Genomic DNA, 71,591 nt, shown 5'->3' on the forward strand with positions numbered 1-71,591 from the left:
TCCAGAGAACGGCACCACATGCGGGAGGCTCTAAGTGACGCACAAAGCTCTGTGGCAGGGTGAATTAATTTGTGTCGTGAGAGCGGTACAAACACTGAACGGTCGCCCCAGGCTGAGGCGCACCAGGAGGCCGGGCGCGACGCGGCCGCTATCTGGTTCAAATCAGGCGGAGGTTCTCAGGAGCAGGAATTCGGGCCCGCGTCCCGCTCCTGTCACCGTATTTTTCTCGGTGTTTATCGGTGGTCGTCAGAGACATGGCACATTCATCCGCTGTCGATGTTCGGCACCGCTGTCGGTGATAGCGTCACACAAATGTGTCCATCCAGTTAACCGTGACAAAACACGAGACCCGTCGTCTTTAGCGCTAACAGCGGCGGGAACAGTAGACAGATACGGCGGCGAATGATATCGTTCCATATGCATGAATGTAAACGTATGCATGAGGGTAAACGTCCCTTGGCTGAGACAGAGTGAAGGCGGCTGTGCAAACAAGATGGGCTATTGATACGGGCACTACCTCAGTTTTATGATCCTGCGACTCTGCAAACACTCTCCTATCGGGCTGAGCTTGGTCAGACTAGCGAGCAGATCCCTCCAGCTGCGAGCCACCGCTGTGTTAGGTGATGGGGGACCCAGTCAACTACAGATACCCGTCGTCGACTGTAGACAACCCCGTCCACTGCAGATAATGGGCTCCCGAGTGCGGACACGCCTCACGTGGAGGCAACGTGTGCAGCTCGCCGCCACGCTGCAAGGAGTGAAGCATCAGCAGAGAGAAGGCATGAGCAGAGGGGCTGTCAAGCGGTACGTTATGGTGCGCATGCGGGTACGTACGGAGACACTGCTATCACGTTCACCTCTTGTGAACAGGGGCTCACCAGCTGTCCACTGGCGCCTCTCATGCACACAGTCGAGTACATATGGTGCACTGTCCACCAGCGCATGCAGTATGTTCATGAACGCTTTACTCGCGCTCCCTATGACCTGCATGAGGGTTCTCGTCACAGATGTACCTCGTTCATACCTACAAAGCGACTGGTGCCGTCGGATGACCTCTGCTGGAGGTGAGCCGGAGGCCTGACCGCTAGGGTGGCGGGCTGCGTGCTCGCGCCAAGGAAAACGCATACAGCTGTTAAAGTCACCATAGGCGACTGGCGACTGGCAATGAGGTGGTCGGTCTGGCACAAGATGACTGCGTCGTGACGTTGCATGACACCTGAAAATATTTTGGTAAAAACTGTCGGCTGACTTGAATATTGCCACCGAGTGTGGGTTTTGGACCCCCCCCCCCCCCCCCGACATGCTATGCTTAGGGAAGCTGTGATCCAGAAGCACTCTTGGAAAACATGCTGTCTGATTTCGCTCAAAAAGTTATTTAAGAAGTTTTTAATGCCCACAAGGTACAGTTCCGCCGATTCACTGCTCACAAGCGCGCCTCACAACAACAGATGCACTGTATATGGGCGCGTCTTTTGTATCCAGGCGCGCCGTTAACTTCTGCACCTCTCGCAGGTGCACCTCGTACATCACTTCGCTGTCTCTGTCGCGCCCCGACATCAGTGTTTATGTGCAGGCCGGCCGTGATTGTCTATGCTGGTCTGCCGCCGGCCGCTATTACCGCGCGCCCGGCGGCTGTCGCAGAGCGCCGCCGAACGGGCCGGCAGCGGAGCAGGCCACAACAGCTCTGCGGGGCGGAGGCGGAAGGTTCGCTACTCCTGCACATCTGTGGGACGGGGGCGGAAGGTTCGCTGCTCTTGCACATCTGTGGGACGGGGACGGAAGGTTCGCTGCTCTTGCACATCTGTGGGACGGGGGCGGAAGGGTCGCTGCTCCTGCACATCTGTGGGACGGGGGCGGAAGGTTCGCTGCTCCTGCACATCTGTGGGACGGGGGCGGAAGGTTCGCTGCTCTTGCACATCTGTGGGACGGGGGCGAAAGGTTCACTGCTCCTGCACATCTGTGGAACGGGGGCGGAAGGCTCGCTGCTCCTGCACATCTGTGGGACGGGGGCGGAAGGCTCGCTGCTCTTGCACATCTGTGGGACGGGGGCGGAAGGCTCGCTGCTCCTGCACATCTGTGGGACGGGGGCGAAAGGCTCGCTGCTCCTGCACATCTGTGGGACGGGGGCGAAAGGCTCGCTGCTCCTGCACATCTGTATCATCAGCCGACGAAGAAGGCTTGGGCGGCGTCCACTCGCGGTCCGTGCGAAAAAAAAATCAGGTGCGCCTCATCAGTAACGAATGGGAAACAGCTGATCTTTCATCAAAGCAAGTGTGATCTTGGCCTTCCCTATCCGTGACCCCAGGACCGCCAAACTTTTGCGCACCGCTGATGGCCTTCACAGGCGACCTGCGCGCCGAAGGTGGACCGCTGAGACCTCTGCGCACCGCTGGTGACCTTCACAGCCGACCTGCGCGCCGAAGGTGGGCCGCTGAGACCTCGGCTACTCTAGATGAACTGAGGCTGAGCCATCTCGAATTTCCATAGTAATCTGACGTGCTGCGGAGAATACCAGCGGAGCGGTGTGCTGGAGAGTGAGCGCAGGCATCTCCGGACCCTGGCTTCGCCTCGACAATACGAGAGCTGCACCATATTGCCTTGGCCCTCGATGATCAAAGGGCTTCCCTCCGCGGCCCACCACCGCACGTGTATTCAGCGGCGGAGATCCTGGAACGTAAGCAACCCGCGGCACCACTTCAGTCGCGCTCCACATCATGCATTCTGTTTGACCGTCTGGACAAAGTCTCAGCATAAAGCTTTTGTAGGCGCCCGACCCGGCAGTGCCCGAGGGAGCGGAGGAGCTTCCTCCTGCGTGGCGTCCTCGCCTCCTCCCGCGCTGGCCACGGTCTCCGAGGACACACTCAGAATACTCGGGCGCTGCGGCGCGGGCCCAGCGTGACTCCCCGGGGGACTCTCCCCTAACGACCGCGCCGGATCGGACCGACTGCATGCCCTGATGGCGTGCAATTTGTGCAAATGTGATGGTGAGTTATACATGCAGCCTGCCGCTGCGAAATTAGGATCCGTCTCCAGTGGCTGTCTGGATACGCTGCAGGCCTTGTTATCCATACAAAGTTGTTAATTCCGCTGCTGATTGTCTGCGGTTTCCGTGTTTTACACAATGCAGCTCCGCTGGATCTGATAAATGTTGCGGAAGCTCCCTCTGCCTAGAGCCGGTCTGTAAGCGTTGAAGGGTAACTTGGCATTTTACATGTCTTAACGCCCAAAGGGACTCAGGATGTTCAAACATTTCGCTCGGGAACTGCAATGCTTGGCAGGAGTCATTTGCATGACAGAGCATAAGGACATGCAAACATTATCACAAATAAAAAAATAATTTAATATAAGATAATGCATACATTATCACAAAAAGGATGTAATTTGTGCTCATCGTTCCAAGACTTTAACTAATCCGAAAATGAGAGCCGCACAGCAACTGATCCGAAGAAAAAGGGCAATGGCTTGTGTCAATGACAAATTGTATGGCCGTACATGCCCAACACAACCACTCAGATGGTAAACATACGACGTCCAAGGAGCATACAGGCGTTGCTTGCGCATATTTTTGGCTTTACCCACCACTGGTTCTTTTAGCTGCAACATTTCCGCAACTATTTCATGGGGGTGGGTCAGAGAGGAAGCGTGTTTCTACGGGACGCGCTTCTTCGCTCCCGAGAGCCAGTCACTCCTCTGTCCTTCGTTCAGCGGCGGGGAGGGGAGGGGGGGGGGGGGGCGCCGGCTCTAGCCAGGTGACGACCGTCGCCACCGCACGCCGTAAATCTGACGCCGAGCCGCGCGCCTCTGGCGTCAGCTGAGTGATGACGCGTCGGGGGCCGGCGGAGGGCCGCCAGCAGGGGCAGCTGCCGGGCCGCGGCGCGGACCGGGCGAGGGCGGGGGAGGGCGGGTCAGGTGAGGTCAGGTGGGGCGGGAGGGCAGCGGAGAAGGGTCAGAGGAAAGGGCCCGGGGTTTAGTCGGAATCGGGAGCATGAGATATCCCTGATAGAAGTGGGCGGGACTGTGGGGGAGCAGGACGTGGGTAGGACGGTGGGGGAACAGGACGCGCGCGGGCCGCAGGGGGTGTGGGGGGGGGGGGCAGGACATGGGTGGGACGGTGGTGAGCAGGACATGGGGGGGACGGTGAGGGATCAGGACGTGGGCGGGTCGGTGGGGGAACAGGACGTGGTTGGGACGGTGGGGAGCAGGACATGAGGGGGGGGGACGGTGAGGCATCAGGACGTGGTTGGGACGGTGGGGAGCAGGACATGAGGGGGGGGGACGGTGAGGCATCAGGACGTGGTTGGGACGGTGGGGAGCAGGACATGGGTGGACGGTGGTGATCAGGACGTGGGCAGGACGGTGGGGGAACAGGACGCGAGCGGGCCGCCGGAGGTGGGGGGGGGGGGGTGGGGGGGGGGGGGGGCAGGACATGGGTGGGACGGTGGTGGGCAGGACACGGGGGGGGGGGACGGTGGGGGATCAGGACGTGGGCGGGTCGGTGGGGGAGCAGGACTTGGTTGGGACGGTGGGGAGCAGGCAGGGAGTGGCTCAGCGGGCAACAGCTCATTTGATGAAGTTTTATTGGGGTCAGCGACACATTTTTATCCAGCAAGTCTAGCATGGAGGCTTCGCACATGACTGGCCCGAAATAATAAAAAGCTCATTTATATGAGTTCGATCGGTGACGCCAGATATACGCCCTTCGTGAACATGCGCAGACCAAGACCGAACTGCCGAGCTAACCAGGGCCGGCCCGGACGCAAGGTGCATTCTGCCACGGGTTCAGACCAGTCTGGGAGCTTGGCAATGGCAGAGGTGAAGTAGTTATTCCGAGCTGCTGTGGTTGGTTTCGTGCCTGGGATTATGCGGTACTTGAGGCGTTGCATTACGGGTTTTTAAAGTTGTTTGTAATACACTTAAATAATGTACGTCTTGTCTAGAAGGCAAATTTTTTTATAGACAAGACAAGTTCTTTTTGGCACGCGTCGAAGTAGCGATAGGCAAGTCGCCCTCTCCGCAATAAAAGACGTTTTAAGGCAGTGACACACAATAAGTCATATATATATATATATATATATATATATATATATATATATATATATATTAAAACCTCTGAAACGATGAAGCCGAATATGCGAATGGCCTTACTTACAAATGTGAATCGACATCGTGAATATGGCGCTGCCTTACCCTCACTCGCCCTCAGCCTCTGAAATCAGATTATGCATAAGAACATCTTTCAGCACTTGAGCCCAGTGTTCCTGGAGGCACAGGGGTGCGCCTGGACCACACGTAGCTAGGCACAGTCTTGAGTAATGATAATAATACAGTTACAGAGTTGTATACAGGGTCTTTCATAGTTGCAAGTAGCAGCTGGGAGGTAGCCCTTCCTCCCTCGCAGCGCGATTGTCATATCCTGGGGACTCAAACGGGGCCTCCTGGGGACTGAAGAGCCTTCCCCGGCGCCCACCACACCACCATTTCGTCCTCTGGTGCCTGTCCCCACCTGTGAGACGCCTGTATTGTGACGCAGCCAGGGGCGCTCTGCGCACTTTTTACCAGCCCGTGTCCACGGCGTCAGGTAACACATTACCACATGTCCTTGTGCCGGGATGAAATACAGCCATGTAGATCATGGTGGCTGCGAACAAAAACGCGCCGCGTGTAGCACACGCTCCTTTACGGCACGTTACGTCTGTTTAGCATAACAGTTTGAAAGGTGTTACCTACGCACGCGATGAATGTGCATCGAGTGGAGAGCCCATACGCAGCAGCCCATCGTCGATGGAAACGCATAACGTATGGTGATTTTTTCGCGGCAGAGGCTGTGGAAGTGTCGTGGCCTGACGCGACAGAGGCTGTGGAATGTGATGGCCTGCCGCGATCAGCTCACGGCACCGTGTGGAGACGACGGTTCGTCGATTTCGGGAGGTCTGGATGGGGTCCCGGTGCCCTCAGCCGCCCTCAGCTGGAAACTGCCTTCAGCCGCCCTCAGCTGGGAGCTGCCCTCAGCCGCCCTCAGCTGAGAGACACCCTCAGCTGGGAGCGGTCTTCAGCCGCCCTCAGCTGGGAGCTGCCCCCAGCCGCCCTCAGCTGGGAGACGCCCTCAGCTACCCTCAGCTGGGAGCTGCCCTCAGATATCCACAGATGGGAGCTGCCCTCAGCCGCCCTCAGCTAGGAGCTGCCCTCAGCTACCCGTAGCTGGGAGCTACCCTCAGCCACCCTCAGCTGGGAGCTGCCCTCAGCTACCCGTAGCTGGGAACTACCCTCAGCCACCCTCAGCTGGGAGCTGCTCTCAGTCACCCTCAGCTGGGGGACACCCTCAGCTGGGAGCAGCCTTCAGCCGCCCTCAGCTGGGAGCCGCTCTCAACCGCCCTCAGCTTTGAGGCTCTCCTGAGAGCGAGCTCGACTGACGATCGGGCGAGGCTGGAAAAAGGTTAGACTGGAACGCGCGCTTGGATCCCTCCCGTGGGAGCGTTCGTCGCTGAGTGCTGGCTGGGGCTGACCTGACCCGTCACAGTTCCACTGATTCCGCAGCGAGCAAGGAATGAAGCTTTCAAAGGCAAGGTGATATAGCCTCAGTAGCGCACCGTAAAGACCTAATATCACGGCTCGCCGTGGCAGCAAACGTACCAGCTTTCCTTGAAACACGTTTCTCTGTTGATTTATTAAAAACGATTTTCTTACCGCAGCTTTATCTGACGAACTTTGTCAGTGCGCTCTGCCAATGTCACAATCACAAGTGAGAATGGCAATAACTAGCCTCCGTTGACATCTGGAGGAGCCGATTGGCACGCAGGGATGCCCAACCGATATCGAAGAGACAAAATGCTTTGATCAGGTGCAGGGGTGTCACTTTCTAAAATCGGTTGCTGGGTGGAGCTGAGCCGGTAATGTTGACTAACTTTTCCAAGTCCTAATTTTTTCCCAGATTTCGGCCACTCTAATTTGTGTCCCCGGTGCCGGCATTAAATCGCTTTTTATATATTTGGTTGTTTCCAAAATTGCTTTGATACCGAGAAAAGAGTCACGGACGAGATACTATAAAATAAATTGTGTATGCTGACAGGATGTACCTTTATAATACATGAAACTTAACTGCACGACCTTCTCAACGGACTTGCCAATAACGAAATGGACACAGAAGATAAAGACTATTTAGTGATAAGATTAGGTAGTGACTGCACGGTCCCAAGGCGACTGAAAAAGTAGCGCGACCAACACTTAGTCATGCGTTTCAACTTGCATCAGCAAGAACAGTCTGGAGCTCTCAGTGTTTGGACGCTATGAGTTGGGAGCTGTCACATTGAAAATAATTAACATTCGTTTTGCTAGGAGGTCGTGGTTAAGCGACGTTATTATAATGAGTTCGTTAGTTTGAGGAAACCCGACGTTCATAAGCTGTGCTCATGGTCAGATTTCTCCAGACAACAATTATCAACAACACCACGATGTTTATTTCGCTTTGGAGCACACTGCACACCCGACGCCACTTTTGGTGGTACAGCCAGGTGCAGGACATACCGCCGAACCGGACTTTAAATTATCCCGTCCCGAAATGCACTATGGCCCGTCCCATAGCCGCATTGGTAGGAGCGTCGGCCTTCCCATTCGCTCACAAGGGTCGGGGTGGGTTCGAGTCGCTGCAGGCGCTCGCCGTTTGTGCCAGGCTGGGATAGGCTGCGGCCGGTGGCAGCGGCTGTGCTGACGGTCAGGTGACGTCAGAGGGCAGGGCGGGCAGTGCCGAACACAGCGGCTGTGCTGACGGTCAGGTGACGTCAGAGGGCAGGGCGGGCAGTGCCGAACACTGCGGCTGTGCTGACGGTCAGGTGACGTCAGAGGGCAGGGCGGGCAGTGCCGAACACTGCGGCTGTGCTGACGGTCAGGTGACGTCAGAGGGCAGGGCGGGCAGTGCCGAACACTGCGGCTGTGCTGACGGTCAGGTGACGTCAGAGGGCAGGGCGGGCAGTGCCGAACACTGCGGCAAGTTGAGCGTTCTCAGCAAATCCTCCCGCTGGTGCAGAATGGTAGGACACGGTAAGAGTGCTGTACGATCGGATTGTGGGGTCAGCCTCACGCAACAGGTAGGGCTTAGCGTGGGCGTTCACCCCAGAAATACATCCCATCAAAATGCACGAACCAAATTTTTGTTTAAAAAATTGGCGCCCCCACCCTAGCGCGTTAAAATGCGGCACACACTGAGGCTACCCAGAAAGCAGTTCTTATTCACAAATGCGGAGAGCGGTGTTTACATCTTATGATCTCCAGTTCTGCGAAAGCTATGGTGTTAACACATCCCTTCTTGTCCGTGCAAAAGAACACCCGGAACATTGAATGAGGTTTCACAATTGTGCCGTAAAATCTCGGTTTAACAACGCAACAGTATTAGGTTTGCAAAGTCTTAGAGAGATGAAACAGGCTGTCTCTATGTGACGCTACCGTGCATACCGGGTGACCCAGATAAAAGTGAACCCACGCTTTAGTAGGACAACGATAAATGCAATTCTCGCACAGTCAAGACTAATGGGCATTCCATGACGATTCCATGGCAAAATTCGAACAAAAATAATGCCAGGCGTGAGTGATTTAACGTTCGTCAAATCGGGACTCTGCAGAAGTTGCTTTGCCAACGATATCAAGGTTCCTGTCAACATCGCCTCGGAGCGCTACATCGCTAACATTCTGATATCCTTCTGGGCGGCCATGGGGCTTGGTTCAAAAGCCTGAAGCTCTATCCTGGCATGAGGCAGCATTACGTGGCATACGTTCCGCAAAGAGCTCGCTTCAAGGCAAACATTCCAGAATTACTGCATGATTACTACTGATTAAAAGCCCTGACAAAAAGGAGGATACAAAATGAATCATGAGGATAAAGTGGCACCTCTTTTGCGTGTAACGAATTTGCGGCATACCACATTCCTTTACGGACCTCTCTAACAAAGCGTACTTCTCTCGATATTGGTCATCCGTGCTTGCGATCCGTGAGTGCAGCTTTGCTCCTCCCTCGCACATGGAACCCACCCGTGCCTTGCCGAACATAGTGCTTTCAAAATAATGTATCGCTTAGGTAGACGATACAACGGTGGAGGCAGGGTGGGCTAGGGTGTTATAAGCTCATTTCTGTGAGTGCTGCTGGAAATAATTATTCAGAATAATCGTACTCGTCAATGGTAGCGTACGTGCGCAGCGTTCGGCCGGCCCTTTTTCGAATCGTCCTCACGGGACCGGCAACAGTCGGTGCCGAGAGGGCGCTGAGGACGTCAGGCACAGAGCCTCCTTGCCTGTATTGCAGCGCTTTATGTTCCTCGCGGCTTCAAGCATCAAACCTGCAATTTGCGATCTGTAGAAGGATAATCCATGTAATATATGACTACGAAAGATGTCTGATCTGGCGTTAAAAGGTCGTTTTTGTGGAATTTTTGCCTCTTTTATTTCTGGTGGATTCGCTAAGTACGCGAAGCCGTATTGGGCTGATGCTGATATTGGGCCTGCAGTATCGGAATTGGAGCCAGTCAAGTGTGTTCCACGCCCTTGATATCTGGTACCGCCCAGTGCGGCTCTCTGTCGATGTTTGTGTTTTGTTTTACCCTGACCTGAAGTTTTTGGATTGTATTACATTCATTTTTAATAGGAGGCCGTAATATTGGGGAAAGCTGTATTAGCCTAGCAATCTAGCCGATAAAACGTCGTATTCAGTGGGAAATCTAGTCTCCCACGAGTACCGTCATTGGTTGCCAGGCTCACATAACCTATAGATCCAGTAACCGTACCCTGCCCGTTTTTTCCTTCCAAACACACGTGCTCTGCAATGCCAAACTTCTTCTGATTTTGAGTCTGACTAATGGTAGATTACATGCGTCGCCTTTGCGCGATCTTCCGCAGCTGCAGGGTATGTCGTGTATGCAGTTTCTTGTCCCATCCTTGTCCGTTTGCACGGGTACGGGTAAGTGCCCATAAACACTGCGTAACTTATTCGTTGTCATAGCTACGTTTAATAGATGAAACGGTACGTCGTTTCTTTAGAGGTGACTTCGTATTTAGAGAGATCTATTTTGCACGAGTTGAATTTTCTATCGATCCGGGACGCTGTCGAACGCATTTTATCGTGTTTTGTGTCCGTTTTGTACATGCGATGATGCCGATAGATTTAAAGAAACGTTACGCGATAATTAGATGCAAGAGTGTAATGACATGTAATAACAAGGTGCCATCCTCAATAACTTTTCGAATGATGTTAGAATGAGTCCAAGCAGACCAGAAAACCTTGGCAAAAAGCAAACAAATGCCCAATATGCTACCATATTCACGGAGACATGTGTTAGAAAACACAGGCTGCCGACATTCACGAATCTACATACACGCAGTTAGACCATTAAACAAAACGACATTCCGTGCTTTAAATGCCTCCCGATTAAGTTTTCCAACTTTGAACATTACTTTTCTCATCGTCTGGTAGATTAAAAAGTAACCCATCAAGAGACATGTGTCACCTTCTGATTCGTTCATGATTTCATTCATATCATCCATGATTCATTTATAAGTCACGTTTATTTATTCACACTCATTCATAATTTCTTTGGAGCAATATCACCAATAAATCATACAGACAAGAAACACGACGCTGATAAAAGCACACGAGAATAGGTCATCAGTATGCAGCGTTATGATTCGTTATGTTGATTGTATAGGTCAGAGTGTGTGTTGTTCATGATGCTTTTTGCACCGCTAGGGAATAATCTGTTTTTGCCAGGCCGAAGCGGTGATGAGCGTAACTCCATGAGAAGCTCTTTGTTGCTTGCATGCTCATGTTTTATGTTATGCTTTCTATGTTTCAGTTGTTGGCATGAGGATTTGAGAATGGAGCATTTGAGAATGGATATAAGATGTATCCGAAACGTTAAACTAAAAATTATCAGAAGATGCCACACATCTCTTGGTTCAAAACACAACATGCCGTTCGCCTGAATGGTCTGTGTATAAGAAAAATATACAGGCAAAATATACCTATATGTATATATATATATATATATATATATATATATATATATATATATATATATATATGCACTGGCCCCGAATAACTACTAAACGAATTAATCAATGTTTCAAGGCAATCCAAGGTTTTTATTTCAGATCAGTTATCATTTTCGTCCTAACGTGGGAAGTGTGAGTCCCATGGCTGACGCTGTGCGGTCTATGAAAACTGCAAACCGGGGCTCGAGATTTTTGTGTCTAAGACTTGCAAGCGCTCATGTTCAAAACTGTGCTACATATTTTTTTTCATTAACCGATTCGTAATGCAGGTTGAACATCGTCAACTGAACATGGACTGACTACGCTACGAGTTTTCAGCCTCATCACAGTCTACAGTCTTCGCTCATGGAAGCCTCAACATCTCTGTAGAATCCACAAACAGCGTGGCAAAACCTCTGGGTGTTATCTGTTTTGGAAGTGTCTGTTAAACCATTGCAAAATGAAAAACGTCTACGGTTTTTCATGCAGTCATTTAACGCTACCTTCTTTCAGTTCGTTGATTTTAAAATGCAAACCGAATTGCACCTTTTGGTAGCTTCTGGCTTCGCTCCTGTAAATAAGACTAAAACCAAAAAGAGGAGATGTAAGCCTCGCCACTCGGAATGAAGAGCATACATTATTCTGTGATAGTCAACGTTCTACCTCCCTTACAACGTTTTATTGTGAATTATATATATATATATATATATATATATATATATATATATCATACATATATTATTTATTGTCAACGTTTTACCCCCCGTTTGTCAACGTTGTACGCCCCCCCCCCCCCGCCCGTTTATCATAACTCTACGTATGTCTGATGTTTCACTGCGTCGTTTGGGTTTCGGGCACAGCCCATTTCTCGCAACCCCCACGAAGTCCCCTTTTCTACTAGCAGAAAGCTATGTACCCTCCACAGGACGAACTTGGCATGGTACGTCTGGTTTAGAAGTTACACTAGATGATATAATTTCGTGAAGACAAAACGCTTAATCAACAATAGGCACTTGTCTTCGCGTTATTGCGAAGAAAATTTACAGCGTGCGTCCTTCCCTCGAAGTAAGCAAAACAGAATATTTCAAAGGAGATCTTTATATGGCGATATTTTCTCTACAGCATATCGTGAATGCGAGAAATAGATAAATTCGGTTCTGAAAAATAAGACATATGACTGAAATTCATGCTTCTTCTCGACAATGTGCTGTGCACGAAATATTGGCTTACATGCATATTATTCGAAACTTCTTTTCTGTTGACTTCCTTGTAGGAGGAATAAGAACTTTGTAGAATACCGCGATGCTTCGCCGACAACCTTAATTGTGATGCCCTGTTCCGTAATGGAAAGACACTTGCAAGTTTTAAGGGAGTGTGGTGCGTGGCTCCGTGATATACTTTTACGTGGTACCGAGGAAAACAAAAGCAACAGAGCTCAGACCTGTGGTGGCGGCCGAAAATGGAACAAGGGTCCCCTGCAATCCATTTGGAACAAAGCTTCTGACCAATTTGGCCGAATAATTGCAGAGCAAGGTAGGTGACCTGAAATTAAATTCTTATTGAGATAATAGCATCAGCTTAATCTTGCATTAGGTTATAATCTGTCACGTCTTCATTGAGATGACGAAGCGGTGCAATGGGTTCACGAAAGAGTTTCATGGAACCGCAATAAATGTATGGGTGCCTGCCACCAGCGAGGTGGAAATAATCCAAAGTGCCCTCGGGAACAGACCGAATGTATGTGCGGACATAACTTCTTGAGATTAATGTGCTGCCAGACAAAAGACGACCAGACGAAAACAAATGCCTGGTGCCTTCGGCGCGTGCCTCCAGCGGAACCCCGCCCCTCTGCAGATGGCCATATATCGGAGGACCGCTCTCACCTCTCATCATCTCCGCTGCACCCTGCCCTGTTTGAGACGCAGTAGAAGCAGGTGCTCCGGCCGGGGCCGGCTCTCAGGCCCAAGGGCCGGCTATCGCAGCCTCTCCGACGAGATCCCTCCTTAACGGCCGGCGGCGGTTCGTTTCCAGCGAGTTATCGTTTTCTATTGGATCGAGCGCCTCCCTCCGGCCTGCCCGCCACGTAATTGACCATAACAGGTTGGCAGGGCGGCCGACCGCGCCGGGGCAGGGGAGGCCTGCCGCGGGACAGGACCGAACCGGACCGGACCGGACCGGACCGGACCGGACCGGGCCGGACCGGACCGGACCAGAGGTGGCCTCCCCGTCCTCTGAATGACGCTCCGCCAGTCGCGACGCTGAATGTGCCGGCAGATTTATGGCGGCCGCCGGGACCGGAGCCGCACCTGGGCCGCCGGCGTTTCCGGCGCGGCGCGAGGCCAGGACGGCGGCGAAAAGCTGAGAGGAAGAGCCCGCCCGCCTCCGCCCGGCACGTGGGCGGGAGAGCGCGTCCGGTGGGCTGCCGCTCGGCAGGCGCCAGAAATTCCGCTCGCTACCCCCCGAGATTCACCTGGGGAGTTATGTCCGGACTAAGTTATGCCCATGAGATCGATCGTCCCGAGAACTGAGAATGATCAAGTTTCTGCACTTTACCCAAGGCGCCGGAAGGAGGGGAATGCATTTACTGACGCAATCCTTTGGTGTGTGACAGCTCTGCGTGCGACGGATGCGTCCTCTTTTATGGAGAAATGACGTTTGATGTTCCTCGAAATGAAGGCTGATTAAAGCGGACGGGACGTCAATCCCTAATGCCCCCGCCTCTGTATCTGTCCTCCCACCCGCCCACGCACATCGGTGCTGGTGGGCCGCCGGAGGCGCCGGCAGCCGTCGTCGTTCAGTGCAGGGTCACGTCGGTCCATCTGTTATACCCCCCCCCCCCCCCCGGATAGCCGGGGGAGGCAGCGGGGGTCATGCCGGGCAGCTGCCGCCCCCGCTGCCGCCGCCTCTGAATGGCGTCACTCGGCCGCGCATAATAGGCCGCGGCGGCGGCATTGTGCGCGCCTGGTAAACAGGGCGCCATGAATTCGTTAGCGGCGCCCCGGGTCCGCGCGCTGCCCGCCGGCCGGCCAGTAATTGAGACGCCGGCGGACTGTCGGCGCCCGCTCTGGCCCACTCGCCGGCGGCGGCGGCGCGAGCGCAGCCTAGCCAGCGACGACACTCCCCTCGTAACGCCCTGCAAGCTGCCGCGCGGGAGGTGCGAACGCGCGAGCGAGCGAGGAGGGGACTGGCCGCTTGTTCCCATGGTCTCGGCGCCGAGCTGCGGTCTCGGGTTTGGTTGTGGCAGTGGCTGCGGCTACGCGGCAGAGCGGCCGCGCTGCGGGGCCTAATCGGTATGCGGTGCGCGAGCGGCCCGCACGTGGTTTACGCCCGCGCCTGTTGACAGCTCAGGTGGATCGAGTGGAAGATACGGCTCGAGTTCAGCGGCATACTGGGTTTGAGAGCACGCTGCTGCGGAATCGAGGGCAGAAGCTTTAGCGCCGGGAGGAACTGTACAAGTGGCAGCACGAACAAAACTACCCGGTGGTAAAGTGATCTCAGTTATTTGCACTAGGACAGTAAATTGATGACTGCCAGTTAAGCTAATTAGGTCTGATTCACTGGCACACTCGCTCGATCCAGATAGCGTCGCCGCGACACCTGTGCGTTGTTCATTTTCTCGCAGACGTAATTGGGGCGATTAGACACTAATCTGTACGTCTTCTTTTGCAGTAACGCCTGCAGGGATGACCTGCGTATATTTTGGCTAGAGTCTTGTTCGAAACATCCATCGATGACCTTGTGACGCGAGCATTGCTCTCCTTGTAAGTTATCTGAATTAAGTATAACACTGTGGTTTACACCATGCCACGCGAGCAGTTCACGCATGGTATACGCCTCGTGACGTATGGAGATTACAAACTGGTTGGAACTTGTCCGAAGTCGTACAGTGATAACAAATCAAAGTTCTGACCAGTCGTATTGATCTGAAACTGATCCTATCGTAAGCAATCTCTCGATGGGTGGTCGTAAAGCTGTCCGCTTTTTCGAACTATGTAAGTTGTTTGCTTGTTCCTTGCTTGCTCGCCGGAGCACGCAGCACCCATGTTGAGAAGGCCGGGCACGTTTCAGTGAGGACCCCGCTGGAGGCGCTCCCGTCCAGCCCGTGTGAGCCCCTGCCCGCCGCTGCTCGCCGCGTGTTGCACCTGAGGCTTCAGAGGCCGCGGCTCTCTGCCACGCCGCCGCGCCGCCCGCGGCAGACCCGGTCCGCGTCGCGCTCGAGCGCTGGCCGAGCCTCGTTTTTGTCGCGATTTATTCGGTCTAATGACGGTGCGTTGGAACTGGAACCGATCGCGCGATACGGACGCGGCGCGGGGACGGCATTAACAAGCCGCGCCGACTACCGCCGAGCCGCGCCGCTTTTTGCCGCCGATCACGTGGCGGATAGCGGGCCGGTCAGTCAGGTGCGCCACAAACGCCGCTGTGGCGCGACCGCACCTGCCACGGAATTCCTGCGGTGGTGGAGGAAGGAGAATGTTCCTGTAATGGCAGGAAGAGGCGAATTGCGCGAATTCGGTCCTCCAATCTCCAGCAAGCCCGTCAACATTCGAACCAAGTCGGCTTTAGAGACCGGAGCCAAGAAACGCCCCCCCCCCCCTCCCCGTCCTCAGACCGCCTTAGACCTCTCATATCCAGCCCCCGCGCGATGCCAAGGACCAGACCTCAGCGCCAGCGTCGGACCCTCTGGTCCCCGGGACCAGGTTTGGTCCGCTGCACGGGCGGCGGCGGCGGCGTGGCCCCGCTCGTTTTCCGGCCGGCGCCGCCGGCAGCCGGCCCACAATCGCCCGACGCACCAGGGCGTGATGCATGCGCCTGTTTTCGGCGTTACCTCACCCTGGGTGGTCGTCAGACCTGCAGCCAAATTAATTGTCGGCATTACGCATTGATGGCGCTCGCCGGCGCTGTAAATGTCCCGCCAGCTCGATCCTGCCGGGAGATAGCCCGACGGCGGGAAGATGCTGCCTTTCGCAGGCCCAACAGCTGGCACCGGCCGAGTATTTATTCCTCGCGGGTTAGTGGCGTCGAAGCACATGCACGGCGCGGACGAAGCGAGCCGCACGACGCGTGTTAATATCACAGACATTGGCGAATGGCACGCGCTGGCGTCCGGGTGCAGCTTGGGCGGCAGGCTCTGGCGACCTTCCATGAAGGTCGAGCTATCCGCAGCGCCGCCCGTCGAGAGGGGGCGCACGGGTTATACAACAGGTCGCCGCCTGCGGCGCTATATCGGACGGCACGGCGCATGCGCGATGGAGCAGCCCGGAAGAATGGGGAAACACGCCAGCTCATCAGCTCGGGAAGATGCGCGCTTCAGTAGCTGGCCGCATTGCTACAAAGGCAGCGGCGGCCACATAGTCGGCGGCGATAAGGTATGCAAAGGCAATATCATTGCGGTAAAAGAGATCTAACGTACGCAACATCATGGTTATCGCAGACATCATTCAGGCAGATTAACACTCACGATACGCGGGTACGTCGATCCATTTGCGCCAGGTAGACATAGGACGTGGTACATTGCCGCCTCAAAAACATGCGCCTCACCGAGACTCATCGCACGACACATACCAGACAAAACGTACTTGATAGGTAGGCAATGCCATCGGGAAGCTGTAGACTAATAACGACGAGTAAACAGCTAGCATTATCCACCTACTCTGACATCTCTGGCTAGCGCCTTCCGACACAAAAAAGGTACGGGACATAATACATCCACCATGGGTTTTCCAAGGCCAACGAGCGTCCACAGCAGTACATGTAACTGTACAGCGCCGTGCCAACACACCCTCCCGTGGTGAAGGCATAAGGTTACGGTGACCCATCCTGCCGATCTCCGGGACCGGAGATGTCAGCACGGTGTGACAGGCTGCCACGCGCTGCCGCGGCACATTATCAGTCCAATGTCACGTGGTCACCGTCGCCTGCCCGCCGGCAGCTGAAGGAAGTGACGGGACGTCGGATTATCGGAGCATCGCAGCACCACTCGACGGTTCACATTCAGCGAGAGCCTCGTCCGACGGAAGCAGGCGTCATTTCACGGGACGACTTCCGACAAGCGGGATGTCCGTCTCTTCGGCTCCGTGTTCTGACGTCACTTTGACGCGACTGCACCGCGACACTGGTCTGGTACGTACCAGCGGGGAGGGAATTTGTCCCACAGTTAGCGACAGAGCTGAGTCTGGACTGGAACCACGTGCGTCGTCACCACTTGTGCCACCGCAACACGGCACTGAAGACCGGAACACGCATGGCGTTACTTTGACGTCATCACACGACGCTCTCGCGCCGGTCGGAGGCGGCCATGAGCGGAGCGGCCTCCTCCAGGGTGGAGGAGTCGGAGTGAGTGACGTCATAGCGCCCCTCGGACGCCTCGCTGCTGCAGGACCGCTGGCCTGGCTCGCGGGGCAGACTGAAGTACGGCCCCTGGTACACCGGCTGAGGACCAGCAAAGAAACGTCACGCCCCAAACTGGCATGGCCTGTGCCCAGATCTTAGCCCTACAGGTGTGGGCGTTTTGGCGCAGATTGGCTGACCCGGCGCTCCAAAACGCAGTGGAGCGCTCTCACAACTCACTCCACTCACACCACTCGCTGACCTGGCCCGGGTTGACCTGGCCTTTGTCCACAAAGTTGTGTCAGTGGACCATAGTGCGGCCTTAGTACAACAGCTACCATCTCGTGGACAGATGAGAACAATCGCAAAACGGAAACCCGACCCCATATTTCTGGAGAAGTAAGCTATGGCGGCGACTTATGGTGGCGAGTGAGCAGTCCCAGCGGCACAGAAGTCACTGCCGTTCGTCCAAACTTCTCGAAAGCCACAAACCGCAGACCCGGAAGCGACAACGAGCGGCAGATCTTTCACCCCCCCCCCCCCCCCGCAGCGTGTCGGCAGAGGGCCTCACACCGCTCGCTGTCTCTGTGCAGTGACGGATGCGAGCAGCGAGCGCCCCACTGTCGGCGCGTGAAAAGTTCGCCAAAGTTATCCTGAGCTTGTCTGAACTTATCGGGCCGCCATCAAACTCGCCACCCATCTCGTAAACAGGCATTCTGAAGACGTATGGGCAACAGGCGGCAGAAGCCATTCCGCTCGGCCAGATGGAGACAAATATCGGCGCACAATGGCCGGCGGAAACGCCGCATTTCGGCGCGCCGCTAAGCCGACCGCTCGTTCGGTTTTACTTCAAGCACTTCCTGATAAGTTATATACCCGGGCCTGCGTTTTCGGTGGTCTTGGAAGTTTGGTTCGTTGTGGAAGACGATCGGGTCAGATAAAGAAATAGAGGGAAATAGAGGAGTGACAATTTGCACATTGAAAGAGATGACAGAAGCTGAACGGTGGCAATGAGAGGGCGGGTGCAAAGTGCGAGTAAAAAGAGAGAGAGAGAGAGAGAGAGAGAGAGAGAGAGAGAGAGAGAGAGAGAGAGAGAGAGAGAGAGAGAGAGAGAGAGAGAGAGAGAGAGAGAGAGAGAGAGAGAGAGAGAGAGAGAGAGAGAGAGAGAGAGAGACAGACAGACAGACAGACAGACAGACAGACAGACAGACAGACAGACAGACAGACAGACAGACAGACAGACAGACAGACAGACAGACAGACAGACAGACAGACAGACAGACAGACAGACAGACAGACAGACAGACAGACAGAGAGGCACACACATACACACACACACACACACACACACACACACACACACACACACACACACACACACACACACACACACACACACACACACACACACACACACACACACACACACGGAGGAAGGACCGAAAGAGCCAGAGCCACATGAACACACGAAAGAGAGCGAGCGAAGAGACCAGCTAGTGACCAACACCTCGCCAGCTGGTGACCCACCATTTTCGGCGAGGGCACCCGCGTGTACTCGCCGCGCCCGAGGCTGGAGTAGGAGTTGGGCGGCGGCGAGCGAGAGCTGAACTTGCGCGGCAGGTCGCGTGGCGGCCCGTTAATGAGTCGCTCCGCCATGTACCGCTCCTCGGGGTCGTCAATGTCGTCTGCCGGGACACGCGATAAGGTCAGCACCGTTCGCCCCTTGCCAATTAAACGCTGCTAAGGCTGAGGCCGACAGACGGACGTTCGGTTCAATGGATGGGAGTTCGGCTGGTTCAAACATTATACTCGCTAACGAACTCGGGCACGAGGCGGATAGCGCACGTAGGCTGCAGAAGTTTCCACACGTGCTCAATTATTGACAGGTCGAAGCGCGAGGCATCGATGTTCTCTTCCGAAATCGACTGCCCGCTGCTTTACTGGTAATATCTGGTACCACTAGTCTTTGTTTTCGTAGCCACAATGTTCGCCAACGCAGAAATTATGGGCCGGGTAGACAATCAATTGCTAAATTTATCTATGCCCGATAGAACATTACAAAATAACCTTCGGAAGAACACCCAGGCAGCGTGATGCCTATGACAGCTTTGTTTAAGTATGTGATCCAAAATCACCCGTTAAATGTGCCTTCGAATAAGACACGCATATCACAAGTCACGTCATATCTTACAGGAGAGAGGTTCAGGGCAGCCGTTCACGCCATAGTGGGGCGGGACTGGACCCCATCCCACACCCCTGCCGGAGGACGCCGGCGCGCCACCCGCCGCGCGCGCCGTACCGATCTTGACGCGGAGCAGGTCCGGGTTTGCCGCGATGTCGGCCGCCGAGCCGGGCGCCGCCTTCTCCTGCGGCGCCGGCGCCGGGAAGCCCTCCTTGGCGTCGTTGTGGCCGCGGAGGCGCATCGTGACCACGATCGAGATGGCCAGCAGCACCAGCGTGCCCACGATGCCGATCAGAATGCCCAGGATCGGCGTCATCCGGAACAGCGAGCCCAGCGACCCTGCGTGACGTCACACAGCGGCGCGTGACGTCACAGCGTGCGGTGACGTCACCGCGGGGCGCCCGTGATGGCGGAATGATGAGCGGCGCACCGTTCATTAGGGACGCCACGCTGCGGTAATGCATTGTGTGTTCACGGCCGGGCGAGCGCGGTATCGATCCCGGCGGTGATTTGGCTGTATGCGATTACATGATGTGGTGCGGAGACATGGCCAGTCGTGCTTCATTACCCTGCGCCACTGCAAGACAGAAGACGTCGTCCATATATGCTTCCTACCCGCTGTAATGGTGGATTTCGTTCCCAAATAAATCATATAACACAAAGCTCATTAGGTGTAAAATCCTGAACGATTCAGCCTAGAGCACAGCGCACGCGAACAACCAGGCTGCGCATACGACATGACGCCACCCCGCGCCGACCTGGCCAGAGGGTGATCTGTGGGGACGGCGAACCGCTGCACTCACTCATCTCGCCGGTCTCTGCCGCCGCGGCCAGAGTGGTCACCGCCAGCCGGTGGACCCGGCTGCGACCGCGGTCGTTGTAAGCGTAGAGGGTGACGGTGTAGTTGCGTCCTTCCTGCAGATCACTGACGTAGAACCTGTGGAGTGATGGGGCAAACTGTGCCATCCAGAGCAGTGTGTTTGTGTGCTCCCCGACTGGGCCGCATCCTCTGAGGTTGTCACGGACGAAAAGAAAGTGATGAACTACGACCTCTGCGGGCGCCACCCCGTGGAATGGTCAGAATTTCGTCCTGGGGAGAGACAAACAGGTCTCAGGTGGGCAGGCTTGGAGTCGCATTTTAATGCCCGAGTGATCCGTTTGCTATGTTTTAGAAGTCCTACGGACGATTTAAATGCGGGATGAAAGTGTAAAGCATCTCCCCCTCTTCTCTACGTCACTGCTTCCAGCATGCGGAGACCGGCATCAGAAGGCTTTAGCACGGAACGTCACGAGACCAGCGACGTGCCACCCCTTGTGTCAGCACGTCTGGACAGAAGACACCAGGAGGCCGACATCTGACGGAATTCTGCGTCAGGATACTTCAACAACCGACGTCAGGAAGCCGTGAGATGCCACCGATCCGCCTGAGGACGTCCTGACTGCCGTCAGGCTGCCGTCCGGCGCCGTCCGCCGGCGCGTCGGCCGCCGCTGGGTGGCCGCCCGTCCGGCTCATGTCCGCTGAGCCGCGTTTTTGTTGGCGGGATCAGGCGGCGGCCGCCGGAGAGCGCTCTACATCACTGTCGGCCGGCCGATTCGCGGCGACGGGCGCCGCTCTCACGAGCGTCGGCGCGGCGCCGGCTGCTGACCCGGCCGGGTACGGACGCTAAATGGGCCCGTCGCCTGATTGGAATACGGCGAGGCGCACCGGCCCCGGCGGGATAATTGCGCGCTCGGTCTGTGTGGCTTCGGCTGGGTCTCCCAATGCACTGCACGGCGCGGGTGGGAGATGGCGACATTGCTGACTGAGGCCCCTTGCCGACTTGCTTCGCCTGGGCGTTACGGCTGAGAAGACATCGGCACTAAGGGTCGGAGCGGGACCGGATCAACTGAACTACTGCCATTAACCGAGGTGGCTTTAAACCAGCAGCACTACTCTGAGAGCCCAGTTTGCGCAACCCGGTACCGCTGACAACGAGACTGACCCACCCGCAGCGCCGACCAAATGGCGGACGGTGGGGAACGGCCCTCGCGCCACCATCGCTGCTGACCTGCGCTAAGTCCCACCCCCAGCAGCACTGCGTGAATCTGCCAGCACGGACCGCCCCGGCGCGCCGACGGCGCCCCACTGACCTGGGCAGGGCGGAGCTGCGGTTGGCCACCAGCTCCTGCGTGGTGGCGTCGCGCACCAGCAGTGCGAACCGCTGCTGGAGGCCACCGTGGAAGCCGGGCCGACACACGGCTTCCAGCCCGTTGGCGGTCAGGTTCAGCACCGAACAATTGTGCAGCGGGCCCGGCTTCTCTGCGGCGCACACCGGCAAGTCAGCGCCGGGGCTCAGGGGCGTAGCCAGGGGCAAGATCAGGAGTGGGGACAGGGGCGTAGCCAGGGGCAAGATCCAGGGTGGGGGCAGGGGAGCATCCAGTGGTGAATCCAGGGAGGGACTGCGACCGGACCAGCGAAGGTCACAGAGGTGCAGGTGCGACCGTTCAAACTGAGTGAATCTCAAAGACGAACAAGAAGGGGTAGGACAACGACGGCTAAGCAGGACAGAAAGATCAACTTTTGGGAGGGATTAAGAAAGGTGCCTGGATTTGCTTCAGCAGGATTCAAAGAACATGAACACTTCCCGCACATGGTCTATGACACAGATGATGAGCTGGAGAGCATTAGGTCCATTTATATAAATAATGTAGAGATGGGACAGCCGCATCGCGGCTATCAGTATCGGCGTCGATGATGCATTGGGCCTGTAAATCGAGACGGGCTCGTATTTCCCGAGACGACCCATGACAAACATCGCAGAACGGCCACCGTCGCATTGAACTTCCACCGACCCCTACCCTCCATCCCCCCTTCCCAAGTTCCCGGAACCCTGTCTAGACACCGGCGTCGCACCGCGGATGGGCTCCCGCAGGAGCCATGACTGTCATATCTCACAATACCGCGGATGGGCTCCCGCAGGAGCCATGACTGTCATGTCTCACAATACCGCGGATGGGCTCCCGCAGGAGCAACCATGACTGTCGTATCCCGCAATACCGCGGATGGGCTCCCGCAGGAGCCACGACTGTCATATCCCACAATACCGCGGATGGGCTCCTGCGGGAGCCATGACTGTCATATCCCACAATACCGCAGATGAGCTCTCGCTGGAGCCATGACTGTCATATCCCACAATACCGTGGATGGGCTCCCGCAGGAGCCACGACTGTCATATCCCACAATACCGCGGATGGGCCCCACAGGAGCCACGACTGTCATATCCCACGATGTCATCCACGCGCGGAACCCTTTGCCCCATTTCGTCGACCGTTCACGGGCTTGTACCTGTTCGCTGAAGGTACTGCGGCACCTCACAGAGCGGTCACTGCTCTGGCAGCAGCAGAGCACCCGTGAGTCGCACCTGCCATGATGACGGTGAAGCGGCAGGGCTGTCGCTGACGGCCCAGTCGGTTGTCGGCCCAGCAGAGCAGGGTGCCGAAGTCCAGCTGGGAGCGCGGCGTGAAGCTAACTACGCTGGTCAGGCCGGCGCTGCTGACCCGACCCTCGGGCACGTCCGACACGGCTCCTGGTGACGGGTCAGGTCAGGTCAGGTCAGAGGCACGTGAGGAGGCGCGGGGGTCGGGGGGAAACGACACAGTCAGGGAGACTCGCAGAGAGCGGTGGAGTCAGAGGGTACAAGGTAAAAAGGGAGAGTCAATAAAAATCGCAGTGAGGCAAAGGAGTCGGGAAGTTCAGGGGGGGGGGGGGGGGGGGCAGAAAGAGGGGAAGCACGAGCAACCAGGGGTGATGTGTTTAACCCCGCGTGAATTTGAGTACCTCACCGCAGTGGGTTACGGGGGGCATTTTTACAGTTTTCGTCATTTGATATTTTTTGCATATCAAGCAATGCCGAAGCGACGAATAGCCTCCAAATTTGGGACCCACATTAGACGTTGTATGTGACGTCATTTTGACATCACCGTGCGTGAAAGCTGCGGTGCTCACATAAGAACACTGCAAATAAAACCTTTGCCAGTGTGATTCGCTGAAGATTATGTGAGAAAAACCGAGGGTAAGGGAGAAAGGTGATTATGACTTCAGTAACTTAACAAAGTCGAATACAAGTGTTCACTGGCTTGCCGCGCACAAATCGATGAGGTATGCAAGAAAGCGGCAGAGAAATATAGAGGTACGCAAGGTGGTGGAGGCTGGAGCAAGAAGTCAGCAGGAGGAAGCCAGCAAAGAAAAGGGTGGACATACAGCACACAGGAGCCTGCAGAGGATTTCCACCGGAGGTGGCGCCTCAGGGCGGCGAGGCCCCAAACAGGCCGAGGTTCATCACGCTGCAGCCAAGAAGCTGGGGCATCCCTGCCGTGGCCGGGGTAACCACCGAAATGGTGAGTGGCAAGGAAAGGATCTGAGGTGTGTGGTATAGCAAGAGTAAGCTGATGTAACCCGCCGCAGTCATTGCCGCGGAAGTCGGCGATGTGCCGCCAGGCGCCGTGACAATACGGCAAGACATGGGAGGAGGTCACCCACGTCGAACTATTGGGCTGTGCACGGGCCAGCGCTCGGCCGGTCCCGGTCCAGTGACACGGGGGAGGGAGGGGGGGGGGGGCATGGTATCCCACACGAGGTACGACTGAATCGACTCCGCTTGCTGGGGCCGTGCGTGGGCCAGCGCTCGGCCGGTCCCGGTCCAGTGACGCGGGGGAGGGAGGGGAGGGGTATCCCACACGTGCAGTCGGCTCGCGCGATAACGACACTCACGGCTGCAAGGCTTGGGGTATTTGGTGCAATGGCTTTCCAGAAATCATCGATCCCAACGCGGATTAAAAAGGGTTTCTAGGGCTCTGCGCCGAGTTTGATCAAGATGGCCGCACCTTCCTCACGATTCCGGGCGGAGGTCTGAAACCTTAGAAAAAGCGCGAAGCAAGCCCCATTTGGTACTGACCCATTTGGTACTTATACTCAGTTATTTTTCTTCAACGGCGACCACTATGACGTTCGCCCGTTTAATCACATGATACTGAAAACACCACCAAAATTGCGGACTGATGGGGGGGAGAGATTGCCTAAAATGTGTTCCAATAAAGCTTAGAACCTTTCCTTCTTACGACAGGAACAAAAACGCTTCCCCGAAGTGACTGCTCTTTGGACAACTCGTTGTCATCATCTGGCTTCGAGTTTGATGCCTGGGCGGCAAAAACGGTTAATGCAGGGGACAGCCAGTTTCCATCCGCCCCGTCATGTCCAAGCACAAAAACTGCCTCCACCGATCCGCAATCGGATTATGGATATCCGAGATCTTCTTTCAGACGTTGGACCATACGTCTGTCTGCAGCTTTCTGCGCCCGTGTGTGCCTATCTGCGCCTGCCAACGCAGCGAATAGCCCAGGGAATTGGTGTCACATCTAATCTTGCTCGCCAGTGTCACGGGATAAGGTTGACATGTGGGTGGAACGGTGCAGCGGTGAAATTAAATCCCACCGCACAAAATACGGACATTGGAAATCAATTCTTGAAGAGTAAGCTTCATCGAGGATTCCAACAGTCGACGCCCGAAATGATCATGAAAAAGTGTAAGCATGCATCACCCCCAATATTCAAAAAGCTGATTAGACCAATGCTGATGAAACAGGGAACGTGCAAATAGCTTCACAATATCACAGCACACCGTTCAAGAACTGCGCTCCTGTTCAAGAGCTGTGTGGCAATGCCATAGCAACCAATATTTGCAGATGAATCACTATGTTAGAAACCTCTCTGGCCGGGCCACTGACGTCAAATATTCACCAATGCGCGGACATCAATACAACCCCGGGCTGTTACCTTGTTCATGCGTTATAGTCGCGTTCATAGCTATGCAGCACGTTCACATCCCTAGCAGAGGCAGATCTTAGAAGTAATGCAGTAAAGAAACAGCGCAACTTCCGCAGCCAGCTAGGGTGTGCCGCGCCGCAACGATGCCTTAATGGCGGCCCGGTTTTAAAATGAATAACACTGTTGATACCGACTACAATGTTGACTGACTGACTACTGACTGACTACTGACTACAACGCACAGCAGCCAAGATATGGCGACTGAACAATCCAAGCTTTGGGGAGGGCCGCACAAGGGACCGATGCAGTGGGATCTGGATGTTGCCGCCAACTACGGAAAAAGAAATACAAGCGCTATAACCTCGCGCGATAGACAGATCGTATAAGTCTTCCGGTCCTTTTCGCTGGTCTGTTTGCACGTCGCCATGCCTCTAGAACCGTGTCAACGTTTCAGGCCACAAACAGAATAAACAGCACAACTGACCAACGGCCCAAAGCTGGACGTCCGTGGCTCGCCAACAACAGAGGTATGCAGACGAGTGAAAATTACGGTGTATTTTAGGGCTCGAACTACTATGGAATCTCTGCGGGGAACTGCAGCAATCGATAAATTGACAACTGAATACAAGTTCTTCTACTTCGAATTTTGCATGCCATTCGGCTTCGAATTTTACTACTTGCATTCTACCTGTTCTTACAACTATCAGTAAACAAACACAGTTCCGGTACCACTGCACCGAATCATCCATAAAAAGAGCGGTAACAAACCTTAAAGTAAACGTGATGCAGGTGCAAATTCGGAAAGCTTTGTTTGTCACTGGTGCTTTACGATCCATTCGTTACTAATCGCACACCTAAGAGGAATTCTTTAGTCACAAGTTAAGAGTTTTATTACTCATAAACGTCATACGGATACCTTAACGGGGTGCATTTGTGCAACAAGCATAGCTCCATTGGAGTAAGAACTGTGCTGAGCTCATGCTCGAAGTTATGGGAACCACCAGGCGTACTAACGTGCAGACGCGCCGAAAAAAACGCCACAAAAATTACTGAGTCACACTGCAGGTTTGCAGACGTGCAAAGTTTATCTGCACGGGAGCCCATCTACCGCAATCATATGTCACGTCTTGGCAATCACCCGACAAGCAGCCTCCGAAACAGTCCAAAAGAACACTGCATTTCACGCACAATACATGACTAGGAATCTGCTTTCAGCATCCAGTTCAGCGAATGTTTCTTCATGACGCACAATCCCGTCCCCTGCGCCCCGCAAACTCAACCGCAGGCCCATGTGCGCAGCAGAACGCACTCCCTTCGTCACTTTTGCAGCGGATTCCAGTGTCGTGCCCCCCCCCCCCTCCCTCTCCTCTCGACCCGACCCCGAGCATCACCGCTGCCGTCGGTTCGAGGTCAAGCGGGGCTGCAGGCTCCCCGCGGCACAACGGAGCGCAAATGTGGGGCACACAACTGAAATATAGTTCAATGGCCAGGGGCCAGGACGGCAGCGGCCATTGACCCCGGTGATGCCGGAAAAATGCGCCCCAGGGCGGAAGCCCCCATCACTAGGCCACCAGGTGCGCAAGCCAGCTGCCCAACTACTGTCGTCCGGCGTCGGAGCGAGGGGAACATGAGGAACGCACGGGGACAGAACCACGCTCGCAAACGAAAACCGGCGGAGATGGGGAGATAGGAAATCCTGGATCAAAGTTGACGGGTGTGATATTTCAGAACGTACGTAAGCGCCACAGCAGAAGCGGACAATGTGTGGCGTAGGGAAATAAAAGAGACAGTGTAAATTAGTATCAGGAAGGACAGCGCAGCTAGGAGAGCGCACTATCGCAGCACCGAGCGACATCGAAGCGCATTTTATCAAATTGCTCTGCAAAGGCCTTCATGAGTCACAATCAGAGGGATGGAAGGGATTGGATTTCAGGATTGCACAATCCTGATGGCATCTCTTGTTATGATCCCAGACATGTTTGCTATTCATTTCTAACGGTACTCTTTAGTGAGGATTGGATCGCAAACAACCCTAGCTCTTTAAATCCAATGGAAATTGTGATATTCATCTTTCGCAAAAGACAACGCCGAAAACGTTTTTGTCGTGAAATTGGTGACCGAATGTAGGATCCCACTCCATTTCTTCAAGCACCAAGACGCTCGTCCAACCTTGTAACCATATCGTGCTGGTCTAGCTCATAAATTATTTCGTTTCGTGTACCAACATCAATTTCGTATATACCAAACGTAATGCACTTATCCACTGGTTCTCGCTACCTGCATGCTGTTTCCCCTAAAAATATTGCCGCCATCAACGTGAACTTACGTATGTAGATTACATATATATACATATACATATATACACATACATATTCCAGCCAAAGCTCCTTTCCAGGGTAATCAAGCATTCGAAAATTCACAGGGAGTTGACCGATACATATATTTTTGTATCAGTCTATACAAGATTTTAAATTACATTACAAACTTACGCAGTTGTTATGCTCTCAATCAAAGCGAACACAATGGTGAAATAACGCCCATAAGCTTGAGGTGAATCGATCCCCCTCAATGTTAGAGCTTAAACACGGGCCTAAGGTCAATGGATTTTAATAATTGTCTGGTGACTCAGGCCTGTGACTAAACAAAACTAAACCGTTGCGCAAAGCTTTTAAAAGATACATGCCGATCCACACACGATCTCCGAGACCCTACCAGGAACCACTGTGGCGCATTTCCCCGCGGTAGGAAAGTATTGAGTTTAGAGTTCCGAGAGGACCCAAAATCGTTGTTTTGGAACCAAAACCTACAACACAACTTATACCAATAACCAGCTGTATGGACCATCACATGGGCAGCACGTATCAGCAACGTGCTGAGGGGGAGGAAGAGTCGGAAACACGTGCCCCTTAAAAAAGAAATGGATCGCTGGGCCATTTTTATGAATTAACATTAAAAGCCATGCATTCATGTTGGCAAGTAAAGAATATATCAACGGCATCTTGTTAAAAAAGGCCAACTATGACCTTTTTTACCTAGGAGCCCCAAGCTTTAACCTAAGTGAGTTTCCATACATGCCATCCCATTTTGTGAATTTGGTGTTTCTAGCCTACTTAGTTCCTGAGATCTCAGGGGGGTTGAATTAACTTCCCCACCCCCCACCCGAGCGAAGGGTATCCAACCGACCGCCCGGGCGCGTGTTAATACCTCACACAAAGGTGATGTAGTCGTGCAAAGTTGTAATATTTATCAACCTAAGTTCTTTCAATGTTCCACGAGCACGGTGCCAAGTTGGCCTGCACTGGCGAGTCGAGTCGATCGCCATTCTCTTCGACTGCTCCACCGCCGGCCGCACGAGGCAGCCGGCAAGCGCGGGTCTGCGCGAGGTGGGGGGGGGGAGGTTGCCCTTCAAAGGTCGGCGGCGCGGACTCACCTGATGCGTTCAGAGCCCAGGTGTAGCGGAACGGTCGCGGATTGGCCGTGACGCGACACGTGACATTCAGCGTCTCCCCGCGGGCCGCGCGCAGGGTGACCGGCCGCTCGCCGCTGCACTCCGGCAGCACTGGAACAGAGGCCGGTGGGGCTGAGCGCGCGCTGAGAGATAGCCTCAAAAACAGGCCAAATGGACGCCGGGGTCTCAGAGGTCGTTTGGGCTCGGTGTGCGGCGGAACGTGCCATTTCCAGCGGAGAGATATGGAGTCATACGTCGTGCGAGTGAGAGATATGGGTGGAATTATGGGTGGCGAAGTGGGGCACATATATATTTTATGTCATGCACGTTTGTTTGGTGACGCAGAACAATATTTACACCGTAAACAGCAGACATCAGCACAACTTCTTGCGACAGAAACACGCTATAAAGCTACAGTAACCTGCCTTTTAACTCCCTCCCAAACCCAACCCAGCCCTGCAGCGTTTGGGCGAGCTCCTGCAGCCCTCGCAGCCCGGCGCCTTTGTCTCCTGACGCCACTCATCATCACTCGCCAGCTAAACCGGCCGGCCGCCGGCGAAGCGGAAGCCAGATAGCACTGCGAAATGGAGAGCCATGCGGCGACGGAGCCGGCCCCGAGCCGCCGGCGACATTTGCATATCTGGAGCGTGCGCCGAGCGCCGGTGGGCTCCGGCCGACCGGCGTTCCCCAGGAGCGGGGCGAGCCGGCCCCGCCGGTCAATGCCGGCACGCTCCAGTCTGGGGCGTCTGCCGGCAGACGCTCCGTATGCAAAAGCGTCTTATTATTACCGGACTGAATTCCGATTTCCCGAAAGCCCAGGTTCGTGTGTAAGTTTCAGTCTTAAAGCCCATTCCGGCAAGTTTGGTGAAACTGCGCTATTCCGCAACACCGAGATATCTGCAAACAGTTCATATCTAAGAGAAAGCTCGTCTCTCACTCGATCAGCTAAGTTTCCCCGAGTCAGATAACGGTGCTAAGGAAATGATACGCAGACCGGTTACCTATCCTAAAGGCGCTCGAATTAAAGCTCGCGCACCCACCACTGAGGGCGGGGCGCATGGCCAAGCCAGGCGCCGAAGGCACATAGACGCTCTCCTACACGTGTGAGGACCTCGCCGAAGGGCAGAGGGCGCCCGCCAGCGGGCTCTGCCAGCCACAGGACGCGGCCGTTCGCGGATGGGAGGCGCGACCGGCGCCGGCCCGGTAATTTAGTGGCCGCGTGTCATTTATAACGCGAGCCTGCGGCCAGCTAATGTGCTTGGGCAGGTGCGCCCCATCAGATCGGCCAGACCTAATTATCGGCGCCATCAGCAGGTGCGTCGTCAGCGGTGCGTCGTCAGTGGTGCGTCATCAGCGGTGAGTCGTCAGTGGTGTGTCATCAGCGGTGCGTCGTCAGGGATGCGTCCTCAGCGGTGTGGCATCCACGAAACTTGATCAGCGGAGCGCCGTGCGCGGTGCGCGTCAGCGATCACGTAATGTGGCCTGTGATACACGTCAGTGGCCACGTGAAGCGGTCCGGCACTGTGAAGCGCCGTCAGACGCGCCGCTGGCGATTCGCCAGCCCCCAGTAAATGCGTGTGCACCATCAGTGATGTGACGTCACTGGTGACTTATCGGTGGTACACTATCAGTGATGTGACGTCACTGGTAACTTATCGGTGGTGCACCATTGGTGATGTGACGTCACTGGTGACTTATCGGTGGTACACCATCAGCAGCGCGCCGCCGGTAAGCTGCTGTCGCCGAACGCCTTTATTGTACCAGCTCTCCCTAATGACGTGGAAGCAAGATCGCAACGCATTCCTTTTCGCATTATAGGCGTGATGAGCAATTTGGCGACACGTGAATACGCGAGCTCTACGCTTGATGATGAGTACGCGCGCCCCGCTATAGATTGTGGAAAGAGGCTGCTTTCAGCTGATCGTGGAGGGGAAAATCGTCCGGGAGCATTGCATTGTTGGATTGTATGCAAACATATATTAAGGGATGATATGATGACTAATATGATGCGTATGAAGCTACTTCCACACACTTCAAATTATTATTGATGTTTGAGCCAAACATTGCATTGCATATCAGCGCGTAATTACGAACTTCTAATGCGTTGCCATGGCCAAGATGATGGCAAGTGTTATCATCGCCCATGAATAAAAAGCAGGTATCGATAATGATAAGCGTGTACGTCTTTTTAGACTGTCATGAGTCAGGCTTCGTCGAACAAGGCTCCTCACTTCGATGTTAATTATCGCAATTATTCACAAGTGCTTCGTGCCTCAATTTTACCCTCCGGGGAGCCGACTAGCAAAAACCATGCGGACACTTCCGGCGCATTTTTACCGTCTTCAGACCAGGCCGCTCGACTCCATGAAGGTTACATGGCTGCCGGCCGAATCCCCTCCCCCTTACCACGGACGAGTCAGCCATTGTGGGCCGCCGAGGGCAAAATTCAAAGCCCATGCATAGGGGGCTCGGCTGAAAGCCGCAGACCGACGATAATGGCGCATACCATGGCGGGGACGTGATGAATGAAGCGCCATTTGTCAAGTCCCAAATCACAGCGCGGCCATCGGAACACAGGCGTGAGGCAGCGGAGGGTGCACCTACCATGGACGTCCAGCGTGACGGGGTTGCTCTCGGCGGCACCCTCGGCGTTGACCGCTACACAGCTGTACTGGCCGGCCGCTCTGGCAGTGACCTCTCGCAAGATCAGCGTTTCGTTGGTGACGTCCGAGGCCAGGAACGGATAGGAGTCAACTGGGCGAGACTGCAAACAAAAACAAACGGTATTGCAACTTCTGATGACGAGGATGTTCAGTCTTCACTGTTTGGAGCTGTGGGCGCCAGCAGGACCGGTACTGTCTCACACAAGCTGGTGGCATAAGTAAAGGTGAGCAGTGCTTCCGGATTCAATATCACTGCACTCTCTCATTGATTGTGTGATGATCATGTCATGTCTCCGCTTTGCCATCAACACCATTGATCCCCGGGTCACCATGGTCACTAAGACAGAACAAGGTGAGACAATTCTGAGACTCCTTGCGAGACACTGCAGGTTCAGGGTTGGTTGGACGAGACGGGCTGCATTCACGTCGCCGTTAAAAACAAAATGATTTTTCGTTGTGATGCCCATTTTCATTTCCTCCATATCCCCTCGATCTTTTTCCTTAAGTCCAATACGTTCAACCAAAACTCTAGACTCAAACGATATATTTAACATTTTTGCATGGCTACACCGCCAGGATCGCCAGCAGAATAGAAATATCTCCAAAAATGTCTCCAACAATACGTCGTGAGGAAGCAGCACTATACGTGTTCCTCTTAATCCCTGTATTCCCACTCCGTTCTCTTTCCCCACACGTTTTCAGCCTGTCACGAGTGGCACCGGGCCTCAGTATGCTAGTCACCACCCTGTTTCCTCCCACTACCTCTCACCACCTCTGCAACCCCGTCGCTGCCCCCACCAGACTCACCTGGAAGCGCCACTGCACGCTGGTCACGGGTGGGTCAGCTCTGACGTCACACTTCATGTACACGTCATCGCCGCGACGTATACCACGATCCTCCAGCGCCGACCACAGCCGCAGCGTCGGTCGCGGCTTGTCTGCGGCAACGATATAGTGGCGTCATTATGATCTCATTAGTTCTTAACGTGCGAAGACGTACCGTCCGTAACTGCGCTATCGTTGTGTATAGTGTTGAAGTCTATATCCCTTTTGTGTTGTAAATGGCCCTGCCGTGTTGCTGCGCACGGCTTGTAAGCGGTACTTTAAAAGCATCGACTGCCGTAGCCTATAGAGCGCAGTGTCCTTCTGACGAAGTAGAAACGGCTGAAGTTGAAATGCGAAATGGTGGTGGTTGTCTTCTATCACTTTCTTCATGATCAATAATTCCAGACCTTACTTTCATTGGAGGCCTGGCAAACTCCGTGCGCGCCAGGCAAAAAATGCTTGGCAAACCTCGGTTCGCTTGCTATAAGTCGAAGTTTTTGTGATTTAAGCTTAACTTGAGGCCGCGATTTCTTTTACACATACAAGCACCAACTCTGAACGCTATTTATCCACCTTGAAAGATTCAGCGGAGAAGCCTTTCCCTGGTAACATCGGCACCCACAGTGCCCAACTCTACCGACCCGTGACCTCAAGTCACACCCAGCTAGAGGTCAGACGTCAGAGGTCGCAGCCATACAGACGATGCCCGCTCGTACTGAGACGTCTGGCGCCTGAAGCGTGGCCTCAGAGCCGTCATGCGGCGCGTCCGACCCACCGTGACCGAGCTCTCACTCATCACCGACCGCCGGACGACCCAGCTCCGCCGGCCTGAGGTCCGCACGGTTCGTCACGGCCCGCGAACACAGCCTCGCTTCGGCAACACTTTACGGCGCCACGGTGTTTTCCGCCGGCAACACTGCCCTACATCGCAGACATTTGCTCTGTGAGCGGCCACCGACAAACTTTGATGGGTCTATTACGGGGCGTTCAGAGGGTAAGTACATCATCAGTGGCCTGACGGAAGCGCACGGCCCCGCGTCCTCACGGGCCTCCGGGCCTCAAAATGGACGGACAAGCAGACAAGCGTTGGAAAACTAACACAGGGAAGGACGGCCGGCCGGAGGGGGCTAGAGAACGGACGCACAGACGGACGGACGGGCAGTGGTGTGTCAAAGAAAATGGCACACAGGTAGACAAGCAGACAAACAGACAGACTAGCTCTGATTCATTCAAATCTAACAAAACATTAGGACTTAATTTCAAAAGAAGACCGGCGGACTGGCCAGCAGCGGGACCGTCGGCCGACCGGGACTTACAATGTATGGTGAGCGGCCAGGCGCGCTCCAGCGGCGCCAGACGCAGCTGGTGGTTTTCGGCGCGGCAGCGCACCGTCTGGCCGACCTCCTCCAGACCGGGCGTCAGGCTGAGCACCGAGCGGGTCATGTTGCCGTCGTTGGATATCTCCTGCCGAAAAGGGCGACAGCTGTGGTGCGTTCTGGACGTTTGGACGCCATGTTACAGGCGGATGGGCAGTGACGCGATGTCACAGGCGAGTGGGTAGTGCCGCGATGTTACAGGCGAGTGGGCAGTGACGTGATGTGGCAGGCGAGTGGGTAGTGACGCGATGTTACAGGCGAGTGGGCAGCGACGCGGTGTGGTAGGCGAATGGGCAGTGACGCGATGTGGTAAGCGAGTGGGCAGTGACGCGATGTCACAGGCGAGTGGGCAGTGACGCGATGTCACAGGCGAGTGGGCAGTGACGCGATGTGGTAAGCGAGTGGGCAGTGACGCGATGTCACGGCGATGGGCAGTGACGCGATGTCACAGGCGAGTGGGCAGTGACGCGATGTGGTAAGTGACGTGGGCAGTGACGCGATGTCACAGGCGAGTGGGCAGTGACGCGATGTGGTAAGTGACACGGGCAGTGACGCGATGTCACATGATGCTCGTCACCAGGAGGGGAAGTGGATATAGCCGACGTGCGAAGCCTAGCCAGGGACCGCGATAAACGCACTGAACGCAGCACGTATAGGTTACAACCCGATGCAAGTGTCGCAGCGTTTCTGGGAACACAGTGCAACACCTATTATCTCTGGGGTGTGGATCCGCTCGCAAGCTCGTTCGGTGGGATCCGTCGTGCGCTGGATGGCGGGTATCGTGCTGTACCTCGCGTGCATTCTTCAGCTGTCGGCCGCCCAGCCACCAGGTGATGACAGCGGCAGGTCGTGACCCGGTGCTCTGACAGGTCAGCAGGTACGTGACCCCCACGGACAGCGGGTTGTTGGTGCCCAGCAGAGCCACGCTCAGCGGGCGCACTGGAACCGCACATCAACTCAATCAAACCCGATCGTAAACCAGCTGTGGATAGCTCAGTTGGACATCGAACAACGGTTCATCGAATTCCAATCAAAGCGATGACGTTGAAATTCGGCGACCAAAACAAGGCTTTGAAAAAGTTCGATAATTCTACAAAAACAACACCGAAACATCTGTCTGGCTCGTTAATCATGTATTTGCCGCGAGCGGCTTAAAGTCATTTAACTTCTCAACAACTGACAAGCCTGGCATCGCCCCCCCCCTCCCCCCCCGCCTGCCCCCCTCCATCCGCCCCGGGAGCGGCGCGCCGCCCGGCCGGCCACTCACAAAGCATCTCCATCCGCAGCGTGGTGGAGCGCGGCGGACTCAGCACGTGGTTGGTGGCCCAGCAGGTGAACTCGGCACCCAGGTCATCCCGGGTCAGCGGACCCAACGTCAGCTGGTTGCGCACCGAGCCGTCGGCGGCCGCCTGCCAGGAGCGGTCCAGCAGCGCGTTGCCGCTCCACCAGGTCACGTTCGGGGACGGCGAGCCTGCGGCCCAGTCAACGTCGAGCGACGTCAGGTCAAGGTCAGAGATTTGCGGGCGAGATAGACTAGACAGCGCTGGGGCTGTTCATTGGTTCACATTAAAATGTGGTGAAATAGAGTGTTTTACATGCCAGTTGAGGATACTAAAATGTGTTTGTGTATACGAGGCGGGGTCATCGTCAAAATTGCAAGTCACATGCTCCTATGCACAGCCCAGAAATTCCCGGAGATTCACGGGCAAATGCAGTGTAACAGTTTCACGGGGGTCGAGCCCACGAGCTCCATCGATGACCGGGGTGAGAATCGCTCTGAAGCGGGACGAGCAGTGCCGGCCGGGGTCGGTGGTCATTCTCACGCCCACCGGCGGCACAGGTGGTGGCTACCGCTGCGACCGACTCAAACCCTGACTCAGGGGAGGGGGTAGGAACACATTCTTCCCTGCCGAGTCAGAGTCAGGGTCGCAGTCCAGGTCGGGATGGCACCCACCTCCGCCGGTGACGCAGGTGATGGTCGCCGTCTGACCCTCGCGGAAGGGGCCGGCCACCTGGCGCACGAGCCGCCCTTGGCCGTCGTACAGCACCGGTGGATCTGGTGGCACTGCAAGCACAGCGGAGGGTGACGTCACGACACGTGATTTCACCGAAGCTGGTGACGTCCGCGACAGTCAGCGTCGCCGCGATGCAATGTAGGCATTGATCACTTCGAGTGGGGAAAATGGTTCGTGATGGGGTCACAGCGGTGCGAACAGTGATCCTTACCTCGGGTGACAGCAGGACTGCGACCAGTTCTTGGTGCAAGATGGAGCCGTGCTTGAATTACGTTCGGATCGCAATGAGTCAAAACAATGCGCTGAGGCGTGGCCATCGCGAGTTTTCCCTTTAGTTGCACGAGTTCTCCTAATCACCGAACCACTCGCTACCAGACCTATATTCAGCTGATGAGACTGGGGCGCTCGTTGAGGTGGATTTAGGGGTAGCGCTCCATCTAAAGCACCAGTCGTGACGACAACGCTCCCGCGAATGGCGCATCATCATCGTAATGTGTCATTCTAATCGCATGATGTCAAAACCAGAAACAAGATAGCGCCCTCTTCCCACGCAGTGCCGGGTGGCGCAAACAGAACTGTTTGTGCATGCTCCAGAACGTATTTGCGCGGCGGGTAGTAGGCGAGTGGGTGCACTTGTTTGCATCGTGTTCGCGAATTGCAAGATGACGCTACAGAATGTCCAAGAGGTGCCGAAAGACACGCCAATGAAACATTGTTCGTGCATGATTTCAGGTAACAGCATGAGCTAGTGGGTTGTAAAATGTATGAAAGAAGAAGTTGGTGACAGCCTACCATCCAGCGCAGCGTCGATACTATTGGATGCTCTCTGGTGATAGCACACTCCTGTCATCTGGCGCAGCGTTGATACTAAGGGATGCTCTCTGGTGATAGCACACTCCTGTCATCTGTCGCAGCGTTGATACTAAGGGATGCTCTCTGGTGATAGCACACTCCTGTCATCTGTCGCAGCGTTGATACTAAGGGATGCTCGCCGTTGACAGCACACTCCCGTCAACCGGCGTAGCGCCGATATTATCGGATGCTCTCTGCCACCGGCTAACGCCAAACAACACCATCACATACGGACAAGCCAGCCATTTCCGACACGTGACCGGTGCCGGCGGCCGGTCGCTACTCGTCTCCGCCAGAGCAGAAGACATGGCCGTCCCCCTCCACTCCCCAGCGGCCGCTCGCCGCTCCCCCACAAGACGTCGGCCGCTGTCGCACGGACGCCAGAGCAGGCGAAATCCATATCGTTAGGATCGGGGCCAGCATTTATGCGAATAAATCATACTGCAGCTTTTCAGCACGGCCGCATTGGTGGCCGTCACGCGCGGAGGGACCGGCCCATCAATAACGGACGTGGAGGACCGGCAGCTGGTCCAACGCGAAAAGATTCTGCGGATACGCAATGCAGGGATGGCCTATTTGGCTCCGCATATCATTCAACATGAACGCTGGAGGAAATTATCCAGAATAACGACCGGGACTTTTGCCAAATTGCATTGAGTGAATCTGTTCCGCCAGCGGATATCGTTGTCCGCCGCCGGCCGGGGAAGGTCGTTACTGCGCGCCCACCGCTGCCGCCTGCGCGGCTGCTTGTAGACTGTGCCGCAGCGCTCGGTTACACGCTCGGTCCGCGGTCGGCGTTGTTTCGCCCATAGCCAAACACGGCGCGCAGGCTCGCGCGGAGGGGCGTCAGACTCGGGTGCGGTACATTCACAAGCAGATCTTAGTGTCAGACGTACTTAACAGAGGTGATGGTGATGTGAGGACCCGTCTTAAGTGACGTGAGCGGAGGGAACAGCATTGGGGGCCGACATATTAGCAGAACGATTAGCCATTTCACCAGGAGTGAGGCACCTGCATATTTCGAAATAGCAAGAGCACTTAAAGGACACACAATGAAACGAGCATATTATTAGTATAGACCTCTGTCAAAACGCATATCGCAACTTATCTATTGAAATATAATTTGTATTGGTAGATGGTAGGATCAGAGTCTTTCTAAACGAGCTTTGCCGCTCAAGAAATCCACTCTCAAAGCGACACCTGCAAAACACTGCCAACTAAAAGACCCTCCGCCACAGACAATGACAGAATACTCACAGGATTTAAGAGTAAGTTAAAACTGTTCGGGATCGAACGAACAATGGAGTGATTACTTTAAAATGGTGACCAAGTTTTGTACCGCCGTTCCATTGTTTTCTAAGGTTCCGCGCACAGGCGGCCCTCCATCCCCCTCTTAACGCTGCGACGCCCGGAAGCCGAACAAACTGGCCAATCTCGAGCGCCGCGCCCGCTGACAAATGGGCCGCCGATAGCCGAACGGCGTTGTCTCGGCCGGTGGCACCCCGGGTCGGCCATCAACCGGCGCGGCCGCGACCGAGGCGCCGCCGGCGCTTCCATTAACACGCGCCGCTCCACCAGCCCTTCCGATGCGGCCGAAAAAGCGCGCCCGCCGCGATCGGAGGCTAATGGCCGCGCTCAGATTCCTCCCGCGGGAAACGGACGTCAATATCGGCGCTTCCGGTGTCGGAAGGTGCCGCCCGATCGTTCGCCGCCGCTCCGTAAACAGCGCCGGCGCCAAGACACACGCGCCGGCGGCGCGCGTGACAGGCGGGAGGCGCGTGACCGACACAGTCACGCCGCGGGTGGGGGGGGGGGGGGCTGCCTGTACGTGACAGGCGGGGTGGCAGTGGCGTCACCCTAGCATGGAGACGCCAAAGCTGATAGAAGATGATGCGCGAACGATGCAGACGGCAGCGGCGATACACACAGTGAGACACGAGCCGTGAGCTGTGCTGTGGACGACGATTGCCTTGCTCTGGCGTTACCGGATGTACATCATACCAAATTCGGGTGAATTTGCCTAAATCGGGACCTGAGAAGAAAGGCATGGAGATGACAGCGTCAGTTCCTCGGTGAGGTAACAAGCGACTGAGAGCCGGTACTCACCGATGACGGTGAGGTTGACGCGCGAGTTTCTGGTGGGCGAGTGGAGAAAGTCGACCCGGCAGCGGTACAGGCGCTGGTCCTCCCGCTTCACCGTCTTCACCCGTAGATGGGCCGGCTGGGAGTCCGGCTGGAACTGCACTCGCTTCTGGTCCAGGCTGGAGTCCACCCAGTGCGCCCCGCGCAGAGTCTTGCGCCCCCGCGCGTCATACCTGGCCGCAAGCACGACATCTCAGCAGGGCATGACTATCGCAGCGTACAGTCAGGCGCGACGAGCGGGGCACGCAGACCGCCTGTTCCCACGATGTTGCCTCGGAGTCCAGCAACATTGAACTATTGCATATTACGATATCTAAATCGCGGCTTATCTTAGTGGGGATACCCGTTCCTGTAATGCAACCAATGCGGTCAGGCAAGGTGAGGCTATTTGTAATGTCTTGTAAAATGCGTCGAAAACAAAGGCACTGGTCGGAGTTAGAATTGGAAATGTGTACTCTGCACCAGAGTACAAATTTGCTAGTTAGGATCTGACAGACATGAAACAAGGTATCCCGCTTGTTGTAAGCTTCATTGTCCTGATTTCGGTCGTCAGCCCAGATCAATGCCGCCTAAACATTGCAAGCAGCCGTCTCAGCGCGGGTCCGATCTGACAACGACCAGTCTGCGGAAGGCGGCTGACAGCCGGTGGACGTCCCCCGTGTCGTTTCACCCGCCGCTGGAGCCTTTCTGGTGCGCGCAGTCTGGCTCGCTTAGTCTGCGTTCTCACGACCGGCAGTGCAATGTGCTCGGAACGCCCACCGAATGCCCACCGAATGCATTTGCAATGCATGACAAACCAGGCCTCTCAAAGATTAAGCTTTCACGACTGTTCATGATTGGAAAATACCTCGTTGCAATTCACTCCAAACGCATTATTAGCTTATGGTTTTACAAAATGATAATAAATTTCGGTCGCAACAAGGACGAAATAAAGCGAGCAATATCCATTCCAGCAGAATCACCTGTCACAATATCAATTCCAGCAGCATCACATATCACTAACAAAATCACGACACACTGTAATATCCATTTTGATAATGTGGCTCTACCACACAATATCATAGTTGACAAGTGCGCTCCCAACAGAACACATACTGTGGTATTCAAGTCCGGGAGAGTTAGCAAGATGGAGTAGTCATAGCATACATCGAAATGATCGAAAACGTCAAAAGAATTAGTAAAGGGGAGAAGAGAAAAAAAAGAGAAAATGACACCGAGAAGAGTGTGTGAAAGAAAACAAACATCGCACGCTAACGAATGAAAAGCATTAAGCTCTAAGAGAAAATAGCCAGAATCAAAAAAAAAATGACAGACAAGTGCGCTTGAATTAGGGGTGTTAGAGAGGAGTGCCACCCTCACGCACATACACTGGAGACGTAACAGTGGCCCTTCAATTGTTGACTGGAAGGAAATAACAAAAAAGGTTATCGCTCCTCCCCCCCCCCCCCCCCCAACATGGGGAGCTTCCATTACCCCTGACGAGAGAGCAGCAATATCCTCTCTCCGAGTCCATAGCCTGGCAACTAAAGATACTCCCGTTGTGACGGCCACTAATTTACAAGCTACATTCAGCTGAGCCATTTCATTTAATGGCCCTCATTCGGTATACGGTTGTCGAGAGCGGACGGAGGGGGGGGGGGGGGGGCTCAACGCAGCTCATTCGCTCAACGAACTCCCTGATGGCGTAAAGCTCAATACATCCAGACAGGGCGTCGTCAAAGTTTTACGGCCAAAACGGTGCCGGCGGGTCGGCCCCCGAGCTGAGCGGCTCTATCGGCCCATCGCCGGGTCGGCGGTAACTGCCGCGGTGTTACGAGGGTGGAAGGACTGGCGGCTTCAGGCTAGGGACGATCAGCGCGGAGCTGAGAAGGTCAGGACGCGTCGTCTAGGTCGGCACGCCGTCCGGCGGGAACGGGATGGGCTCTTCTGCCTCGTGTCACGCGCCGCGTCACGGGGCAGTGGCTTACCGCATTAGCAGCACCGCGAAAACACGCCAGACATATTGCCAAACGCACGAAATAACGCAACGACAGAGTGCGAGCTGCGACACTCAGTTTATCAGATGCACTGAAACTACAACGCAGTCAAGTGGCATTCCTGTCATAGCGCTACCGCCAGCGTGTCAACTCACGTGTAGATGGGCGTTCCCCCGGTGCCATGGTACCAGAGCACCAGTCGCAGCTCGTCGCCAGCTATGGGCGGTGTGACGTCACAGGGAAGCTCAGCTGTCTTGCCCTCCACAGCTGAGACGTTGATCAGCCGACCTGCAACACCCAGCGACGTCACCCTCTGCACAGCGCGCTCCCCGCGTCAGCGCTCGTCCGCCTTGGTTCTGCTGGTTCGTCCGAACGGATCTGCAAAGTGCATTCGTCCGTCCGATTCGGAACGAGTCTGCGCGAGCCCAAAAGGGTTCGGTCGTCGGGGCCCGCGTCCACGCCCCGCGCGTCGGTCCGTCCGGGCCATCGTCCTCATCCTCGTCCGGACGAGCCCTCGTCGCGCACGCGGCGATTACGGCGCGGCGCGATGAAAGGCGCGCGCGGCACCTGGAGCCGATTGCGGCGCCGTCGACAGACGCGCCGCGCGCCGCCAGCGACGGCCAACCCAACGGGCGGCGGCTCATCAAGGCTGGACCGTCGGCGTCGACGCTGCAGTCGTCGACATCGACGTGACGTGCGAGCGGCGGCGAGCGGTGCGTGGGGACCAGCTGCGAGCGGACGCTGACGGAGTCCGCGTGGGCGGCGGCGCCGTGCGCTAACGTAACCCTCCGAATGAGGCGTGTGCGTGCTGGAAGGCGGGAGTGGCGCGCGGTGAGCGTGCTTGCTGGCGGTGCGGCGGTGGCGGCAGGCGAACCTCGTCACATATGGCTGTTTGTTGGATGTGTTGTGGTCTTTCCTTTGCAGGGCACTTGTGTGCGGCACGCAATGCAGCTTGGTCCACTTACACGCGCGAATCTGTTCCTTTTGTGCTTCCCGTTTATCCATTGGTAGCTGTGTTGGCCACACGCTCCAATTCTCTACTGGCAGATTGTGTTTTGGATGTGGCCAAAGATGGACCATGCACAATGTCGCGAGGCTGGTAAATGACGGATCTTCGCGTCTTCTTGCGAATCGGGCGGCCAGGCGCATGCTATCTTTTCTTACTCAACCCAATAAACACCGACATTAAGAGAGGCCAATGCCAAGCGGGTGGCATCATGCCGATAGCAAATGCTAAGTCGGTTCCCCATCTATTCAACGAAAGAACGCAGCTGAACGCACGTGCAATTTCGACTATAGGAGCTGGATGTGCATGCAAATTTCACTGCACCCTTCCGCGGGGCTTCTGAGCTGAAGGCAAATAAGCTCTTCTTAAACTTCACTGTTGCACTCAACGCTGCCAAAGCTCAAGGAAAGTGAACTACTTCCTAAGCACTAACACAGTCTGTATAAACACGCAGCGTATGAAAATTGTCTCTTCCTTGGCATGCTTCAGGGCAGATGAACGTTTTTTTTTCGTCGCAGCCGCGCCCCTGGCGCGCAATAACATCCTTCTAATAACGCATCTCCCCAGCCAGATAGGCCCCTTTTTCTCTCGACATCATTTGATCTGGTCACACATGGGCTGCATGCCAATACAGACGTTAGAAATAGATTAACCTAAGTTATCACCAAACAGACGACAGGTCAACATTAAAAAGCATGCACATCCATTCGCATCACATAGAACGATGTGTTGAGGAACGACGTTCTTCACGCCCGCACATTCAAGATATCCGCTCTCCTTACCTTTTCGTATTTTCCCGTACAGACCTAGAAAACATCAAGGGTTTATGTGGGCTGCATGTACACTGGAGCAAAGTCATGGCTTGCATTATGCCAGAACAGTTGAGCTATACTTTGCTTATTATAATTGAATATGCACTCTGATGGTTACTGGCACCGTTCGCCAATGAAGAAGGTCTCACCAAGAAGCGGAAGATTTAGCACCGATCCGAGAAGACTAGGCCCTCGTGAATAACGGATCAGCCATGACTGTTTAGTTAGCACTAGATGCGACGGTGAATAAAACATCAGGCGTCTGTCAAGATTTCTCAACAGGCCCTCATAACTCAAATTACATTCACCCACGCGCTCGTTCCGAAATTCCGCGTGAGCACCTGCAACTGACAGCTGAATCAAAACCGAACAAACGTCCGCCCATGTCCCTGGCGGCCACTCGGCTCTTCCTGGTCGGTCTCGACACGGGGCCGCAGGGAGCGGGCACGTGCCGTCACCGGCATCACGCGACTGGGTTCGAAAGAACCCGAGCCTCCGTTGACCCAGCTTTCAGGCGAGCCGCGTCAGTCAACAGTCGCCGCATTACTGCAGCCAACAGAAACTCGACGCCGGCGCCCGCTGGCTGTCGAGCCCCGCGACAGCACCGCCGGTGCAGCTGATGGCCGCTGTTCGCCTCGGCGACGGACCGCTCGCGGCGGATGTTTGCCGCGGGCGTCAGCAGTGTCGCCGCACGCCGCGCGCCGTCAGCTGGCCGGCCGACGTCAGTCAGCTGACGGCGGCCCGGCGGGTGGTGGCGTCATCAGGGCAGGAATGCGACGTCGCGCAGCGAGGGACTCCGTTCGGTCAGAGGTCAGAGGTCGGTCAGAGGTCCCACAACAGACGCGACGCGACTTCTTGCGGTGATTGGGTCGACCGAGCTGGACGCGCGGAGGACTGAGACGATCGGCGGAAACGCAGGGAAAAAGAGAAAGAGGCCATGGCATGAGGAATGGGCCCTGTGATATGGGCCAGGGCAGGAGCAAGGGGTCTTGTGATAGAGGCCAGGGCATTGGTAAGAGGCCCTGTAATAGGGGCAAGGGTGTGAGCAAGAGGCCCAATAATAGGGGCCAGGGCATGAGGAAGGGGCCCTGCGATAGGGACCAGAGCATGAGCAAAGGGCCTTGCAATTTTGGTCAGGGCATGAGCAAGAGGCCCTATGATAGGGACTGGAGCACGAGCAAGGGGCCCTGTGACGGTACGACTCGCCGAGAGTGAGGACCGGTCAGCCACAGGACTGTCATGAAGGCGGCCAACTTCGACCGGCGCGGTCTCCGCCCGAAGCGGGCCCGGTCCCAGCGGCGGGATACGCCGATCGAAGCGGATCAGTGACGTCACTGATCAACCGGCTGACCGGCGCCCGGTACGAGCCGCTCCAACCTCGTTTTTCAGAATGATGGAAGGTGAAAATGGGATTGGTTTTCGGTCAAGTCGTGTCATACAATGTGTGCAGCGTGCTATCTCTGAAACGCTATTGGCTTGGGTGGGATGTAGAGCCCGTCGGTGTGGGAGAATGGGTGTCTGACGGTTATGGTTGCCCAGAAGATGGCGTCGCCCATGATATGGCCAGGAGGTAGGTGACGGGCAGGCCAGCTTCAGCGTCGTGAGGGTCTAGGTTTCCAGGTGCAGGAATAGCTCGATTGAGAGGAGAGATATGTGAAATGTCACCGAGGACTGAAAAATAGGTCAGATGAAAGGAACAGACTGGATGAAAGAACTGCTAACGAAATGCAGGCGCGCACGTGGCAAAATTCGAAGCGGCCAGACATCGCGTGTTTGGAGAAAACGGGACGAAAAACGGAATGAGACAGTGCGAGAGAGGGGACAAGGAGAGGCAGAAAAGAGCAAGGTAGAGTGATAAAAGGAAGAGTAGGTAGAGTGAGAGGGAGGGAAGGTAGTGATAGAGAAGATGGGAGAGAGAGAGAGAGAGAGAGAGAGAGAGAGAGAGAGAGAGAGAGAGAGAGAGAGAGAGAGAGAGAGAGAGAGAGAGAGAGAGAGAGAGAGAGAGAGAGAGAGAGAGAGAGAGAGAGAGAGGAGAGAGAGAGAGAGAGAGAGAGAGAGAGAGAGAGAGAGAGAGAGAGAGAGAGAGAGGTGGAAAGCATGAGAGAGAGAAAGGGAGATGACAGAGGGAAAGAGAGAGGGAGAGAGGGGGAGGGAGAGACGGCGAGGGTGTGTGTTCGGTAACAGCCGGTCGACGCCAGCTTGTCCCATTCACAGACAATGAGCGGAATGCGACAGACGGCCAGACCCCAGAGACACGAAGGGCCGCGGCTCGAATAACCTCGGAGGCGGCCGACGCCGCATTCGAGACGGTTTTACCGGCTAAACGACAGCCGCGGAGGTGGACACTTTCTCTGAGGACGCCCACGTAAGCGGCGCTGGGTACAGGGCGTCCCTCGGGGCATGCCGTCTCGGCCCGATCCCGCCCTTGCTCCGCCACCACATCCGCCCCCGTCCCCACCGCCGGCTCCCCACCCCCTTGTCGTCCCTCAGATGACCCGGCCTCGCCCACAGTTCGCGGAAGCGGCCACAAACAGCCACGCGCGCACTCAACACAGCGCCACCTTACGCACAAACACATGTCCGGCGCGTCGGCGAGCGGCCGCGCCGCGTTCGCCGACAAGCCGTCGCCGCCGCCGACGCGCGAGCCCGTCAACACGCGCGCCCTTCCTGCTCCAGACGCGGCGCGCCGTTTCGCGGTCCGTCGACGCCGGCAGCGGTGTTTTGTTTTCCGGCAGCGCGCCGGACACGGCCGGGGCGAACGGCAATCGAGGCGAGCTGTCCGGCGCGGGGCTATCGCAGCGGCGGCGGTGTGTTTTCGAGGCGAGGCGAGGAGCGCCTCGGCGCCGGCCGGCCGGCCGAGTGATGATGAATTTAGCCGCGCTGGAGGAGAAATGGAGCGCCTGCGGACGGCAGCGGCGGAGGCAGGGCCGCCGGGCCGGCCGGGGCGGAGCGGCAGATCAGCGGCCTGCTCGGCTCTGACTCGGAACGCTTTCTGGACATGACGAAGGGTCTGCCCGAATAGCTTTGCGTACTTTAATCTGTCGCGTTTGAAATGAGTGCGTGTAAACACTTCAAGTTGATTGCATCTGGATGCGTTTTATCGGCTTTAAAAAGCCGAGTCTTTTCCAGACGCACAACGCTGATATCAGGCACGACCATTTCAGTTTTCAAGTTAAAGTCTAGACTATCTAGATACGAGTGCACGTAAGCAAAAACATGAACACCCCAGGCTCATCCTTTGACGTCTCCGGCCTCGTGGATTATTCATCAGACGGAACAGCGCCCTCTTCTTCTCCATTAATGATGACTCTCGGTCTATATGGGCTGTCATCAATCATTGTTTCCGCCCGCCCCTGAACATTTACGACGGGCAGCCTGACAAAGGCTTCATAATACAGGAAGCCATGGCGTGCCGAGATGGGATGTCCGGCTTCGCCCAGCCACTACACGGCAGTGGTCAATATATGACGTCAGCAGGCGGCGCGTGCTCGCGCCTGTGTGCTTCAATTGATCGTTGCCTTGTAAAATATTTGGTCATACTTCACTGTAGGCGATTAATTTATGTCAGACATCAACCATGAATGCTTTTGCGTGCCGACTACAAGCGCCATAAACGTCAATGCCGGTAGACAGCCCTTGTATGTACTTATTAATGTTCGCTGCTGAGCACGCCTATCAAGACGACCACAATTGTCTTCGCCATTCAATAATATTTCACCCCAAAAAGCTATGGAGGTTCAGCTCAGCTTTATCGAATTAAGAACTTTTTGAATCAGACCTCAGCTGCTTCAAGTGCATATTATGGAGCCGATATAATGGTGTATTCCCATCAGCCGTGTACGAACCCACTATTTAAACACTGCACGGCAGAGACCTAAATCACGCCCGGGTTTGCAGACCATATCGTGCATGATGCTCGATTTAATATGCAAGGTAAACACGGTGCGTCCTAGGGCACGCCAGAGCATACCGCTGTATTGGCTCGCGACGAGGAGCGTCCGGCACAGGTGGCGGCAGAAAAACCTGCCTGGCGCGGCAAATCGCGTCCAAGTTGTGAAATCACCGGTCCGCAAAACTCGCCGCTCGCCCCTCGGGCGAGTGTTTTTGTTTCCGCGCCGGCGGTGTTGGCGACTGAAGGCCGGTTATAAATTGGCACCAATGGCGTGCGCCATCGGCACCTCCTCCCCCGTTAATGCAGGCCCGGTGACAGACTGGAATGCGTGGCGGTCGCTCCGGCGGACAGCCGGGCGACGGAAGTGAGGTGCGCCCAGCTCCCGCGGAAGGCGCCGCACAGGCGGCCAGTCACCCACCGCACGGTCACGATACCAAGGCCGCAGCCAACGTGCCAACACTCGATAAAATCAGCGCACGTGACCTGCATGAGGGGCGCCCTCCTCTCATCATTACAATGGCGTTGGAAATCCCATAAAATGTCTTTGCCAGTGCCCCTCTCACCTGAGCCCTGAAAGCTGAGATGCAGACGTGCAGTGCTGTTTTAAGGTCTGCAGACCAGCTCCCTCATAGCCATAACAAATATGGACGTTAAACGCTGGCTTGCTCGCTTTGCCCTCCACACTCATTAAAGTCTGATCGACGACCTTTCATGAACGAGGATACAGGCTGAAGCACGCTCTGGCAACTGATACGAGGCGATTACGAGCAGCATGTACAGCAGCTCCAATTTCATGGAGCATCAACTAAAACACTTGATTGCTCCGGAACCAATAACACGATCGATCCGAACACTGGGAGCGTCTCGTCCGTACGTTGGGACGATAAATACGAGACCACTTAGCGGCTGCCGCAGTCGGTTCATTGAAACCCGAGACGCCGGCGGCGGCACACAGCGGCGAGCGTCACTGGCCCCGAGGAGCTGTCATTGGAGACGAGGGACGGACAGTTCAGCGGACCGCGGACAGCGGACAGCGGTGACCCGTCAGAGGCCTCAGAGACGAGGGACGGACGATTCAGCGGACCGCGGACAGCGGACAGCGGTGACCCGTCGGGGGCCTCAGAGACAAGGGACAGACGGTTCAACGGAAAGCAGAGAGCGGTGAGCCGTCAGTGACCCCGGAGACTAGGGACGGACGGTTCACCGGACAGCGGACAGCGGTGAGCCGTCAATGACCCCGGGGACTAGAGGCGGACGGTTCAGCGGACAGCGGTGACCCGTCAGTGACTCCGGGGACTAGAGGCGGACGGGAGGCCTCACACCGCACGACCGCGGAGGAGCTCAGCGGCGGGGCGGTGTTGCGTCACGAGCCTGCCACGAGCATGTAACTATGTAGACTGAGGCAGCGACCCATAGATAGGCGCTGCATGGGTGGAGGGAGCTGGGCGAGCTTGCACTCACAGGGGCCTAAATGCGGTGTCTAACCGGCTAGCACTCTTGGCTGAGGATGGTGAATCGAAAGCTGGGAGGCACGCTCAGCGACGCTCCTCTGACGGGACGGGTTCGCTTGTGGGCTGATGACTGGGTGGGTGGGTTCATCATACGGTAAAGAATAAACATTCCAACGTCACAGCAGAACTGTGAATAAATAGGGGGACGGCGCATTGTGGATGGAGGGCTTGGTAAACAACTTTTGTACCCCACAGAGACGTTGACGCAAGTGGCAGCCATTTATTTGACAATGCCGCAATGTCGCGTTTGGCAAGGGAAAACACATCTAGATTTATGGGAATAAATAAGTAATAACTCCGTTTCAGCCTGGCGTTCGGTTCCAACTCAGGCGAAGACGGAGAGAGGCGCGAACATCTCAGCTGGAAACGTCACGAGCCCAGGGTGGCGTCGCGTCACGTCAAGGACCCAGGGTGGCGTCACGTCACGTCAAGGACCCAGGGTGGCGTCAAGTCACGTCAAGGACCCAGGGTGGCGTCAAGTCACGTCAAGGACCCAGGGTGGCGTCAAGTCACGCCAAGGACCCAGGGTGGCGTCGCGTCACGTCAAGGACCCAGGGTGGCGTCGCGTCACGTCAAGGACCCAGGGTGGCGTCACGTCACGTCAGGGACCCAGGGTGGCGTCACGACTTCAAAGGCACCACGCAGGGTGGCCGGGTGAGCTTAGACGTGCTCACATCTGCACGCAGACGCACAACAAAATAACGCATGTGTGAGTTACGTTCACGTGGAAGGCGTAGAGCAGGGTTATTTAAAACGAGACGGATTTTGTTTGCCACCATTTAGGGTGGAGGTTGCATGCATGGACTCCACCCATCACCCCAGGAGAAAACGCTACAAACGGCGCAGACAATACGTTTCAAACCAAGGCTGGCCCCTGACAGCTACACAGGGTGAGTCTTGCCCAATGTCAAACCAAGGCTGGCGCCTGATAGCTGCACACGGCGAGTCTTGTCCAATGGGCTCATTACGCTGCAGGCGTCACAGCATTCGTGGTGTTTTGCGTATTCTGGCCAAAACACCGCCTTGACACAAGCCCGAGAGACTTACCCATTGTCTCTAGAAGCCTGCCAAATGATTTTACAGCTCAATTTTTCCAATCCAATCTGGGCATTGAGCCAAGGCAGCCCAGCAAGAGGCAGGCGAAAGGAACGCGATCGTTGGTTTGTAAACGAGTCTTGCGGAATGTCCGTGCAGCGCCGCGGGCGCCGTAGTCAGACGACGACGTGGGTGAAGCACCCCAAATGATGGGCAGCGGATTGGAAACCGCTCTCGTGCCGCTTTTTCGACACTTCGCCGGGTGAAATGCGATCGAGGCACGGAATCTGTACGGGCAAATTGCCCGCAATGAATGCAATCAAACTAGGTGAAAACGTCTGAGCGTGTCATTTGTATGAACGTGAACCCCTCATTTCGGGCACGTGCTCGAGGGGAAAGGATACCGGCTTGTTCCGCCTGAGTGCACTTATCCTTCTACGGAGTGTGCTACCCTTGCGAGGGAGCACTCTCACACACAAACCCTCGGTTTCCTGATCACCATTTTATCCTCATTACCATCCCATCAATGAGCACGAGAGCGGCATCTGCCGAGCGCACCGCACCCCACCTGCCCCGCCCGCCCCGCCAGGAGACCCACGCCGCCTGACTGCCTCCCGTCCCCGCCGCGCCGCTCGCCCTGCCGTCCTCTGGCAGCGTCTTCATCTGTCGCGCTGGTCCGCTGCTCAGGCCGAGCACGCCGCGCCGGCCGTCGTAATGCCCTTGTTATCCGGGCGGCCGGGCGGCCCGCCGTCGCCCGTGCCGCCCCGGGCCGGCCGGCCCGTCCACGGCCGGGTAATTACGGCACTGCGGCCGGCCGCGGGCCAGCCACGTGTAATTGGAGGTCGGCGAGCGACGGGCGGTACTCCACGCGCTCCACCGCGATGTCTGGGGCAGGGGTCGACCCCGGCGACGGCCGAGTCGGATCGTGAAGGTCCCACGGACAAGCGGGCTCCCAGATCCCCCGCAGCATCGCTCAGTCCCATAGTCCGTTGGGCATTTGGGTACCCTGGAGGAGGTGCCATTACGAGACGCGTGTTTCCGAGCCCGTTGACAAAAAAAAAACGCCGACCCCAAAGTCGTCTCACTGAAGGATGAAGCCCTGTAGCGGGACGTCAGGCTTGTCTTCTTCAACGTCTCCTCCTGTATGCCTCCTGCATGCTTCTGACATCTGGTCCAGGGTACGGCATGACAATCCCTGGCATCCGTATGCCATCCACACGAGCATGTGTCACTCAGCTGATGCCGAATGCACGCATAACAGCCAAGCGTAGCGGCTCTGACCCCAGCGTCACTCAAAAACACATCATTTCCTCGTCCACATTAAAAATGGACACCGTTACCTGCTTGTTAGTGTGTCTCGGTGATTCCAGAACCCACGCACTCCGGAACTGGCCGCTTATCAGACACGGAGCTGTAATACCGCCAGCCAGCAGCTTCCCGACGCCATCACGCCGCCGGCGCGGCTGCAGCGAACCGGCCGGGGCTAACGGGCCCGACTGGCGCTCAGCAGCGGCGGCACCTGAGCGCGTCACCGACGAAGACCAGACAGCTGTCTGCACGGGGCCGGCACCGACCAAACACGAGCGGCCAACTGCCCAACTTGAGGCGCGGTCAAGCTTCTGGAGCCGGAACTCCGGAACTCCGGGGCGCGCGGACGTGTTCCAACGACCCTTCATTTCGCCGGCGCACTGGCGACGGACATCCATCAGCCGAGGGCAAACGTCATCGCCCGCCGCTGGCGGGGTTATCCGGGTGGCCGTCCCTCAGACTCGCGTGCGGCCCATCACATCCGTCCGCCGCTGCCCGGCTTCTCATCCGTTCCATAAACTGCGGCTAGCGCGCCCTGTACCGTCCCACCGCGGCACAGTGACAGAGGTATGTCCCCGACCCCGGACATGTGCAAGCAGCCACTTCACATGAGAAGCGTGGGTCAGGGGGGGGGGGAGGACCCATCCACGCCACCTCTCCGTCCGCGACGCGCCGTCCCATGCTCTGCCCTCGCCTGTCATCGCTCCGATGGCGGCAGGGCCGGACGGGGCCATGCTCTCACGCTCTGCCAGGTACAGCGGCGGCTTAGTTCTGAGAGGCGGTGTGACCTTTGCCGAGTGGCTGGTCCCATCGCTTGGTCCTGCGCACGCGTGGACGGCGCGACCTTTGTCGGCTTACGCCGATGAAGAGCGAAATATGGGGAGGTGATCTAGCTCGCTCTGGCTCCATCCGGCTGATTGTTATATCGCTTTGTAACGAGGTGTGATCCTCCACGGTTGCAAAAGCCACGCGGGACTCGAAGGAGTTAGACCATTCTCAAGTCCATCCGGGGTGGACTGAGCAAGCGAAATAAAGTGCACTCGCTCCCGAAAGTTGCCTCCGTAAATGTTTGCACATGCAGCTCACTTGAGGAGCCCTGTCCTAATCACCGGAACAACCAGCACCATCCCCTAGTTTGGCGAGAAGTTCTCACTCTCTCGGTGCGACCGAGCGGCAAACAAACCAGCTTAACTCGGAGACACGGCGCTCGCAAATTCGGACGCCGGACGAATCCACCCACTCGCCCCAGGTCAAGAGCGGCGAGTGCACCGATGCTCTTCAGATGTGTGGATTTCAGGTCCGTGGTCCGTTAGTCTGCGGTCGGAGCCGTCGGGTCCGAGTCTGGGACCCGGAAGTGGTCTCCATCAGGCCACGCTCCGCCCACCGCACCACTCCTCCCCCCTCACGCCCCTAACGAGCGGTGACCGAGCTGTGCGGAGGGCGGCGCCAGCTCGTCTTCCATGCCGTTTTTGTCGTCATTTTCCCGACGCCGCCGTCAAGCCTTTTTAACATATTAAGCGGTTCGGCCGAGAAGAAAATCACACCCCTGAGTCGCGCCTGACATTTCGGCGATGGCTGCTATTATGGCCGGTTACTCGGGGATTTATCGCACACCCTCGCCGGCACGCCCAACTAACATCACGGCAACGGCTCCGGCAGCATCGCACGGCCCAAAGTCAAATGTATATCATCGGCCGGTGCCGTGATGCCATGTGACCAAATCTCTGGTCGGCGGTCGCACTGAATGGAAAGATAAGGACTAATTGCGGCCGGCAATTATCACGATTATACGCATTTGACGCGGGTTTCCCTATAGTTTGACGTCCGCACGCGATGGCCGATATATCTCCGGTTTCGGCGCGGCGGCCGCACGGTCGCACGCCGCGGCGCCTCCCCGGAGATAAGATCGGCTCTGAGTTACGACCGTATCCGTTACGACACGTCGCCGACGGAGGGCGCCGCGGTGCAGCGACACGACATCGGCGCTGTGTCCTTTCCTCGCCGGAGCACTTACTCGCCACGTCCAGGTCGGCTGCCGCGGAGGCGGACAGCAGCAGCAGCAGCAGCGGGGGCAGCGGCGGCGGTGTCATGTCGGCGCCACGGTCGGCGGCGGAGCACACGCACTGTCACTCACGCGCGCGGCAGCGCACTGTCACTGCGGGGCTCGGTCCGGGGCTGAGCCGAGCAGTCGTCCGTCGCGGCGGCTTGACGAGCCGGGAGGACGGGCGAGGACACTGCCCTCGTGGTCTGAGGACCCGGACGAGCTCTGCCGACGCTCGCCGCAGAGTCTGTCCTCGGAGACGCCGCGAAGGGCGGCGGCAGGGCCGGTGGGGTCTTGCGGGAGACGCGGTGCCGGTCTCCTGAGAGACGCCGCCCCCGTCTCTGGAGAGGCCTGTCTCGAGCCCTGCGGGCTGAATCGATCCGTTCCAGCCGGTGGTCGATGCCGGGCCCAAAGCGGCACCGGACACCTCAGAGCGCGTGACAAGCCGTTCTACACGACTCAGCTGGTGCCGACGTCAACCTGGGGGCGGAGAAACACAATCAACTGTTACTGGGCCTCGGACGCACGTCACCACGTCCGAACAATGCATAATTTGAGCGCTTTGACGTCCAGACAATCCCGTGAACCATGCCACACATGCTGATTGGAAACATGCAAATTTCCGAAGATTGTTAACGGCTCATCAGCCGCTAGCAGCCGTTACAACATAGACGCTGTGGCACATCAAAGCGCTTCTCGGGCCGGTTCTATTCCATTTACGTTCGAGATAACCGAACAGCCCGCATCATTTCCTCCCACGGCATCGCTTCAGTGGGCCGGCGGCAGACGTCTGCCAATCGTTCGCCGCCCGCCCGTTTAACAAAGAGGCGATAATGCGCTCCTCGCACGCCGGTCCCTCCCGCGCGGAGGGCGCCCTGACGGCTCAATTAGGTGCTTGTTTTGGTTTTCGGCCGGCGCCTGGAATCCGGCGCTATCTCGACCCATCGCGCCGACGATCGGCAGCCGTTCGGCGGGGTCGTTTGTGCCGTCGCCGGAGCTAGTTAGGCGGGTCCGGGCGGGCGGCGGCCGTCCCTGGCCGCCGGTGGCTGCTCGCGGAGAGCGCCGGGGAGCGTCCGGGCTGGGCGGCCGCTGGCGAGGGAGCCGGCTGACCGGTCTTTGCCGGCGGTGGAGAGGTCGGTCTGGCGGCCGCTGGCGAGGGAGTCGGCTGACCGGTCCCCGCCGGCGGTGGAGAGGTCGGTCTGGCGGCCGCTGGTGAGGGAGCCCGGCTGACCGGTCCTCGCCGGCGGCGGAGAGGTCGGTCTGGCGGCCGCTGGCGAGGGAGCCGGCTGACCGGTCCTCGCCGGCGGTGGAGAGGTCGGTCTGGCGGCTGCTGGCGAGGGAGCCGGCTGACCGGTCCTCGCCGGCGGTGGAGAGGTCGGTCTGGCGGCCGCTGGCGAGGGAGCCCGGCTGACCGGTCCTCGCCGGCGGCGGAGAGGTCGGTCTGGCGTCCGCTGGCGAGGGAGCCGGCTGACCGGTCCTCGCCGGCGGTGGAGAGGTCGGTCTGGCAGCCGCGTCGGCGCTCATTTGTCCGTGCCGGCCCAAAAATGGCCGGCCAACGGGCGCCGCCGGAGTGACAAATGCCACTGCATTCCGGCCGCCGAGCCCACTGAACGCCCGGACGGCGCGAGGCGAGGCCCGAGCACTGAGGCCGCTCCGCGGGCGGTGGCTCCATCGGGCGCCGGTCACTCGGGCGCTGCTGCGGCACCGCCGGCGGCCCGCTGCGACTCGCCGCGCATCACCTGCGCCCTCCAGCCGAGCGCGTCGCCCGGCGGCCGCTGGACGCTGCGCGGGACTGGCGGGGCCGCCGTGACACGCCTTCTACCGGTCTACCGGCGCGGCGCGGCGGCCCGGCAGCCAGCCGCGGCAGGGCTGCAGTGTGCCCCCCCCCCCCGTGTGCGACAGCGTTACACAGTCGGGCCCGCGCCGCAGTGCAGTGTGACGGACGCGATTCGCTTAGCGGCCGGCTCTGATCGCTATTTATCGCCGCCCGCCCTGATGGCCGACGCCGCCATTCGTCTGGCGCCGCTTTACACGCGATTGTCGCTGGAACGACGACATAATTGTTCTTTAGGGCGGCCGCGTGAGGATCCAGACGAGCGTGCGGTCCGCATTAGGTCGGACGCCGGCGACGCCAAGAGGCGACGGCGCTCGAGGGGAGGGAGGGGGAGGGGCCTTGGGGGATGTCCCCTACCTCCAGAGCCGCTCCCGAACCTCATCGGTAGCGTGGGAGGGGGGGGGGTTCGGCACCCTGGGTGCGGGGGCAACCCGGCCGCCGTTGCGGCCGACGGTGCCGGTTTGGTGGCACGTCCGCCAGTGAGATCAGTAGTAAAGTAGTGAGGGCGCCACTCAGGGTTCGGGCGAGCAGGGTGCCGCTGTGATGTCAGGTCAGGTGTAATGTGAGATGGAGGGGCACAGGAGAGGGGCGGGAGGGGAAGCGTCGGGAGCCGCCGACTGAGGGTGCCGCTGTGATGTCAGGTCAGGTGTAATGTGAGATGGAGGGGCACAGGAGAGGGGCGGGAGGGGAAGCGTCGGGTGCCGCCGACTGAGGGTGCCGCTGTGATGTCAGGTCAGGTGTAATGTGAGGATGGAGGGGCACAGGAGAGGGGCGGGAGAGGGGAAAGCGTCGGGAGCCGCCGACTGAGGGTGCCGCTGTGATGTCAGGTCAGGTGTAATGTGAGATGGAGGGGCACAGGAGAGGGGCGGGAGGGGAAGCGTCGGGAGCCGCCGACTGAGGGTGCCGCTGTGATGTCAGGTCAGGTGTAATGTGAGATGGAGGGGCACAGGAGAGGGGCGGGAGGGGAAGCGTCGGGAGCCGCCGACTGAGGGTGCCGCTGTGATGTCAGGTCAGGTGTAATGTGAGATGGAGGGGCACAGGAGAGGGGCGGGAGCGGAGGCGTCAGGAGCCGCCTACTGACTGGCTGGTCTCACTCTAATTAAATACCTCCGCTGAGTACGACTGAGTCGTGATGCAATGCTTTAAATAGTTGCATATCTGATGAGAGAAGGAAGTTTAAACTGATGTTTTAAGGCACTGAACAGCCGTGAATCACTGCCTCACCTGTACCATTGTACGCAGGGGTGTAGTTTCGCAAAACTAGTGTGTGTGGGAGCGGCGCGCTGAACAGTGAAAACTTGCCTCGAAAATACACCAACAAACGGATTTCTTCCTGATTTGGCCTACTCGGATCTTAATGTTGGGGGTGGACTGCAGGCTAAGGTGGGGAGCCCCAACTGAGTATGAAAATGCATCCCTGATCGTACAAACGCATCGTCATTGCAAAAGTGTGCTGTTCGTCCATGTGTTTGGTATTCAGCACGTTTCAACGAAAAACGCTGAGGAATTTCGTTTTTGAAGAAGTAGACTTCCGGGATTGATTTTTCGTCATATTCATGCATACCAAACAGGTATTTCCAATAAATGCCTGCACGATACCCGTGCCTAGAGCGCAATAAATACGGTGCTGAGAAGATGAAAGTTTATATAGAAGGGGATGAAAGCAAGGTTGCAACAACATATTGGGCTGGGTAAATAAAGTGCATAAAATATTCAAGCATACGTCATGCGGCGGAAAAAATTGTTCAAATAGATAGGCAGCCACGTGGCACAAGTGATCGAACTTTGCAACATACTGACTGATCAAACCTGCACAGAAATGTCTCGTCTATAAATTCAGCCTATTTGTATACACCTGACTGGAATTGCACTACTCGGCAGTTAACATGACGAGCACATGCAGACATTGTGTTTCAAATTGTATGCTCTAAATGCATCTGCACGGGTGCAACAACGCGTCTCAGGGCACGGCGATTCACTTAAACAGTAATAAATAAGCTTAATGCTGCGAGAAAACAAAATGGGCAAATCCCACATCGTAGCTATTTGGATCACATTTAGTCAAACAAAATACGAGTGTAGACGCCGCTGATGAATCGGCCTACCTCCCACCGACGACCGGTCCACCACCCATTTCCCCAGCCGCGACCGGCCACTTCCCATCTCCTCAGCCGTGACCGTTCCACCCCCCCCCCCCCCCCCCCCACCTCCCAGCTCCCCAGCCATGACCGGTCCACCTCCCACCTCCCCAACCACGACCGGTCCACCTTCCAGACCCCAGCCATGACCGGTCCACCTCCCTTCTCCCTAACCACGACCGGTCCACTTCCCACCTCCCCAGCCGTAACCGGTCCACCTTCCACCTCCTCGACCGCGACCGGTCCACCTTCCACCTCCCCAGCCACGACTGGTCCACCTCCCACCTCCCCAACCGCGACCAGTCCACCTCCCACCTCCCCAGCCGCGATTGCGACAGTGCTGTGCTGTGCTGTGCTGTGCTGTGCTGTGCTGTGCTGTGCTGTGCTGTGCTGTACTGTGCTGTACTGTGCTGTGCTGTGCTGTGCTGTGCTGTGCTGTGCTGTGCTGTGCTGTGCTGTGCCGGCCCCTGCGGCTGGCTCCCCGTGAGATCGATCGCAGGGCACCGCGCCGCTCCTCGGCTTGACGGGCCCGTGTGCAGGGCACCGCAGATTACACGGGGGAGACGGGCCCACGTCACGGTCAGGACGGATGGGCTCGGACGGACGTGAGGCGTCCGCTACAGGACCCGAGGGACCGGCGGACCAGGGACGAGGGATCCGGGACCGGCGGCAGACGAGGGACGAGGACCGGGGACCGCTGGAAGACGAGGGAACGCCTGCTCAGACTACGCTACAGGCCAGGCCGACACGTCTGATCAGTACGCGGAGCGGAAAACCGGCTCCAGGGAAGCAGAGCGGGAGAAATTGCACGTTGAAACCCCGCTGTGCTACAAGAAACGTCATTATCGCTGATGCCCAGTCAGACCAGAGCTCGGAGACGGCAGAAACTGAAGGTAACAAGCTACCTGGCCAGCTGACAAGCAGGGGCAGTGAGACCCAGGTGGGTGCACGCGCTCAATGCATTACCTTTCACCCAATCTATCTATAGAGAGTGAGTGAATGGGGATTATGGCCCCGCGGAGAGGAGGGGAGGCGGAGGGGAACAAACCTACCGGGCATTAGGCTGGCTTTGGGCGTACAGATCGCAGAACGGAAAAGTAATGAGTGAGAGAGAGCCATGTATGGAAGTAGGGGAATAATGTGGGTTGAAAGGAGGCGATCGATGAAAACGCGAGTTAAAAATAGATCAGTATCCAGGCGGTAAGAATTGGCTAGCAGCTTGAAAGGGATTGGGGTTTATAAAACCAGTGTGGGTCGCGATTACATGCCCATCCACTCTGGAACATAAGCATGGCCAGTATGTTCGGTTTTCATGCTAAAGTCAGAAAGAAAATCATTGCCATTTAAACTAATAATGGATAGTGATACAATATGAAAAGATAAGGTATAATAGTGTCGATATATAGGTTTGCGGGCCGTTTTTGTAAATCATATAACAACTTAAAAACGTCACGCACGGTAACCTTACATCGACACAAGCAAGAAACGACAGACATGTGCGCATCAAATGAGGTAAAAAACGGAAAATCGAGGAGAGCCGTTACTCCTCATAGTTCTCTTGTTATATTGCCACTAGACCCCCGAGTCTACCTGCCTTGTGAACTATTTTCGTTTGCCTCGGCACGCCGAATGATAACCCACAATTCCGCCCGGGCGTTAGTGTTTCTGGTTTTCCGAGCTCCTTTTGTGAAGTGCATGGACACATGTAACGTCATGCAACATGTATGTACATGTAGCGTCAAACACATGTGCGTGATCGCTTGCAACGTTTGCTTGTAAATATTGCCCCATGAATCTTGGAGTAGGAAATCCAGTCAAAATATTGCGGCTGCCCCAGTGGAAAATGTGAAGGCAAGTCCAGCGTAAATGCAAGAGCCACCGCCACTGTGTTTCGGAGCCGTAAACAAAAGCATAAACTTGACTTATTTTATGAAACAACGGCATCATTGACTCAACAAAATGAAAGTTGTTACTGATACCTTTACACTCAAAGTGAACAGACTCGAGGACACTGGTCTTGTTCATCGAAATACTATCGTTACCAGTTCCGTACCACGCAAAGGATGTCATTACGATAGAAGAACAGTAACGAGCCACAGGTGTGACGAAAACAAAACAATGGAAATAGAAATTGCAGGCGAAATAGCTAGTGCATCACGCATTAGCTTCATCTCGTGGCCAATAGGCTCATGCAATAAGAACATATCCGCGTCGTTTTCCGTCGCCTCGCGGTCGGCCACCGGGCAAATCGCACACGACTCACAAGGTCGCAGTCTCCACCAACCAACATGAACCAGGTGCCCGTCCCCTCGGAATCACCTTCTCCCCGTGCCCCACCGCCGCCACCCACCTGTCCTGCCAGCGTCAGCCTCTCCACGTCGCGCGCTTCGGACCCCACCTCTCCGTCCCACGGCGGCACAGCCACTGCCGGCCGGCGCCCGCCGCCTCGCGCTCGCATCGTACTCTGATGACGTCACATCCAGGTGTGACGTCACACCCCACGGTGATTAGCGGCGGTGTACGCATGAGCGGCGACCAGCCTGACGGCGGGCCCGGGCAACGAACCACGGACGGCAGGCCCCGGCCCGGAGATGATGGACGGGTAGCCGCCGACGGGGGAGAGAGCAGTGCTTCCTCGTCCCGCCGGTCGCCGCCGGGGGAGCGGACCGGAAGAGGACCGCGCGGTTGTCGGGGCCTGGGTTACGGCCGCGCGGGACAACAGCGGGGAGCACTGTGAGAATGTAGCGGGTAGAGGGCTGCGCGCCGTCGTGACGTGTCTGGAAGTTCTTATATGTCCGCAGAAGCTAATGCCGTTTATAAATGCGTCGGCTCTTGCCACCGCCTCATGGTGTCGAGGCATTGCATTGGTAGTGCCTGCAGGGAGCGCAGGATTTGCCTGAAAGTTGGGGGAGGGGGGGGGGGGGGGTTAGGGCGCATCGACTGCTGTAGGTCATGCAGCAGTTGGGGGAGGAGTTATGGGCCAAATATTCATAGATATTTTCTATGTGTCACCGCCTGCTACTTATGATTTTCAAAAAGTACGGTCTAAATTCGTTCATTCTTCTGGTTCTTCTTCCCAGCTCAGCGCCTCGCCTTTTTCCGGGGACTCTGCAGAGTGATTCAAATGACGAATGCGGTGTAGATGGATGACAGGTGTGTCAGGATGCTTCGCGAAGTTTTAAGCCAGGAAATTACAAGGACCTGACGTTGTGGAGCCCGCATTCATGCATATTGAAACCACATTCCTATTTGCCTCCAGCCTAACGTTAATCATGCTTTGAATTTGGGCCGCTGCGCATCATCTATACGACGAACAAGTACTCCTGTCTGCAACTTTTGCTTAAGCTCCAGATATTCTCTGGCTATCAGCTGCGCGGTTCTTGCAAGTTTTGCACTTTTTTATTCACCCGACGGGTTCAGATCTCAACGATAGGTTCAGACATTCCTATAACTAACATGGGTTACAATTTCATTACCATTACACATCACCATTACAACGATTATATTGCTATTAACTATTTCACGCCTCTTTAAATTGTGCAGGCGTTTTGCTGCGTGGCAATGATCTGGCGTGTTACTTGACAAGGCCACATGTGAAATATTTCGTGTTAACAATTTTGTACTTGCCCAGTCTTAACAAAGCTCCAATGTGACGACAAATGAGCATTAGGAGCAAATGAAATGTTTGCAGACATGATGCACCAAGATGCAGACATGATGCAGACATGATGCAGACATGATGCACTACCCAGACCGAAATATGACTTTTCCCTTCGGTTTTTGATAGCTTTGGCGCAGTTGAATCAGTAGCTCACAGACATGAAAGTGTCAAAATCCGCAGATAGCACAGACTGTGCTCTACAACGTTTGCACAGTGTATTCCAGATACATTATTTGTGTGGCCTGCTAGGCTGGGTCGCGCGGCGGTGCTCTCTGGCGTCCGGTTAGCACGGTGGTTTGTTATACACAGCACGGAGCTGGACCAAGCGAGCCCAGACAGCGGCATGTTCACATACTGGCTCCCGGGGAACGTTTCCGTACCAAATTAATTGTTTCTTTTAATATGTGTGTGAATAAATGGTGATAAGTAGACATTCGTGGTAAAGATAAATGGAACGACAACATGTGTTGGTGTTATAAGTCTCGCAACACATTTCGCATGCCCGCACCGCGCTCAACCAAGTTCGTTCTGGAAAAAATCGCCATACTATCCATCGATCTGTATGTACATATGATGTATGTATATGCATACACATATACATATATACATGTATACATATATATATATATATATATATATATATATATATATATATATATATATATATATACTATAGCAGCACGCGTACTGCCGAGAGCCAGACCTGGAAGCCAGCCAAGGTCAGTGAGCTGTGCGGATGTTTTAAGTGAGACATCATTTGCAGGTGCGCTGGGGCGGGAGCGACGCTGTCAGATTTAAATTGGATAAAGTCGACCAATTTCCCTTCCCGTGGCCGGTTCCATAAAGAGAAAGTGGGTGCAAGTTTGATAAAAAAATCGATCGCATGGAAAGGAGTGACTATGGATTCTTACGCCTGTACAGTACTACTACTTGCGGGGAAAGTTGGAGGGAGGCAGTTACTCCGTACTTGAACAAGCGCCCATCAGATGTCATAAACGCAGCTGGTTTGGTGATGGCGCAGAAACTCACTTCGGGGCAGAAGTAAGATACCGAGATCATCTGCTTCGTCGCAAAATCAGCAGCGGTGGTCACAGAGGATACGACACATGGCCAAGTGTAGAAGAGCAGAGCATTTAATGCAAGAACCAGCCTGCAGCGGGAAGGTGCTGAGCCCTGAAGCGATGCCAACGTGTCAAGGGCGAACTTTTCACGCCGGGCGCAGACGTTGTACGTATGTGAGAAAATCATTACATCTGCAGTTTGTTTTGTAACTTGTAGGCATCACGAGCGTATATCAGCCACGCCATGACGCCTGTGCGGCCAGCTGGGAGGGCTTCGTGCTCCCGTCCCTAAGTGTCCATTGAGCAAGCACGGCAGGCAGGGGACGGACCGGTGGACTGACAGTCACTGGCTTTGCCTCCTGTCGTGTCTGGGAGGCGTATAGCATGACAAGTGAAACCCGAGAAGGGCTGTGCTCCGAAGAAAGCACTCGTGATATCGACACTGTACAAATGCGAAGTGCTTGTCGGTTCGGCCTTCCATGGCAATATATCTGTCAGCAAGCTGTCTCATAAGTGTACGCTAGCCTGAACGGATTCATATTTGCGCTTCGTACCTCTTGATTGCTGCACCTGAACTTTGAACTTATGCATTTGTATTCATACAGCAGCACCGTGCGATGCTCACAACTCCTCCACTGTGCATTGCGTCAACTCGCAACATGTAAGTATTTTGCTGCCTCACAGCAAGGCATCCCAACACTGCGCTTAGCACGACCAACAGCAGCGTGAACAAACACTTGTCTTATATCGCATAAAATCTATCCGTCCCCCAAGGGAAGAGGTTCACAACCGAATGTGCTTAGTGCGATGACCTCCGCAGGCCTGAACGATTCTACCCTGCACGGTAGGCATGGATGCCAGGGTGGTGCAGGACGCCAAACATGCTGTTCATGGAGATGAGTCACCTTCAGGCAATTACATGAGACAAAAGCATCATCAGAGCCAGATCTAATTCATTACGTAGTCATTCATCACTCGATCAGGTCCCGTTTTTTGCAATATTTATTGGGATTTTATCGTGCGTATGCGTCTTACGTAGAACATACGCGCAACAATACGTGTGCCTGTCTGCAACCAATGAGTACTTTTCTCCTGAATGTATTGGCAATGTCAGTGTAGTATTCATGATGGTGTTTTTGCTCGTATGCGGTAAGCACCTGTCACATAACATAGCGTAAATACATGGATCAATTGACCAAGAAATTGGTCTTTTTTCGCCCCTGCCCTCCCTCTGTGTCAGTGAAGTCGCAATATTTGGTATTGCAATCTTTTCTGCGTTGTTTCTGTCTTATTGTAGCTATTCAGACAGCATCAACGCCTCCTAGCCGCCGTATTTTTCCTCAACCCCACCAGAAAGGTTAAAGTCAAAGCACTGTCTTTGCACCGCCTCCCGTACAGATCGCTGGCCCATCCCGTGCTTTCTCATACAGCCTGTTTGGTCCCGTCCCCTCGCCATCATCTCTGACATCCGGGTGGAGTACTCGGCAGACGTCGACAGTGGCAGACGACCAAAGACGTGCCGCCGCCGCACCTCCCTTCAGATCCAACGCCAGGATTCTCCCATGGAGCATCTCGCACATAAATATCCCGCATTTCTCATAAACATGTACCAGGCACACCAAAGCCCAGCTGGGTCGAACGAGGGCCGTATGATGCTAGAAGTATCCGCGGCTGGGAAAGACTGGCAGATGAGCGCCCGCTGCCGTCAAAGGCTGACTCGGCCGCGCAGCCGCCATCTCCGTCATCACCGCACCGGGCGACGACTGACCCACTCCCGGCCCACCTATCTCAGACGGCAGTTGTTACCGGCGTCGACCGCACGGCACGAGATCGAACTTGACAGCTACATGCTGCCGGCGTCGTCGCACTTTCCACCGCCCTCCGCTCTCTGCACGGCTTACACGCCGGCTCGGCAAGGAAGCGCTGTGTTTCGTCCCGGCGCCCGAAATCGAACACGGAGTGCCCCCCCCCCCCCCCCCCCTCCTTCCCACTCCCATCGGGATGTACCCGGCCGCGGTGCAAACGGAAGACAGTGAATTGGTAATGCGCTAGAGCACCGGTTCTTCACAGTGAGGCGTCAGCCCCTCGCTGGGAGGCGTCAAGGGCTGGATACAGTCAAGTGGTGATGAAAATCGCGATCTGATATTTGGGTGGTATTGACTTGTACTGGTCCAGGCAAAGCCAACTTTTATTGCTAAACCGTCTAAAATAAGTGCGGAATCCATACTTGTCCGTCTCAAAAAGCTGCGTAGAACACCGCGGTAAGCGTAGAGCAAGGTAGCAATTTATCCGTCCTAGTCAACGTTGCTGGATTGCTGTACGCGAGAGCTTTTAAATGACAGTAGCTCTGGATCTGTTGTTGCCCACTTTAAAACGACCGCTTTTGAATCTCACTCACCGCAATGGTGTCTGACATTTGTGAGGGCAACACGTCTTTCAGTACATGATGTGCACCAGGAACCTGCCAGCATCCGTGCGGTCAAGATGACGCCACCAAGTGACCTTTCGCCAAAGCCACTGAAATAGCTTGTGTGCAAAATTCCAGAGTCACTGGCTTCATGTTAATTTCCTCTGCATTGGAAGGTCGCCGAAAAATATTGAAAGTCAACCGGAATCACTCGCTGCATAAGAGTTACATTAGAAGTTACATGTCACATCCAGGCTGACTTGTCTTGTCCCATTAGGAATACATCCTATTCAACAGAGCTTTGGAATCCATAATTGATGAGCGGATTTTGGAATCTATGGCTGCTGGCGTCGACCTTAGGCAGTTGGGCGGCATGGGCACTTGCTGGACTTCAAATTATCTACTCTATATGTTATCTGTAGGCACTGATAACGCTGCCATTCCATTGACAGCTACGCCTGCATGGCACATCCATCTAAGCTATTTGATCTTATCAATACATAAAGCTCACTTTCACGTCTACTGGAGCGCACGGGCCCAGTCTCACACCTCGGTGCTGCGGGCTGTAAAATGCTCAGCTGTAACGTGCTTGCGTATAGAAATGTGCAAGCTCAGCCAACACCGTGACTTTTATTCTCCTGCTTTATCATCGCAATGGAAAACAACAATAAGGTGTGGTGCAACCCGGGTGGCAAAATCAGGGCCTTTCAGCATATTCTGATCATGATGTGGGCTGAGCTCGTTTATCCAACAGATGGGGATGCCGCTCCCCAACGCTTGTCCCCAGTTTGCCTGCTAGAAATGATCGGTGACTACCTGAGCGCAATTTGTAATAACTTTGGAGAAAATAATCACAAGGATTAAAGATAACAGAGATCGCGATTAGAAATATGCTGGTAAGCTCACCATCGATATCGCCGCATGTAACTCTGAGTCGACACCTGAAGTGGTTTTGGATGAGCTCGCAGATGCGACTGAGGCCAACAACATGCAAACTAACGCAGCTAAGACACAACCTTCCACCATAATTTTGCACAAGCCATTACCACTAGGAAGCTATGTGTGACTCCAACGCCGACCTGACATGGAGTTTTCATGTTGTTGAATTCGTCCGTCGGGCATCCATTCCTTGCCATGTGTTGCGACAGCTCTGGCAGTCGAGGTCTCGCACGTTTGACCTGCTGCATGTACCTGTCTTGCACGCGACCGATCCTGGAACACGCTGTCGAAGTCTTCGGGTCATGACTCCCCGAGTCGTCGTCTGACGACGCCGAACTCGTCCAGGGGCCGCGTCGCGTGACTCTGAGACACGCGCACCACAGGGTCACGCGCAGGGCTCGGGAGACGCTTTGACTCACTGCACTCAGCGATCAGCGTCAGGCTCTGTTCGGTCGCCTAGCTAATGCGGCTGGCCTACGTGACCGAAATGCCATTCTGCCAGCCGTCAGTGTACCTGACTGCGCCTTACGGTCCGGCGGTCGGGCCAGCCGGGCGGCGCCGTGTGCTGTTGGCGAAAGGTGCCGGAGGTCGGACGAATTGGACCAAAAATAGTCCAATTTGTGAAAGCAGCTAGTCGGCCTTAGCTGTGTGTGTGTGTGTGTGTATGTGTGTGCGTGCGTGTGTGTGCGTGTGTGTGTGTGTTGTGTGTGTGTGTGTGTGTGTGTGTGTGTGTGTGTGTGTGTGTGTGTGTGTTGTGTGTGTGTGGTGTGTGTGTGTGTGTGTGTGTGTGTGTGTGTGTGTGTGTGTGTGTGTGTGTGTGTGTGTGTGTGTGTGTGTGTGTGTGTGTGTGTGTGTGTGTGTGTGTGTGTGTGTGTGTGCGTGCGCGCGTGTGAGTGTAGCTCTGCTTAAACACTGGTGTGTGTATGTGTGTGTGTGTGTCGAGTATTTACTGTATATACTTATCTGAATTCTCGTTGTTTTTCGAGCCCCCATTCCATTGGTAACAATGGATCGGTCCACGTCTTGCTGATGATGTCGGTTCTTTTTGCCTTTCCCTCTAATGCGTCAATGTTTCAGGTAGCTGGTTGCTTTTGCATATCATTGCCCCAGAGTCCGGCTATTTTACCCTACAAGCGCGACGAGTGAGGACCGGGTGTCAGTGTAAGGACGGGCATCTTGCTTCCATCTGTGTCTGTGTGTGCATAGACTGGCACGGTTGATGGCAATACATGTCTTTAATGGCTCGTTTTTGACGACAACCCAAGTTTTTTATACGAAAAACCTGTTTGCTGACATCGCACTGCATGTCCACCGGTTTTTAAGGCAAATCAAAGTTACCTCATGATTTGAACAAAAGCCGCGACGCGGTTAAATTACTAAATGCAATAGCTCGGTGAAAAGCTCATAGGGCCTTCGGTTAAGCGGTGCATTTTTTATGCGTAAATGAACGTGAATGCGACATGATGGGCGATTGGGAGGCGTTCTTTAATTACTGCTGAATGCGAGAAGCTGCTCTAGGGCCGCTGACTTCATTTAGTAGTCGTTAAATGCAAAAACGTAGGCAATTGGGCATCATTCAGCTTGGCAGTCGTTTTACAGCTCAAATGGTGGGCAGTAATTTATGCCGACGATGGATGGGACGACCCGGCTATTTCGGTCTGTTTGAACGGAGCTTTTCGTAATACGATGCTGGATGAAATCGGGGCCAAAGTCCTTGGCGTAACTGTCATTTGCCGCCGGATGACATCATTTCTGGTAGGACAACATATGTGGTACAGACATTATTGCAGTCGTTCCATGCATTTTAAATAGGGTAAGCCCGATAAAAGTTGTCGTACTTAGAAACACAGAATCATCATTCATCGCGTTCCGTCTCAGTGAAGTGAAGTTTTAGTGTTACACCGACAATGAGCCGGGGGTGAATGTGGTGGTGCAGAGTAAGTGGCGGTCGGAAGGTGGCATATGACTCCAAGCCATCTGAAGCTGGCGGAACGACATGAAAAATATCTTCTATATCCTAAGCCGAGTGTTGCAATTTGTTGTCGTGTTTTGATGCTTTGACACCAGAATGCATGATGTCCCCGCAGTGCACTTTTGCACCTTATCCTACAAGGTCGTATTCTGACAAAAATCAACTCGTGTTAAGTGCAAAGTTAAAATAAGGTCATAAAACACTTCAGCAAACCCCCCACACACACACACCCTACGCACACACACACACACCACACACACACACACACACACACACACACACACACACACACAACACACACACACACACACACACACACACACACACACCACACACAGAGAGAGAGAGAGAGAGAGAGAGAGAGAGAGAGAGAGAGAGAGAGAGATATATATATATATATATATATATATATATATATATATATATATATATATCCGTATACTTAGCCAGTGCGCAACTTTTGTTATATGCCTTGGCAAATAAAATTTAATCGTTTTCGTGCGCGTTTGCTCGATTGTTTGAATTAAGCCCTTCGTCGTCTCCAGTAGGTCATAAGTCAGCTATCTCAAGCCAATCTATATGACCATAGGCGAGCTGATTTATGACTTACCAAAAACAAGTAAGGGCCTAATTCGAGCAATAGAGCAAACGCGTAGGAATCTGATTAAATATGCATTTTCCCTTGCATATAACAGAACTTCCTTATGGGTGCATATATATATATATATATATATATATATATATATATATATATATATATATATATATCAGCTACAGCATTGTTGGTTGCGTTTTGCCGCGTTTCGTGGAACCGCTGGTCAGACAATCATTACCCGATACGCTCAGCCCCGCGGGTCACCGAAAGCCGGCAGACCTGCCTGGCGAGACCACAACTCCCCACTTCCGCCGCGTTATCGCCCACCGCCGGTCCTGCGCTTCAGTTCAGCTGGCCGGCCGGCGGCGGGGCCCGCCGTCCTGCCGCGGAGCCCGCCTGTCCTCCGTCACGCCCGAGCGCTCGCCTCGATCGTGTGTTGTCCCTCCGAGGCGCGAGCCAGCCCGCCTGAATGGGCGCAGCCGCCGCAGAAGCTGCCGACAACATCCGGATTTGGCCGACAGCCGACAACATCCAACATCCCCCCGTGGTTGGCGACAGCGCCGGTCGCCGCTGAACGCAGGCGCTCGATCAGATTTACTGGCTCGGTATGCATCACGCCCGGACAGAGGCGCAGACAACAAAGCTTTGTCACACGCACTGTTCACTATATCACGCAGTATTTACGCCGTTTGTTCTTTATTTACTGTTTTCGTGCACGGCTCCACGCCATAACTTCACCCCGCGCTGCGCACGGCCAGCCTTGAGATGCACCTGCTGCGCCCGCACCCGCCACGGGTCCGCGTGGGATGCGCACCCCAGCCACCGGCGGTGGCCGGCCGATGCAGTAAAACAGCCGTGATGTGGTACCCCGCAATTAGCGGCGCTCTTGGCCGGGCCCGCCGCCCGCCGGCCCAACATTCGGCCGGGCGCCGATCCGCGCAGGGGCATGCCGGACCCCGCCAGATGGGCTGTTTATTGGGCCAGAACACGGCCGACCCGGCTCGCCGAGGAGGAACGGAACGCCGGCGGCTGGCGGCACTGGGCGAACGCCGAAACCTGCTGCATTTGCAGCGTGCAGGCGCCGCCCTGCGCTCGTCGGGATCCGCGTGGACGTCGGGTCCGGGGAGGGGAGCGGGGTGAAAGCTGGCATCGGGAGCCGGTCGCGGGGGTGGTGTGGGATGACGGGGCGGGTTACCCGTCCGTATCATGGTAGCCAATGTCCGAGGCGCTGACTAAGGCCCCCGGCGCGCCACGATCCCCGGCCGCCGGCCGGTGTGAGGTGCAGACGGGAGCGAGGGGTGCACCGTGCCACTTCCGCGCGAACGAGCCGGCTACGAACGAGCGGGTGGAGACGGCCCCTCACCACTGGAGCACGACACGACCTGGCACGAGGTCGTGCCGCCAGGCACTGTCATTTAACACCATAACGCTGATCATCAATCAGTCATCACCGTGCGACACCAGACAACTGTACACTGCCACCGGATACCATGCTGCTGAACATTTCCATTCGGTTTGACACTGGCACATGGCGCCACACCGTTGGCTTGACGGTACCACCGCACGGCTGGACACGGTGTCGCGTGACCCCGGCGCGTGACACGGCTGAAAGCGACGCTTCCGGTGCCGGAGGCGCCTGCTGACCCGGCTTGTCTCGCTCGACCCTCCGACAAACGCCAATTGAGATAATCAGCAGGCCTTGGCGAAAACAAAGTGAGCTGGCGGCCGCGTTAACACGTAATGACACCTGCGCGGCAGCTCTGGCGAGGCGGGGACAAATGACTGCGCGGACCGGCGGCAGCGGGCAGCGGGTCGGGAGATCAGCCGGTTGGCCGCCAGTCACGCGCTCACGCGGCGTGACACGCGTCCGACAAAGGCTCAGCCCCAATCACGCACGTCGCCGTATCAGCGCGCCTGTGGGTGTTGTCGGGCGCGGCCGGGGACTGCGACGGCGACGTGAGGTCCTATCACCACAGTCCACCTGACTACACCCGGTGCCGCGCCAGATTCGCCAGTCGGCCGGGAAATGGTGCGAAAGCATAGAGATGCTTCAAATGTTGTCTAAAATGTACGTCGATTAAAAGGCCGGTGTTGCGTAGGATATTTGATGGTTCCCAAATCTCCCCTCCGGCTTTATCCCAATCCTTATTTACGCGATTTCATCCCAATCCCTGTGTGCCTTCTTTCGGTATTCCTTCATGACCCGATTTGCCATGCATTTCAAAGCACAGAAATATGCATGCGCACCTGAAATGCCTGAAAATAGAATACAACTTAAAACAGGTGTGTGTGTAGCGTATTAACTACTACAGCAGACTTGTCTAAGTATGATAGCGCAATAAGTGGGCAGATGTCCCCCACAACGACATAAGACTTAAGTTTTGCGTGGAATGATTGGTACTTAATTGGTACGTGGAATGAACGATACTAAGCGTGGAATGATTGGTCACCGAACGTGTCTCTGAATGCAAAGCAGCGAATGGTTTGCTTCAAGCGAGCAGACCAAGTCGTGAGACATTCTCCAGCATTTAGGACGGTATTCTTTGAAGATTTCCAGTCCACTCCAGTGCACTCACTTGCCACCATCTATTCTGCGGCAGACAAACAAGCCTCGTTAAACGATTGTGAGACAGATCTCTCGCAGCTGCTGAAACGTTTTGCAACTGCCGCATTACGCGCCGGTATTGCAGCGCACAGTGGGCTCAAAATTGGTTCTGTGGGCTCACAGTGGGCTCCACGGCTCGCGTGGTCATCGCGGAGATATCACCAGACGGGCCCTGTTCTGGCGTGAAGGGAGAAGTAAGCGGTCGAATAATCGGTTAAGTTTGAAGTTTTACGGTTAGTGTGTATGGTGTATCACAAGGCAGCAGGTTGTTGCCCGGCGATTTGGAGACTTGCGTCTTCGCTGAGAGCAGGATGCAGGCCGACCCACATACGGACTGACCCAGGACTACTGCAAGAAGACAAATGAAGCAGCCAAATCACAAATGGCCCATTGTCCGCTTTATCTCCTTGGGCTAGTCTGCCGTCAACTAAGGTAAAGAAGATTAATTATCGCCCAGATTACAGGCCGCCGCCGCCCTCCTGCTCCCCTCCATCGGAGGCAGAGCCGGCGACGTCCAGCGCAGCTGTGCATACACTCGGCAGAGCAGAGGCGTCAGTCTCATTCGAAGTGAGCCTGGTCGCGCCAGAAATGGTAACCGCTGTGCGAAGACCAGACTGGTCAAAGGCCCCTCGCGTGCCGGGCGGGGGTGGGGCGTAAGGTCACGTGCCGCCTGCTGAGGGCACGAGGAGGCCAATGTCTGGACAAGGCCGACCAGCCCAAATAAATTGGGGTGATCAATAGAAAAGGGTGTGATTTATGGCGGAGGAGATAAAACCGAGCGATACGAGCTCAGATTGTAAATGGACCCCATACTTTACTGATAAATGTATTGGTTCCTTACCTAAACTGCGGCACAACATTGAAACACGGATGGAGCAGACCACACAGTATTTTTTTTAAAAGACGTCCTCCATCGTAACTAAGCGAGAGACTTCAGGCGACGCTGCTGTACTTCTCTCCTTCTGAAAAACGAAGGGCCACGGTGTTTGATGTAACAAAGTCGGCTGTATGAAAATGGCCCTGTCGTTTGTCATCTGCCTGATATCTATCGATTGGTGTTCGAAACCATTTTCCAGCTTCTCCTGGTTGTCGGGATGGTTATCTCCTGGTTGTCGGGATGGTTATCCAGAAGCGCCCTCTGCCCGAGACCTCTATACTGCGATGTTTGCTGTGCAGTGTCGGAGGTGGCTCTCCTACTGCATTCAGTGTTCGAGATGGCTCTACCCTACGCTTAGTGCCTGCAATGGCTCTTCCCTATTACCTATGTCCGGGCCGATTCTCCCTATCAGATCATCCTACTCAGATCATCGCACGGCATCATATGTTATCATGTATCATCAGGCATCGGAAATGATCCCGATGTCTCAGGCAGCTGTCATGTCACGGATTGTGTCTCGGACGGTCGTCTAGCCACACTTGACGTGTGGTGACTGGGACGGCCTCCGCGACAGTGGTCACGTACGAGCGGTCGACAGTTGGTCGTCGGCTCGCCCGGGCAGGTGACTTGGGGACCGGTGTTCACTCCAACCTGCTGGCATTAGTCGCTGCGATCGCCAGCCTCGGCGCCCGCCCGGCGCCCTGCGCGGGGCTCATCCACAGCGGCGCCGGCAAGGTGGAGCCCCACCTGGACCTGGCCACTGAGCGCCACGCTGAGGGCCCTCTTGGCGACAGACGTGCAGCGCGAGCAGGTGCGCGCCCATGTCGGCTTCAGTGGCAGGATTGTCGAGCCTACTGCGGCGCGGAAGTCGGCCACGTTGTGCTGGCGGGACACGTTGGTGCGTGGGTTTGAAACCCATCCAATGCGTTCATATGCCCCGCGAATGGGGAAATGTTTTAGGTCACAGAGCTGACGGGCTCAGCAAAATGCTCAGGCGTACAGATCTGACAGATGACAGGCTGAGACGAATTGGCACAGACCTCACACGAATTTGGTGCCACTCGGTGGGAACAATGACATGTAGTCAGAACCTATTTTTTCCAAACCTCATATGAAGACCTTAAGTTATATCAGAGAAGGTAATGCGGGAAGATCGACCCCGGGATCCTTCATAGCAGATCAATATTATATGCATCACTAAACGGCCTGCATTGTCATGCCTCATAATATTTCAAACCGCTTGGTATCAGGCGGCTTCGCAACATTTGACGCCCACGA

At 55.6% G+C, this 71,591-nt stretch overlaps 1 protein-coding gene across 2 annotated transcripts; it reads right to left on the reverse strand.

Annotated features, from left to right (window-relative positions):
- Window positions 1–16,000: 16,000 nt before the first annotated feature.
- On the reverse strand, window positions 16,001–58,613 carry LOC119093982 (nephrin). Of its 2 annotated transcripts, XM_037217026.1 has the most exons (18): window positions 58,547–58,613; window positions 52,198–52,704; window positions 42,408–42,431; window positions 40,775–40,907; window positions 38,608–38,816; window positions 35,589–35,699; window positions 34,902–35,105; window positions 34,425–34,573; window positions 33,575–33,722; window positions 32,241–32,371; window positions 31,375–31,534; window positions 28,753–28,881; window positions 22,921–23,085; window positions 21,650–21,818; window positions 20,323–20,456; window positions 19,637–19,858; window positions 18,865–19,022; window positions 16,001–17,439 (listed from the first exon to the last, which is right to left on the reverse strand). In XM_037217026.1, exons 2-18 carry the CDS (start codon window positions 52,271–52,273, stop codon window positions 17,272–17,274), a joined length of 2,490 nt encoding a protein of 829 aa, XP_037072921.1. In that variant the 5' UTR covers window positions 52,274–52,704; window positions 58,547–58,613; the 3' UTR covers window positions 16,001–17,271. The 2 variants fall into 2 exon arrangements, with proteins under 2 accessions (XP_037072921.1, XP_037072922.1); XM_037217027.1 differs by lacking the exon at window positions 42,408–42,431.
- Window positions 58,614–71,591: the final 12,978 nt, after the last annotated feature.

Source organism: Pollicipes pollicipes, unplaced genomic scaffold (assembly GCF_011947565.3).
Source record: "Pollicipes pollicipes isolate AB1234 unplaced genomic scaffold, Ppol_2.1 Scaffold_4002;HRSCAF=4701_pilon_pilon_pilon, whole genome shotgun sequence".
Taxonomy (NCBI): domain Eukaryota; kingdom Metazoa; phylum Arthropoda; class Thecostraca; order Pollicipedomorpha; family Pollicipedidae; genus Pollicipes; species Pollicipes pollicipes.

Excerpts from the sequence above, each read along its gene's own strand:
- LOC119093982 (XM_037217026.1), bottom strand. The coding sequence starts at position 52,273 with ATGACACCGCCGCCGCTGCCCCCGCTGCTGCTGCTGCTGCTGTCCGCC. Across the intron at positions 32,372-33,574 it reads CTGGCCGCTCACCATACATT|ACAAGCCGCGACCGACGCTG; the intron begins GTAAGTCCCGGT and ends TCGTTGCCGCAG. Across the intron at positions 19,859-20,322 it reads GGCAGAGACCGGCGAGATGA|GGTCGCTGGGCTCGCTGTTC; the intron begins GTGAGTGCAGCG and ends GACGTCACGCAG.